This window comes from Telmatherina bonti, assembly GCF_933228915.1.
Source record: "Telmatherina bonti genome assembly, chromosome: 1".
NCBI lineage: Eukaryota > Metazoa > Chordata > Actinopteri > Atheriniformes > Telmatherinidae > Telmatherina > Telmatherina bonti.
Genome location: NC_136619.1, coordinates 22,363,132 through 22,435,220, shown reverse-complemented (window position 1 = coordinate 22,435,220; position 72,089 = coordinate 22,363,132). Strand labels below are relative to the sequence as shown.

The 72,089-nt window shown below is 37.6% G+C and overlaps 2 protein-coding genes across 5 annotated transcripts in view; both read right to left on the bottom strand.

Moving 5' to 3' along the window:
* Window positions 1–27,255: 27,255 nt before the first annotated feature.
* On the bottom strand, window positions 27,256–45,982 carry ppfibp2a (PPFIA binding protein 2a). Of its 4 annotated transcripts, XM_079253790.1 has the most exons (22): window positions 45,927–45,982; window positions 43,421–43,507; window positions 42,272–42,385; window positions 40,546–40,677; window positions 38,347–38,643; window positions 37,951–38,043; window positions 35,379–35,490; window positions 34,574–34,635; window positions 33,810–33,888; window positions 33,537–33,661; window positions 33,350–33,417; window positions 33,208–33,268; window positions 32,870–33,002; window positions 31,920–32,061; window positions 31,218–31,343; window positions 30,871–31,021; window positions 30,002–30,113; window positions 29,691–29,779; window positions 29,471–29,593; window positions 29,012–29,137; window positions 28,260–28,448; window positions 27,256–28,164 (listed from the first exon to the last, which is right to left on the bottom strand). In XM_079253790.1, exons 1-22 carry the CDS (start codon window positions 45,972–45,974, stop codon window positions 27,988–27,990), a joined length of 2,646 nt encoding a protein of 881 aa, XP_079109916.1. In that variant the 5' UTR covers window positions 45,975–45,982; the 3' UTR covers window positions 27,256–27,987. The 4 variants fall into 4 exon arrangements, with proteins under 4 accessions (XP_079109916.1, XP_079109913.1, XP_079109914.1 ...); XM_079253787.1 differs by lacking the exons at window positions 42,272–42,385; window positions 43,421–43,507; window positions 45,927–45,982 and adding an exon at window positions 41,498–41,624; XM_079253788.1 differs by lacking the exons at window positions 42,272–42,385; window positions 43,421–43,507; window positions 45,927–45,982 and adding an exon at window positions 40,772–40,862.
* A 9,775-nt stretch (window positions 45,983–55,757) lies between these two features.
* The window catches only part of syt9a (synaptotagmin IXa), a gene marked incomplete at both ends in the record, with an annotated part of 22,373 nt that continues 6,041 nt past the window's right edge, over window positions 55,758–72,089 (bottom strand). Inside the window, 6 exons of the mRNA XM_079245326.1 lie at window positions 55,758–55,826; window positions 56,747–56,876; window positions 57,168–57,339; window positions 57,432–57,552; window positions 66,899–67,454; window positions 67,836–68,331. Coding sequence (XP_079101452.1) covers window positions 55,758–55,826; window positions 56,747–56,876; window positions 57,168–57,339; window positions 57,432–57,552; window positions 66,899–67,454; window positions 67,836–68,331 — 1,544 coding nt within the window. The remainder of the gene's footprint in view (window positions 55,827–56,746; window positions 56,877–57,167; window positions 57,340–57,431; window positions 57,553–66,898; window positions 67,455–67,835; window positions 68,332–72,089) is intronic.

Sequence of the window (72,089 nt, the reverse complement as noted above, 5' to 3'; positions counted from 1 at the left end):
ATAGCACAATATTTATGAAAGGCAAGCTGAAAACTGACTTTCCTACAAATCTATTTTTAACAACTCTTGTGTTTCCAATATAGAGAATATTCTTTTTGTGTGTTCAACAACACCCAATATAACATGGAAGAAAAGCTATTGGAAAATAGGTAATATTCCCAGTTGGGTCACTATTTAATCAACATGTTTTCTCAGTGACTTTGCTTTGTTTACCTTTTGCCAGACTCCCACCAAAACACTGGGCGGCTTTAATGCATTGCTGGGATTCAAGGATCCATGATGAACTAAATGATGGGTGTTGGAGCAAAAACAAATTAATGTGAGAAACTGACTCTTCAGCTGGCAGTGTTTTTGGTACAAGCTCTGGTAGTTAATACTACACAACTTTTGTAGCTACAACAGAGTTCTCTACTTGCCTCAACAACACTTCACTTCACTTTACTACTGTGATAAAATGAATGGTCTTCACCCCGGAGTAATCACCTAACCTCACTTCCGACCTTGGTTGGGGGACCAGGGGGGGTTCGGGGGGGTTATTAGCAGCTGTCTCTACAGCTGCAGGAAAAAGATTACCAGAAGGAAAGAAACAGAATAGCAAATGGTTTTGTTGTTGCTGAATCCACCTATGGGTAAGGTGTTGTGTTCTCCTAGCATTGCAAGCTCCCCATAAATGCAGCCAGTCACAATTCAATCCTTATGTCTCCCAGAATAATAAATGACATAAGTGCCCACAAAATGTTAAATATAGAATTACATAAAATTCTAATATATCTTATCAAAATTAGATTTATTTTGTGTTTATTTAAGAGCATTTTATAGTTCAATAGCTTAATTAGTCATTTTAATAACGGCATGACTGAATATGTAAAGGTATTTTCCATTTTAATATTACAACAAATTCAAATACTGGACGCTTTTCACATTTTTACTTTCTGCTTTTAAAACTAACAGCCTTGTTATTTAGCCAAACATATGTTATGTCTGCAATGTGACAATAAGTTGGATCAGTAGTTGCTAGTCGTCTGAAAGGTTTATACCCTTTTTGTCTATTCCCCTGCTTTTTCACCTTGATTGAATATAAGTTAAATGATAGATACAAACAACTGGGTAAAATCAATGGCAAAAATAAAATAGCAGGAATTCATCTTGAGTTTGAACAAATGTAGAGTTTTCCAGTTAAGCATGGGTTGAAACATAATAATCTTACCGTTCTTCACAACAAAGTACTTTACCCTTACTTTCAGATTATTTTAAATAGCTTTAATTTATTTGTTTAGCTTATTCATATGGGCAACACTCATTGAAGCACAGCAAATAAAATGAATAAATGATTCACACAGGGCCACAAACCACATGTTCATTCACACTGAGATGGCTCTTATCAGAATACAGAGTGATAATCACATGACACACACAGTTGACCAGGACAAGAGGGTTTGTTTTACTGACTGATAAAATCTGATTACATTTCAAAGGTTCCTAAAACAGAGCCAATAGGAAACACCCCTGTTACAGTAGTCATATGGTCATGCATAGCTCTTTTTATAGAGATTGTGGAGATATTTCTTTGAAGTTGTACTGTTCTGTGGAAAAAAAAAAAAAAACAATGGGACAAATATATCTTAGGTACTTCAATATAAAGTGGAATCATCAATGTGTTTTGACTATCACATCCTTGTGTTTTGTTGTCAAAAACAGGGCCTGTGTTTTCAGTTTTCATGTTGATAAAATGCTTTCTGCAGATGGAAGAACAAATGATTGAATAAAAACGATTTAAAGGATGACAGAAAGTGTCTTGAATATAAATAAAAATAAAAAAAAAGTCTCACTAAAAGCTCTCACTCAGATTTTTGCAGTAACACTGCCTTATGAGTCTATGGGATAAAAAGAAAATCGTTTGCTCAGTCAGGACCCATGTAATTAGGTGTACTGCTGGATAGGCCCATTGTAGTACAAAACTACATGACTACTTATTCTAAAGTCTGGCAAACCTACTGCTAAACGGATAATAGCTCAGCCTTAGAATGAAACATAGCTGAGCCATTGAATAAAAGATATTTAGTCTGTTTGCTCTGCTGAATACAGAAACTAAAATCAAAAAGGTTTAAATTAAGAGATTGCTTAATTACACCAACTGTGAGTGTGAACCACTTAATAAGAGCAAGTTGAAGACTAGATGATTCCCTGGTGAGCATGCAGGATTACTTCTGTAATCTCTTCTGTCACATATAGTGAAGCCCCAAATCTCCCCTTGCTCTGAGGAGCATTCAACCCGTCAGTTGAAATGAAAGGGGCCTTAACGAACACCTCTCCCACTCATGGAGCACTCACATCCACTAACTGTTTAACATGGGCTGTGTAGCTTCAACTGATGGCGTGTTTTGAGCTAAAACTAGGAGATCAGAGTCCACTGATGTGCTGGGTAATTTTTATATTCCTTTAAAGATAGCCATACATTTTGATTGTGTATGTGAGTGGACGTGTGTTTGTTTGTGTATATATCTTTGTGAGTGTCAGAAACAGCCAGTGCACGGAGCACATTGAATCGGCTGTTCCACAGCAGTTTTTAATAGTTGTTAGCCACTACATTTTATGTGTCATGATAATTTCAGACAAGAAATTAACTTACATGAGATATTAAATGAAAGTGTTTACTGAAAACGGAAGAAATGTAGTAGCACTGGCACTATGCTAATTTTACAATCCCCTGTTGAAGTGAAGAGACTGAGGGTAGAAGCCCTGTTTTTCTTATGCATTATCATAAATCATAGTAGGCCTATTTAGTCATTCAATACCACAATGTCCCCTAGGACCGTAATCTGTTTACAGGAGCACTGCAGCTTTGCATAGTACTTTCAAATCCATACCAAATGCATTTTTAATTGGTAAATAAATGCAAAATGCATGCTAACAGGCTATTGTAGCAGTGCTCCTGAATGCTTAAATATGGTTCTAAGCATGATGTTCACATTATGGATTTTGCATCACCATGTGTTTCCAAGGTGATTTATAATCAGCCAAGCCTGTAGTCGGTTGTAGCACAATGGAAGGTCTTGAACCAAGATATGACTTCATCACATTTCAACATGAATATTTAAGATTTTACAGAATCTTCGAAGGAGAAACCAAGCCAAATACACAGTAAATAGGGTTGTTTGAGAAGGAATACAGACTTAATGTGCACAGAAGTTACTGCCTTATTAAATAAAAATAGTGATTTAAAACTGTATCATCTCTCAAACACTATATCATTGTAATGCATTTTTATTTGATATAGTTTGTAAACTAAACACTTGTCTACAAAACAAAAACAACTACAACAATAATAAGAGGTCATTAGCTAAAAACGTGGCTGGGGAAGGGTTCAAAAAGTGGCCTTTTTGTATGAAGTTTGCATGTTCTCCCGGTGTATGCATGGGTTCTCTTCAGATACTTTAGCTTCCTCCCCCATCCAAAGACATGCATGTTCAGTTAATTGGTCACTACATTCTCTCTTGGAGTGAATCTTAAAGTGATTGTTAATTTGTCTGTCTGTGTTGGCCTTGCGATGGACAGTGAGCTGTCCAGGGTGTACACTGCCTTTTCCCTGCTAATTGCTTGGGTAGGCTCCGCAGCTTCCCTTTGACCCTGGATAGAATAACTTGTCATAAATAGATGAATAACAATAAAAGAACATAATAAAAACATAATAAATAAAGTCATTCAAACCAATTAGTGGAGCCATAAGATTTATCAAAATGGTATTTCTTGCTTAAGAGAGTTCCGAAATAGTTGAAATACTCAGCAGCGGTCATAATAAAAAACAATGGGATTCCTTATATTTGGAAAGGTGCTTCAGTTATTTGTTTTTAATCTCCTTTGGAATAGTAAACACAGTATATTGATTTATGACAGAATTATTTCCTGCTGCAACTTTGAAAGCAAAGCTTGATTATTTTCATTCAGTCCATTAAATGAATTATGTGCAAAATATGGTCATGCTATTAAATTAGATTATGTGGCTTATCCTGTTATCTTTTCAATTTCAGCCAATTTTGTGTCATAGGTAATAATTTGCTTGCAGGAATTGTGTTTTACTGTAAATTTCATGTTGTCATTTGGGATTTAATGATCTGGCTACTAACCCTGCAGATTTTGAGAGGTCATTATTTCAACTCAATCAGAGCTTGAAAGCTAAAACTTTCTGCTGTTAGTGATTATGTTGTTCCTTCGCCACTAAGGAGAGGTGTGATTGAATGTGAGATGATAAATCATTCAATAGACCTCTGAAAATGTGTCCCCTCACTTCTGAAATGGGGGTTAAGGCCCTGGTCAGATTATGAAGAATAAACGTCATAGTCAAGATCAGTCATGTTAACTGTTTTTTTAAAGGTAATATTTACAATTGAACTGATTTTGTTTTTTGTTTTTATTGAAATGTTTTAGTAATAGCTACAGCAATTTTTTATTGAAATACCTTAAAAGTTGTCCACATAGTGTGATGGAACTACGTCAGTTCTGAAGCTATAGCTAAATGTAGCTAAATATATTATTTTGTACCAACCAAAAGTTATTTCTGTGTTAGAAAACTTCTAGTGATGTTGCATTTACCGCACTAGGATAATGAAGTTGGGCCATGGCAGTTACAGTTTGGTGTTTGTCATACTGTTGTAATGCACCTTGTGCAGTGCATGTAAAAACTGGCTGCACAAGGTGCCCTTATTTTTCACTGTGCCCCTGTCTCCCAAATGCTCTGTGCACACCACTGCCAACAAAGTAAAGCTATCATACAAACTGTATCCTCCCACATGTTGTCTTTGGATTGTTGTTTTATTTATTTATTTGTTCAGTTTTTTTTTTTTTTTTTTTTTTTTTTAATTATTATTTTTTTAGTTGCTTTTTAAATCCAAAACATACTGCACTGGGCTTTGATTGAGCTTTTTTTGTCATGGGATGAAGAGTGTGAATCTTTTTCTTTTTCTGTCTTGTTTTGTTCTTTTTTTGTTTTGTTTTTGTGACTATGTTAATTATTTTTAATAGGATCTCTAGCATGCTTTAAAATGTGACTTCTGTTCCAGATCCTCCCAGAGATCAAAGGTTAAGGCACAGCAGCATGTGCTGGAGCACATGATTCTGTCACAGGTGAGGGAGTACACAACATCGGTTTCATTACACAACAGTTAACACTTATGATGGACTGATGACATTTGGGAAGGGAAAAACAAAATTTTGTTCCTAGGCAAGACAGAATACTGATCAGACTGAAAACTATTTAAAGAACACCATTTTCATTTGCTTCATTAAATGTTTTTGTTTTTTTTATTGAAGTACCTTGTATTGTTTGTTTTTTTTTTTTCACAGCATCACTACAGTATTATTTCTATAGACATTTTTGAGTGTTAGTCTAAATTACAAAAAAAAAAAAATTAAAAAAAAAATAAAAATGTTACAGCAATACATTTCTATCATAGCACCATAATGTGATCCTGTCAATAATCCTGGCAGAACTCCAAGAGGATGCAGTAATTAGGTCCAAAGGTGAGACTTCAGTTTTTATTGCACTTATTGCAGGAATGAAGATCATCTTTTATAGCAGTGCAGCACAAGGCAGAGTGCTGTAAAAGTATAGTTAAACTAACTTTTGCAGTATATTTTATCCAGTAAAAAAAAAAAAAGCTATTGGAAAAACATGTCAATTTTTATTTCTAATTCACAGAGTTTACATTTCTCTGAGTAATACACCTACAATTCACTTAAAAATCACATAGCTAAAAACTGAATCATGTCAGGATATTTATTTATATTATGTGTGGTGTAAATTATATTAAGTTTACAATGTAATTCAGAAATAATATTTACAAAGTAGATGTACTGTATCGTGATTTCATGCACATACTGAATGTAGACACCAGTTATGCCATATGTACATTCAAATATGCATCTTTATAATATGCTTTTAATCTTATTATAGCATTTCTAAGAAGTTGAGGAAGGAAGGAGATGGGAGGTATGTCATTTGTAGAAACACCCTCAGTAAATCTATTCTGCCATAGATTTGAGATACTGTCCTTATCATGCTCTTATCACATCCTTATCAAAATACGAGCTCCCACAGCCTCGTGGGTGACCAATGAACATTCCTACTGCTACTGAAACAAATACAAGGGCATCCTGTGCTCTGTCCGCTGTTATCTTAACAAGTTATCACAGAGTCATCAACAATTACTTCATGAGTGATCCAAATTAAATGTTTTCTTCAAATCTGTCTCTCCTCACCCACGGGGAAAGAGCTAGTCCAACATGCTAATATTTAGTCTTGCTCACAAGTGTAATGTTATTTAACTCCACTTTTTCATGCTGATTAAATATTCAGGTATTCCATAGAGCTTGTCATGACTGTACTCTGTGACACTGTTCCATGAAAACGCTATTGTTTCTTATCAGTGTCACTTTTAATCTGGTGTCAAACATGAGATAGTAGTGAATGATCAACTAAACAGATTTGGTTTAAGAAGGCAAAAACCCTTGCAGAAAGGTCTTGGGATCTTAGAGTTACTATACATATTTGTGTATGTTATATTTGTATTTTCTCAAAAAACACAAGTTAATGAATGGATTCAACCATAGAGTCGTGTATATATGTATGTGTATATATATATATATATATATATATATATATATATATATATATATATATATATATATATATAGTCCTCTGACTGACTGTGCATGGTTGAAAAAAAAATGTTGCACTTATTTGGACAGAAGTACAGCACGTACGCATGTCAGTCTGTATTTTTTTTTTTTTTTTCATTTCTTGTTTTTTCCAGAATACAATACATGTTAGTACTAATATGACAGCATGAGCTCCAAATTCATGCCTGCTGGCAAAGAGCTAGTGTGTGCAGCATAAAGGGTGGTAGACACTTCACACAGACCCAACAGCATATCACCTCATCTGTCAATCAAGCCACAGGGGAGGTGAAGGGTAAGGAGGAGACAGGCACGCTGGCTAATCATTTTGTAATCAGGCGTCAAAACAAAACAAAAAAATGTTTATCTGAACAGTGCAGGCAGCTGCCAGAGTTGACATGAATGTTTTTTCTTCCCGTGTCATTATGTCAGGGCTAATGGACAGTGGTAAGGAAGGGAGTTAATTACTTTTGACGATGCTCCTTGTTAATTTCCCTTTCATATGAAATTTCTTCTCTCCTCTGCCATCGGTCAAGCAGTCAAACAGCTTGGTTGCTGTTTACATCAGACTACTCTGAGTATCTTTGCCATCTCTTTGCATATCAAAAGATTGTGAACTCTATTCTTTCGTTTCTATTTGATCGAAGCTCTCACAGTAAGACAGAAAAGGTTACATTGTTTCACTAAGGGAAATTAAACTTTCTGAATCAAAATTCTCACACTAGCCAACTTGTTCCTCACACCTCTATATATGTACAGATACAAGCCTTCTAGAATAGAAAGAATTATTATTTGTATGTGTCAGGTCATTGTCTAAAGAGTTATCTGATGTTTCCCTGGCCTTTAAATTGCAACAGGAGTAACGGTAATATTTTTCAATGTTTGTCCTCTGCAATTAACAAGGCATTATGATCTGATGACTGGATATTTTCTCTGTTTCAGACCATCCTCTGTTAACGGAGTCTGAAAATTGCTGTAGCGATTACTAAAATACTCGGAACCAACCTGTCTTGCACCAACAACCATAATATATTCAAAATCACTTTCTTTCCCATTCTGATGCTCACTTTGTACTTCAGCAAGTAAGTCCTATGTCTACATTACTATTGAGTTGTTAACCTGTGACTGTTTGATTAGTATTTTATGTTCACAAACAATTAAATGAGCATGCCAACAATTAGAAAATGAATGTCAAGGTTAAATGAAAAAATATATATTTCACCATCAATGTAATAGAATGTGTCTTTCCTTTTACATGACCATTGAAAACCATGACAGTCATGCTCAAAACAATTTACTCTTTTTTTTTCTTTCTCCAAGCACTGTGGAGAAATATGCCAGGTTATAAAGTCTAAAGCACAACTCCCCAGAAAGTAGAAATTGATAGTTAAAGATTACTTTTGGTAACTGACTTTTCTCCAAATAAACTACAAAGTGTGACCGACAGACTTATAGCATTCTAAGTTGCATCACAGTTATGCCTAAGAAAAGCCTGCTGATTGGCAGACAGGCATAACAGTTGTTGGTGCTGTGGCAAGACATGTACTTTGTTTGAGTGGCACTTTGTCATCTCGGAACCAGCCACAACCCCTGTCACCTTTCTTTGCTTCAGATTTACTCATATTGATGCCACATTTTGAAAGGCCCAGTTTCAATGTCATGGGTGTTTTTGTTTTCCAACAAACATTTACTTTACCAAAAATGGTAAACTCTCAATCTCCTGATATCTAATGTTGTCCTCATAATGACCTTTGTTACCAGCCGTGACACTGGGGTTGGTATTGTCTTCACCTTGTGAGTCTGTGTATTTGTGTCATCGTGCCAAAATGTTCTCCTGGTGACATCTGCTGTAGCTGGAGCTACTACAAAGATGGATTTGAGTAATTTGGCAGGTGTTTATGTGTCTAAGGACAATTTCTGTTGACCTGTTTCTGTCACACCACTATGTTCATGAAAATTTCTTGTTTTGGATCAAAATAAGAAACAAAGAAGCATGTTCGAAGACATGTACAATGTGATTCATAAATATGCAGATAAGAATGGTAGAACGTAGTCTGTGCTATAATTTTCCCTCCTTATAATTTCTCTAGTTTAATTTTAAACATAATAATTTGGAAGATGGATGTTAAGCATATTGCTTAAGTAAACCAAGCCAATAAATAAATTTACAAAAGAAAGAGGGGTGCTATGGCATAAAAAAAAAAAAAAAAAAAAAATCTTTTTTGCTTTAGCTCTCTGTAGCTTGACATTGACTTGCTAACAGCTCTTGATAACCCAGAGCTTTTGCATATGTAAATCAGTAGGTGAAAGGATGAATGAGAACGGGCCTTGTTATATACTCCTTGAGAAGTAGGAACTTTTTCCTGTTGTCAAGGCCACAAGAACAAGAAAAAAGTTTGCTTTAGTCTGTAAAATATCATACTCAACAGAGAACATTTTTTACGATAGGATGGGGACTACTGGGAGGCTTAGGTTTGTGTTTCTATGTTCAGTTAAGAATCGACCTGGTTATCTCATATGTGACGAGAAACTTAGTCCATGGAAAAGTGGGTCTGTGCACTCATCTGGGTCCATGTCTTTAAATGCCACATAGGTTTGATACATTTTTGTACTTCTCACCACCTCAATCAACCATTTGTTAAAACTTTGCATCAATAAAAATACAGAAGCTGCAACTTTCCTCTCACAGTTTTCTGTGTTAACCATACCCACCTCAAATGTCCAACCAATTACACAACACTTCTTGGAAAATAAAAAGTTCTCATCTGTGTTCAGAACAAGGTGCAAGATGTGCTCAATCATATCAGAACAAATTATGTCATTTTGTTTGCAGGCCTCAAGACAAGAAAAATGTTATTGTGTACCAGGCTCATATTGAAAGGTTTTGGAGTACAAATTCTGAATATACAGCATTTATTCTGTATATATTGATAATTAGCATTTTCTATGCATGCTTAATCTAGTTTTGGGTTGTGGGGGCACTAACCCATGGGACCTGCAATCAAAACAAGAGGCAGCATACATCCTGGACAGGTTATTTAAAGGAGTTGGTCAATAAAAAAAAATGTTTGGAGCCATTTAAAGGTAGATTTTCCAAAAAGTTATCACATTGTCATAAACAAACACCCCTACACTGACAGACATCTAAATTAAGGCCTCTGTTCGTTTTGAGCTTTGAGTTCCATAATCCCACCCTCAACCTCTTACATTACATGTTATCACAATGGTAGCAGGCTGCAGACTTGGTCTCTTCTACTATTGGGGCTGAGAAATGAGTCTCTTCCTGGCTGATTTATGTAGATGGGCCAAAAGTGAAGAGAGGCATTTAATTCTTAGCCATCAATCTGATTAGAACCTGTGAGCACTAGTGGAGATCATGGTAATTCTTTTTAAAAAGGGTTTGATGGGCTGCAAAAGGACTAAAGGGTTGGTGATGGCTCCTTTGTGTGTGACTATGATCTTGAAAATTGTGCTGTTTTATGGAATTCTTAATTCAGTGAAGCAGTCACAACCAGAGATGTCTAACATATGAAAGAAAAGAAGAAAACCTGCAGTCAGAGACATTATTTGAATAGAAATTGAACAGTGTCTATGACTGTGCACATGTTTTCAGCAAAATAAAAAGGGAAAATACTTCTATTGTGTTGTTGCCTTATTTGACAAAAAACTCTCTTACAAGTTCACTGCAGCCAACAGCTCTGTAAGTGTGTTGAAAATCTTAAAATAAATTACAAATTTGTTTTTGATTGAAAGTGGGGTAGTGACATCCAAATAACTTGTAGGTCATAGATATAAATGATGATGCACAGACAAGAATGTCCCCAGTGTCTTTACACAGTGCACATGAGGAATGATAATCAATCTTTCTGTCAGAAACTCACTAGAAAACTAACAACACTACCTTGTTGCTCCAGTCGGTCTATGAGGGGTTGATTCTTTTAGCAATAGCTCTTAGAAATCAAGAGACTGATGAGCATTTACGCATGACACCAATCAATCAGGAAGACAAATCCTCTGTGTCGTTCTGAGCCATGTGCTGTGCTATGAGAGACAGGCAATCTCCCTGCATGCAAACAATGTCCCCAATTTGTCAGGGACACAAAAGCAGGTCTGGCAGACCCCATTTGCATCACTGTGTGAACAACAAATGTAATTGATCACAATATTGATTATTTTATTTTTGAGAAAAGAGATGTCCATAGGGAGCAGTTCAAGCAGATGAACAATCAAACCCGGAAATTTAACTTCTTTGACCTTTCTTGAGAAATAAAACAAAAAAGAAAAAGTTAGAATGAGCAATTTTACCATTATTTACATAGCAAAAGATATTAATGCTGTAGTTCAGGGTTAAAAGTTCTGAGATGAAAATATACAGACAATATAACTCCCTTTCCACCAAGCGGTTCTGCTAAGGTTGGATGTATTCTTTTGTGTGTTTCAATTTTAAAACTGTTGCATGCAACCAAACAAAAAAACGACACTATTTATAGTCTACTTTAAATGTAGTAAGTAGTACAAAATCAAGTCAAGGAGGAGGTACTGGTGTCACACTATATTGTTCATAAACTGATGGAGAGAAAACTGTCATTGCCCACGACAAAAAACAAACGTGAAACAAACACCACATTACCATTTAGTCCATTGTTCAGTCGATGCTGGAAAGATAAAAGGAAAAGGGTGCTTGCAAACAATAGTAAGGATTGTTTGGCTGTAGAAATGCTCACCTGGATTGGCTCCACCATTCTAAAACTTCTGAACCATACTGGTCCAAATCAAACATTTCAGTGAAAACAGGGCCTAAGTACAGTTTTATGAAGTTACCACAAAACTTTTTCAATGTAAGTGAAATTTATACAGTTGTTTGACTATTGCTGTCCCTTGATTTTTTTTCATTTTCAGAAGATTTTTTTCAATAAACCTGTCGCTGTACATTTTAGCCAGGAATTTCACTTTGATATCATTGTTTGAAAGGATATCAATATTTTTCCAGAAACTTTATGGTCTGTACAGATGTACCAAATCAAGCTTCACTGTACCATGTTCTTTTTTTATATTATTATGCCACAATCATATATATATATATATATCTATCTATATATATATATATATATATATATATATATATATATATATATATATATATATATATATATTCCTCTCTTCCATCCAATGTTTATTTTTCGAATGACAGCACAAAATGAAATGTCACTTAGCATTTACAGACGAGAGAGCTGAACAAAGGGTGTTAGGGTATGATTGTTATAGAGTGGCAATAACTGTCATAATACTTTGCAAGGTTGATAGATGGAAACAGAAATTAATTGGTTGAATAGATGGATGGATGGATTGATGGATGGATGGATGAAATAAATTTAAGTAGCATAGTTATGGAGACATTGCATCCCTACAGGCAGTAGAAATCGTCTTAAGGTCAGTAACCAGTCAGCAGACAAATATTGCAGTTGCACAACTTGTTTGAATCAGCCAGTGCTGAGGTTTACTCTCTAACTGCAGATGTACATCACACTGCAACTGTTGCATATTATTAACACGCAGAACAAGGGCCAATTGATCATTAGTGCATCAATATGTAGTTTGCATAAAATTATTTCCTTTAAATAGTCTGTGTTTGAGGTGATGCAGGGTTGGGTCATCAATAATGTAAATGAGCCATTAGGGCATTAGGAGGCTGTCTGTGGGAATGACAGACCACCAGGCATCAGTGAGTTAATATCCAATACGGCATTCCCTGCCACACAAGCCAATGGCTAGATTGATTATACACACCAATTACACTTACCTACAGCCTGTTTATTTTAGTTAAAATACTTATTTGAAATATTGCAGTTTATGTATAAATTCATTGATTTACAAAGACAGAATATTACAAATGGGAATTTGATTAGATGGAATTCAAGAGATTTTTAGATCAGATTACAAAAATAATTTACTTTAGTAGTAAAAAAAAAAAAAAAAAAGCTAGAATATTATAGTACTACTATATTATATATATTATACTGACAGGAATTCTCATACTGTAGATAACACTCAAATTGTGCCAGTTGTTTCAATCTATCTGTTCCTGACTGCCACCGGCAGCCTTGAGACTGACCCCTCTCCTCATCTCCCTTCACACTTGTCTTATCTGCCAATAAGAAGAACTTGGATGAAGTGGCCGAGCAAGAAAACGTTTACTATAAACCAGGCCCACTTCTAGCCTAAAAACACCTGCTAGGCCAGCCTCAGTCACCGTTATCAACAAGAGTCAATAAGCTCCCCTTCAATAAGCTGATTACATTCTACCCTCCTAGCATTGACAATTCTCTAAAACCAAGGCCTAAACATGGCTAGAGTGGAGCTGTTATACCTCCAACCGGGACAGTTGCAGCCCCCATAAGATGAGCCCCCACTGCAACTGGCAAGTGGTGGGGGTTATGGTGTTTCTTTCCAGTTGTCTTGGTATGCCTTCAGAAGCTAAACAGAGGAGGGCAATTGCTAATAGATGCCCTTGTGGGTGATATGAGTACAGACACACTGGGGGCAGGAACGTCACCAGCAAGTGCACTAGCTAGTGCAGGCTCTTTTTCAGTAATCGGCACATGATCCACAATCATCCATGGCTTGTCTTCTGTGTCATGGCTGGCTGCTGAATGCTTTGATTCCATTGTAGGCACCGGATGACTTATGACAGGATGGTTTCAATATTGTATGATGAACATGATGTGCCTCCGCTGGCATGTGTATTAGTGTGATCCCATAAACCTGGCCTCCTTGATTGGGTGGGAGTCCCTGTTTTTCTGTCAGGCCTGGGACGTGTTGCTGCCACAGATAGCTCAGCACACTGCTAATCCCCAGATCAGCTACTTGTAGCATGATCAAGTCATAATCAAGAAGACCTTTCTGGGACAGCAAAGATGTTGGATGTTGTACAATTGCAGATTGAGTCAATACTGCTGTTCTTACTGATCTGCCACTGTTGTCCCTGGTCATTCAGGCATCACCACTGGCCTTGAGGATGTTGAACTTTGACAAAAAAAACCCCACAAAAGTTGTAGTTTTTGGGCTGAATTGCTCCAGTGGCCCCTTACCAGTCAATCCTGGTCTCTTGTCCAGCTTTTTAAAAAGGTTTTAAACTGGATGGGCAGATTAAATTGGTGGTAGGGTTAAGCTTTTTTGCGTGTCTTGCCATTTGGCTGCCAATAGTCCACACACAGCTTTGAACTACCATCCATTTTCTGTACCAGAACAATTGGGGATGCAAAAGGAGTACAGCTCTCCTGTATTACCTGGCTATCCAACAACTAGTGTATATGGGCTCTGACCTCTTCATAATCAGAGGGAGGAATTTGCCGGTACCACTGTCTAACGGGCACTTCGCCGAGGAGGGGGATGTCATGGGTCAATAGATTAGTATATCCAAGGTCAAAATCCATCCATCCATCCATCCATCCATCTTCTGCCGCTTACCTGGGGTCGGGTTGCGGGGGCAGTAGCCTAAGCAGGGAAGCCCAGACTTCCCTCTCCCCAGCCACATTTGCCAACTCTGCGGGAGGGATCCCAAGGCCTTCCCAGGCCAGCCGGGAGATATAATCCCTCCAGCGTTTCCTTGGTCTTCCCCGGGGTGTCCTCCCAGAGGGACGTGCCTGGAATGGCTCTACTCTGAGCCCCTTCCGGATGACAGAGCTCCTCACCCTATCTCTAAGGGAGAGTCCGGCCACCCCGCGGAAGAAACTCATTCCAGCCGCCTGTATACGAGATTGTGTTCTTTCGGTCACGACCCACAGCTCATGACCATAGGTGAGGGTAGGAACGTAGATCGATTGGTAAATCGAGAGCTTTGTTTTCTGGCTTAGCTTCTTCTTTACCATGAAAGACCGGTACAGAGTCCACATTACTGCAGACACCACACCGATCCATCTGTCGATCTTGCGCTCCATCTGTCGATCTTGCGCTCCATCCTTCTCTCACTCGTGAACAAGACCCCAACATTTTTCAGTCTCCTGGCTAAAACCGCAAATATAACTAGGCTAATTAATTTAGAAAAGCACTGACGATAAATAAAACCTAAATTAAATGCAATTCTGTGTCATTAAAATGTGTCTGTGCTTATCTCGAAGCCGGTAGTGGTGTGTAAGTGTAAGTTTGGTAGGGGCATATGAAGCAGGGGTCAACATTCATTATTCATTTTTACATCTCTAACTTTTTGAAAGATTTTTTGAAAAGTAGATTCATATTTTTATAAATGGTTCAAAACAGAATAAAATTGAGACATATTAACTTGAACAACATGCCTCATTGTCAACACAGACATTAAAAATGATGACTTTCAGAGACAGTTTGTTGTAAACGGGCTTCTTCCACCGTCTCGGAATCTTCTCTCTCAGGCTCAGAGTCAGTTTCAAATATAAATAGGTGAATTCAGAAAACTGCTGCTGTCAGGTTAGCGTTCCATCACTACTGGTTTATTTTTTTTGCATTGGATGTACTGGGCTCACCCCATTTCTGATGCTGGCAATCTGCACGCAATTTTTTTTTTTTTCATTTTATTCAATAAATCAAAACATATTTTAAAATTGCCAAAAGCTAAGATTGGCCTGTTTGTGTCTATGTGTGAATATGTAGTTACATGCGTCGAAATGCGTATGGGTGCATATGCATACGTTTATGCAGATGTCTGTTTTTTACTTCTTTCTCTTTCTATCTCTGTCTTTTTCTCTATCTCCACGAGGTGTTTTCTTTCTCTTTACTTTTATCTTTCTGTTGCTCCTATCCTCTCTGGTTTGGTCCAGCAGCAGAAACTCAAAAATTTACACAAAATAAATAAAGAAATAAAATAAAAAATCTAGAAAATCAAGAGGATCATCATACCAGTAATACTCCCCTTGGCAAAGTAAATTTGCTCAGCAGAACACAGCATATGCACATATGCCAGGGGTCACAACTAGAGGTGGCTTGGGGCCAAATTTTTTTCTGACCAACTGAATGGTGAGCCAAAATGACATCACCTTTGTTAACATACAAACATATAAACAGGATTATATTTCCTGCAGTGGTCCATCACTGTTTCCAGCTTCTTCATTTTATCCAAATCAGCTGCTGAAAGGTTTCTTCTTGTAGAATTATCAGTACGTTTTTGCTAAAAGCTGCAATATTTGCACTAATTGCATTTTGCAGAAGCTTTATTCTGAAATTTTAAACACTGGAAAGTCATGTAAATGCTGAGCCCAGTGTTGTAGCAGCGATGTTGAGAATCATTTAATAAAATTAACTGGCGAATCCCGTTAGCTTCTTCTTAGCTCGTGTGCACAGATTATTCAAACAGAGCCAGTCCTAAAAGGAGCTATCCATCACGGACTGTCTTTAGAGGAGGGCAGTTAACTGAGTGATCTGTGCAGTGCAGCAGCTAAAATGCAACACACATTATGAGGTAACATAATTGCATACATTCATCGCACGTTGAAAAATCAACGCTGTTAAAAGGAGTTTGAGTTAATTCGTTAATAATGCAATCTTTTATCTTGTTATCTCAAAAAAAAGTAAGGGGGACTCAAATGAATGTGGTAACAATTTTATACTTGATTTCATTAGTAAAAAATAGACCACATGACATCTGGGAAGGGACTACAGTCAGGGTGTACAGGCCTATATGTAATTCTGTGAGTGATTGGTAAAACCTAATAGTGTGGTGTGGAGTTTCTCATATATGCATGAGTTCTTCTCAGATTCCTCCAACAATCCAAAGACATGCATGTTTGAATGATTTGAGTCTCTAAATTCTTGTTAGCTGTGAGTGCTGATTGAATATTTGTCCCTCTGTGTTGGTTTTTGTGATGGACAAAGAACTATTTCATCTTCTTTGCAACCCTGCATTTGAATAATATAATATCTTAACATCATCAAGTTTATTTTCAACAAGATAACAAGATAAATTATCCCATTATCATGAGAAAATGATGTCAGAAACAACATGGAAGCCATATAGCCGTTCTCGACTTCTGTAGTATAGACAGAAAATCCCAATTTGTAAATGCATCCATACATCCATCTACAGTATTTCAGTCTGTGTCAGGAATGACAGTGTAATGGAATGACAATATACTGTAATATATTGGGGCTGGGGAGAGGGAAGTCTGGGCTTCCCTGCTTAGGCTGCTGCCCCCGCGACCCGACCCCGGATAAGCGGCAGAAGATGGATGGATGGATGGATGGATATTGGGACAGTGATACACTGTGAATATTTCCAACAGTTTGCTGTTTGGAGGATGATAACTGAAACAATCTGATCATATGTCTCTGTATGACTGGGCTATATCTTTACCTGCCACTCAGTGCCCATGCTCTGCCATCATCAAGGAATGCAAGCACACAAGGGGGCTCATTAGCCCACTATTACAGATGTGACAAGCATGCCATAATAGCCCAATTATCCCAAAATGCCAAATTTCACTCCAAAGGAAAAGGAGTGTGTAGTGATTAATGGTGAACACTTAAGGGGAAGAGTTAGACAACGCTGTTGGATAGGAGAAAATATGTATCAGTCTGCCACCACTACAGATGCTTCCTCCCTTCTGACAACTGCAATTCATTTGAGATGCTATTAACATGCATAATTATGCTAATCAAGCAGTAATTAAGTGCCAATTCATCAGAGACCTTTTTTTTTGTCTGTAATTTCATCAAGCATAGCTGTTAGGGTTTGCTTCTTTTTGCATATTTCTTTACACAATATTGCCCAAATGAGGCTCTCTGATTTAATGCAACAGGCCCATTCCTGTTGGTGTAGAGGTTTGTAAACAGGATGTGACACAGATAGGATTTATTGCATCCTATCTCTAAGTAATTCCTTGCATTTATACAAGAGCCTCACAAATCCACAGTACATGTTAGATTTGTTGATAGATTAATTTAAATTACAGATATCACTCTAATCTGGTGATTATTTGAATAAGAAAACAGTTTTTGTTGCCATTCTCCAAAATAGGCCACAAGATTTAAGAAACAGTTGCTATGTGTAACAGGTGCTCATGTGCTGTCAATGAGTAAGTTTGGGAGAGTTTGTTTGCTTTCATCCTTTCTAAGATTTATAAGAATATTATTACAGTCATGTTTGTGCAATGTGTATAATCCCAGATTCTAGATACATTAGCTGACACAGTTAATATAATTTAACACAAGAACCAAAGTTTAAGTTTCCTTTTTTTTAAATGACAATCTTAGTATATGAGTTTACACAAATCCTACAGCTACAGATCAAAGGGGTTATGCTGGCTTTCCATCAATTTTCTTAACTGCATTGTCCAATTCAGGGATGCAAGTGTCTGGAGCCTGTATCTGCAATTTTTGGATGAAAGGCAGGGTACACCCTGGACAGGTCACTTGTCCATCTTAGGACTGTTATGCTAGCTTTATAAGTTATTAGTCAAGACTGCTTTAGGACCTCAGAACTGAATGCTTTCCACTTTTGCACATCAACATTAAAATCATAACACCAATTTTAGATGAAATGTCAAAGTGCTCTTTGTCTGCAACATTCTAAATTGCCTTAATGTTGTACTTTTACTCACTCTAAGTCAGACTAGAATAGAATAGAATAGAATAGAATAGAATAGAATAGAATAGAATAGAATAGAATAGAATAAACTTTTTATGCCATTGTACATAGTAAAATGAAATTGGTTTGCTTATTATTTTGTCATTCATCATGCTCACAATTAATGTTTGTACTTCCTTTCGAAACATGTTAACCATCGGCGCAGTTTACATGGGAAAATCCCATTCTGGTTTCACAGATTACTTAAATTACATTTTCTCCTCCAACACATGTACAATTTTGTGTCAATGCCCCAAATTGCATATTAATTGGATGCAGATGCGCTATTTTACACATTTGAAAAGTGCAATGTGCACTGTTAATAGATTGAATCATTTTGTACTTTGTGTGTGTGTGTGTGTGCGTGCAGTGAGTTTGTGCAAATATTTGTACATGCAAGCCCTTAGTAGATCTAGCGCTTTGTTCAGCCCCTTAACAAAATATAAAAAATAGATAAGTACAAAAATATGTTTTGTATATTTACTGATTATTAGAGTGAGAAAAATTATTTTGTCATAGTTTTCTGGATCTTGCTGTCTACCAGGGGGGGGAGAAGATAAGTATCACATTGTGTACAACAGGGATCCCAAACCCTGGTCTTCGAGGACCCGTGTCGTGCAGGTTTTCCAAGTGTTCCTGCTGGAACACACTTGACTCAGACTCAGACTAGCTCTTCATGTGCCTGCTAAATAAATGGATTTGAATCAGGTGTGGTGCAGTGGCCTGGCTTTGCTGTCCGTGGTGCTGGGTTGGGCCTTCACCCAGGTGGTGGGTGGCTCTTGGGCCAACGGAGTCCTGGGTTCTGTCCCTGACTCACGCATGGGGAGCTGGCGCCTGCTGGCCTTGAGGCCCCCCTGATCTGGGGGGGCTTCAAGGCCTCTTTGAAGTTTTAGATACTTGTTGATTCTCTAAAGGTGTAAAAATGTTCAGTTTATATGTTGAGAAGGTGTGACAGTTGCTGTGGCTTGTGTTCTACATTTTATTTGGTTTTTCCTTTTCCTGTTCTTTTGTTTTTTTTCTTTCTCTCTCCATCATTTTTCTCTTGTCTTCTATCTTTGTTCTCATCCCCTCCCTGTATTGCCTGTTTTCCTCTGGTCCAGTCCAGCAGTTATAAGCTGAAATAAGAGATTTGTGATATAAATAATAAAATAAAGAATAAGGCGTAAGATACAAGGGTAGCCTCATATCTATGGGCTCCTATTGGAAGAGTAAATGTGTTCAGCACAACACGGCAGCCAGACCATCATTCGGCTGTCAGGATGCTGGAGAGGACAGATGAAAAAAAAAAAAAAAAATCACTGTAGTGAGAGCTGGACATCACAACCTAATGTAGCCAATAGAACCATATCATCTGCAAAAAAGGAGAGACCCAATATTGAGGCCGCTAAACTAGATCCTCTCAATACTTCGAAATCTAAAGTACTCTTGGAGATGTGGATCAGGCTCTGGCACTGGTCATTAAGGGACAGGACAGCTCGCACAAGAGGGGTTTGTACTCTATACTCCCAAAACACCCACACAGAGGGACACAAAAGCCATCTCCAGGTCCCTTGTAGTTAGACTATCCTCTGGCCCCTCTTTTTTAAGAGCATCAGTGCAGAGGCACTGTCTCCAATGACCATGTGATGCAGAGGGGTGTTAACCAAAGCAGCCTCACAGCATCCAGACTCACTGATTCACCCCTGGAACTTTTCCTTTGCCACCGAGGAGCTTATTAACCTCCTCAGCAACCTTAGTTCCAGAGAAAGGAGAGTCCCAATGTCCCTCTGCAACTCTACTTCCTCATTGAAAGATGTGTTGGTGGGTTTAAAGAGGTCTTCAAAGTATTCCTTCCACCAGCCCACAATATCAGTGGCTATTTACTGTATGCTTTAAAGCTGGACACATGTTGCCATGAGTACACAATGTCATTCCTGTCACATACATTCAGTAACTTGTCAGGAATGTTTTGCATGAAATGTTGACTCTCTTTAAACATGGCCGATCATTAATCTCTAGTAATTTATTTGCTCTTTCCGCCTGTCTTAAAAAAAAAACACAGTTATATCGGACTGTAAAACCTTTTAAATAGCACATTTAAAGAAAATAATTCAACACTATAACCCCAACTGACACACAACTCATTTGCTCTGTATCAGTTTTCTTTGCCAGGAATATTTAAGCAATATCCACAACAGAAAAGGAAAAAGTACAACAACATGAATGAGAAATTGTGATAGAATCAGATGTTTATATAACTTAACAAAGTGGAAGAGATTTTTAATTCAGGACATTTTTTTTCTTTTCTTAGCATACTCTGGTGCACCATAACACAAATACATCTGAAGCAGTGCAGTACATATGAAAGGTTATTTGCAATGGCAATCCTCTGTCCAGTTTCATTCTGAGAGTCAGACAGGTGTTCTCATCAGACACGAAAGCCTCTAGTGATGCATGTCAGTCTTGATCATCAGTGATGATGGCCTAAGGTGAGGAAACCATTTCCATTTATCTGACATGGGAACACTTTTGAGTTTCAGCACTTTTATGATAGTTTTGGCAGCCAGAACAACCTCTAGGAGAGTGTAGTGAATGCTTACTTCCTTTTAATATTATACTTAATCTTAGTTTTCAAGATCTTTTTCTTTGATTATGATTCAATTTGTCATTTTGCTCCCTGTCTCCCTATGTGTGTGTCGCAGACCAATTGTGTAAGGTCCCCATTCTATGTTGTGGCACTCAGTAGTGTCACTTGATCCTAAAGGTTGATCTTTGCATGGGTCATATCATTGTCTCAGTGGTTTAAACATTGCTGAGCTCTATTTGTCCAGGAATATTTATTGTGTAAATAAAAATGGCATAGCTGTTAAAACATCAGAGAGATTGCTACACTCGTCTTGATGGCTGTGATTTATAATCCCACAGTTTCAGCAATATGCAACAAAATTGTGTAAGTGCCCAAAGTTATTTTATATTCTTCGAGCAATAGAGAAAATAAGCACTTATTTCTTTGATAAAATTCTCCAATAAAACCCTTTAAGTCACAGAAAAAATGTACCCTTTATTTTTCATTGACATTCAATACAATATTAGGAGATTAACAATAATAAGAAATCGTTCAGAAAGATGAAGAATAAAAGGTATTGCAACTCGCAACTTTGCTCTAAAAGTGAAAGTGCCGTCACAAAAGTTTGAAAGTCCTTTCATTGAAAAAATATTTTCAACAGCCACATGGCTTCAGTCATATTTGCTCTCATAAGTCCTTTTTAGATATAAGATTATTAATATTAACAGCTGCTTTAGTAAGTTACAGTGATGACATTCAGTCATTCAGGCATTAGTCACTTTTATTTTCATTTTACTCATGGCTTCATTCAGACATGTCCGTGAAAGTGATGGACGGCCCAACAATTTCAAGCGATGTTTGTATTCATCTGAGGTTGAACAGGTCACCAAGTCAGGTAAACCACTCAAGTTCTGTCACAGTTTTCCATAACAAGTTAAATCTCTATAACAGTTCTTATCAGTGTGCCATGCACACAGCAGCTGAGTATGTTATAGCAGCTGATCTCATTTGTAGGCATACATTTTCTGTGTTATTCTCATGAGGGTGTGATTGCTCAAGTATGACAGTGTAGTTATCAACACAAACTTGGGAGCCTTCACAACAATCCCTTTAGTCCTTGTGCTATAAAAATTACTTTCAAACTAACCAATACTTAGCATTATACCACAAAATACTTCTGGGTAAGACAGACTTAACATACATATTTAGAGGGAACCAGAGAGTGAAAGCTTTTTCTTTCTTTTTCTTTTAAAGTTTTCTCAGTCTTATGGCTCAAAAAATGGAGAAATAGCTCATTGCTGCTGATAATTGTCTTTGGTAAAAACAAAGGAGAAATAAAGTTTGGGCAGTGAAGATATTTATTTGTTTGATAAATAGGATTTCTCTAACATTGTAACAAGAGCTCCACTACAGCTGTGCATGTCTATCTGTTTTTGAGATTTCTGCAGCTGTGGAAAGCACCAGAATACTCATTCACATATGACACCCATGGATTTCGTTGACACCTGATTAGTGGAAAGAAGTTCATGTTTAAAAGTGTGTTGGAAAAAATGAAAGATCAGACCAGGAGATTTTAAAAAGAGAGATGATGAGCAAGTAAAATCACCAGTTGTTCCAGGAGGTATATAATGAGCCATGGCAACAGTAATCAGTGCCGTGTTGGGTGTCCTTTTTTAGGTGCTACATATACATTGCACTAATTCACACACACAGACAACACTTAAAAACAGCAGCTGTGACAAAGAGAGAGTTTCTTTTGGCCACCAATGAAAAAGTTAAAATCAAGTTCCATCACTTGAACGCTGCACATCACATCTTATTATGCATTTTTTGGGCAAACACTGTCACAATTATTTGTTTTGATTAGTTGAAGTTTGGAATAATTTCAAGAAGATTTATCACCACTGAATTTTGTAAAAAAAAAAAAAAAAAAAGATAAAACTTATCAAAGCCACGAGTGTTACACAGTGAACAAACAGAGGAAACCAGCCTGGTTGATGCCGGCTGGCTGTACAGGATGAGATGGGCTCTGAGGTTTGACGGGGCAGAAGAAGGCTCATACAGACAGCTGGCTGCTCCTTTTGACGGCGTGTCAGGGTTGGCTCGCAAGCCGCTCTGCCGCATCTGGTTGATGCAGTCATCATTGTGGCAGGCCTGTCAGAACAAACTGGTGTGCTGGAGACAGATACTGCTTTCGTGGCTGAATGGAGAGTATGTAACACATGCACCACCCTAAGACTGAATATGTTCCCCAAACTGGAAAGCTGGTGGCACACTAATGACACGAACAACCAGTGACATCACATGAAGACTTGATTATGCTTCACTTAAGACATTTAAGGGTGTTCATAGATCTAGCAGATAGGATGACAAGTTAAAGCACTAATATAGGGGCTTATGAGCATAACTTAACAGGGAACTTAATGGGAAATTGAAAATTTCTAGAATCTTCATGGGAAATTTTGCAATAAAGATTGCACTGTTTCTCCCTCTCTCTTTTACTTTCTCTCTCTCGCTCTCTCTCACGCTGTTTAAGACACACACACACACACACCTACATACACACACACAAACACAAGCACACACATAAGAAAAGAGCTGAAAGTACAGTGAGCCCACACGTTGCCAAGAGCAGCTTTACGTTGCATCACCAATTCAGTGTTTTTATTTGTGACGTATTCAAATTAATTGGCAGTCACAGTGGGAGGATACTGTGTAATCATTAGCATAGGATTCACAAATTATGCATGTAATATAAACTGTAATAATTTACCTTCACTTTTCCCTCATGGTGTTATTAACAAGTAACTAGGAAATAAATAAATGTCTCAAACACTTTCACTTAATTAAAACAATAGGTGTCACTTTGCAAGGTAAGATGTCAGTCAAAGCACATTTCCCTGCACAAAGCAATTTACTGCTAAGACATTATGAGTGACACAAATAATTTCTTTTAAACCGTCAGATAGTGCAGGTTGGATCAGGTTGCTGAAATTTGCTAAATATGTACTATTATAAATTATAGCATTCTGTGTTCGCTCATGCAGATATTTTACTGATAAACTTATGCATTCATGCACAGCAATCAATAGAGAAAGCAGTAACACACACACACACATTTAATATAACATATGGTTGTTTATGTGAAAAAAAACAACAAAAAAAAAAAAAAAAACAACTCAAGGTAGTCTTTTATTAAAGTAACCTAAGCAGTTGAAAGTCTGACAATGCAAGTAAAACAACTTACGTATTGACGCTCACATAATACCAAATTCTGTATTTGATTTCTGTCATTTAAAAAGCAAAAGGAGTTAAACAACTATGCAGGATGAATGAAAAGCAATCTTTTTCTACTCCTCAATTGTATGCCTCACCAAGTCCGACTCATCAGTGCTGGTAAAGTTGCTATATGCAGAGGCAACACTGACATCTGCTGGTTTAAAGCAAGCATTTTAAAGAAAACTCGCTTAAAATATTTTCCAGGCATATTGCTGTTAAGCATGTAAATTAAATACTTAAAACAGTCGTTATAAAAACCTTTTTAAATCAAAATGACATATTTTGTTTTGAAGAAAAGTGTGCATGTGCAGAACCCACAATCCCAAACATCCAAACCTCAAATTTCCCTTTAATTTCCTTTTACAAGTGGATCAATTGAGTAGGGTTACACACTTATCAGCAGGACTAATTTATTTATGAACCTGTCATTTGTAATCATTGATCATGATGTTCTCTGTTAGAAATCTAATGATATGCAGAGGTAAAAGAATCCCTAATTATTGTGTTTGGTCTAATTGAGGGTGTGTGCTTCTAAGAAGGTTAAGAGGAGAACTGACTTTTGCCCCGTCTGCCATTGTGCCAATTACTCCAGCAGAAACCTAGTGGATCCAATCAAACTGCAGCTAATGGCTTCATAACCACCCTGGCATTTATTGAAACTTTGTTCAGTATGAATACGTGACAGAGCAATCCTAGAATAGAACCTGTCCTGTGGCCCACATATTAAGCAGGTTACTAAAACAGCCTTCTTTCATTTACGTAATATAGCCAAAATTAGGGACATTCTGTCTCAGAGTGATGCAGAAAAACTGGTTCACGCTTTTGTTACTTCGAGACTAGATTACTGTAACTCTCTATTACTGGGCTGTCCTAAATATGCCCTGAAAACCATTCAGCTGATCCAGAATTCTGCAGCCAAAGTCCTGACCAGAACCAGCAGGAGAGATCATATTTCTCCAGTTTTAGCCTCTCTTCATTGGCTGCCTGTTGAATCTAGAATAGAATTTAAAATCCTTCTCCTTACATATAAAGCCCTCCACAACCAGGCACCACTATATATCAAAGACCTCATAGTTCCTTATATACCAAGTAGAATACTTCATTCGCAGACTGCAGGCTTACTTGTGGTTCCTAGAGTCTCAAAGAGCCGAGCAGGAGGCAGAGCCTTTGGTTATCAGGCCCCTCTCTTATGGAATAAGCTCCCAGTTAGTGTTAGGGAAGCAGACACCCTCCCCACCTTTAAGACTAGGCTGAAGACTTATCTTTTTGATAAGTCCTATAGCTAGGGATGGTTAGCATCCCTTAATTATGCTGCTATAGGTTTAGACTGCTGAGGGACATTTCCTGATACACTGAGCTTCTTTCTTTTTCTCTTTATCTCTTTCTTTTACCCCCCCCCCCCCCCCATAACAGTGTTGCATCATTAACATGTATGTCTCCTGTCTCAGCAGGTCTCCCTGGCCGGGAGTAGCAGTTCCTGTTGTCTGTTGTCTTTCTGTCCTCTTCCCCCCACACAGCAGAGGCAGATGGCTGCCTGTCCTGAGCCGGGTTCTGCCGGAGGTTTCCTTCCTGTTAAAAGGGAGTTTTTTTCCTTCCCACTGTCGCCAGTGTGCTTGCTCAGGATGGGAGATTGAGTTGGACTCAACTCAATCTGTTGGTTTCCTTATATAGGCTATTATGAACTGGCCTTCATTATGTTTTCCCCTCTGTCTGTAAAGCGTCTTGAGATGGCATTGCCGTGATTTGACGCTATATAAATAAAGTTGAATTGAATTGAATTTAATAGAATTAAGTATCACCATTAAATTATAAAGACAACAGTTATACAAGGCAAAATCAAGGAACAGGCAATGTCATTTGATGTTGTTTGCCAAATACTTTTTTAGAAAATCATTCTTAAATCTAGAACTATTCTTCTTAGTATCCTGAGAAGATGATGGGAGAAGTAAAACTTACTGTTTTGTCCATGTTGAGTCAACTGCAACAAGCAGTTTCACTTGTGCAGGTTGGACACTTTTTCCAATTTGTGGCTGTTTGAGCCAGAATACTTAGCAATCTTTCTCCCTCCCTCTTCCTGCAGTATCTGGTACCTGCTGCTTTTTCTTTTCCATTCCTGTTCGGACTGTATATGCGGGTAAGACCCTTATTTTGCTGGGGGTAAATACATCAACACAATACTAATCGGGATCTGTGTGTTCTTGTAGGCTGGCAGACGAGTGAATTTCATTCCAGACCAAAAGGACATGCTGCTGTTTTGTCCCGGGCTTATTTTATATAGCTAAACTGCAGTTTTGGATCCAGCCCACCAGTTATTCTGGTCTGGCGGTTGGCTGACCATTGGCCCGTTATACCAGTAAACTGACATTTACCCCAATGGTATCTGGACAAAGTGGGTAAGCCTAAAACAGGGACTATTGATGTGACTCTAGACTTAATTTTGTGTGGTTTAGGGCTTTTAGTGTGTGTGCTCTTTTATTGCATCTACTAGCCCTCATGTTCCAGGATTGCACATCATAGCGAGAAGCCAGCCTTTGCACCTTTGACACTTCCAAAAGTGACTGTCTGGATTGTTCTTGCGTTAACAATTGTTAATAAAATATGTTTTTTTTTTTTTATTGTAATCAGTCTGTCCAGATGCATAACTTGAACCTGCAATCCCTTACATTATGAATTTACTGGAGTGAAACATTCCCTCAAGTTGGCATTATTGTCAACTTTTTAGGCCAAATCCCATCTACCTTGGTCCTTCCTTTTGCCACACTAAGTTGTGAAATATCTTACTTTTTAAATCAATAACACATGCACTGTTTATATGCAGTACAGCACATGAAACATGTGCAGTTGGACACAAAAGTTAAAGAAGCCAAAGAAGACCAGAGAAAACTCTCTGTGTGATTACAGGCTATTAAGGATAAATAAATAAACAAACAAAAATTTATTTTAAGTTTGAACCTAGATGGCAGCCTTGAACCATCTGTCATTCAAAATCATGATGTCCATTTTAAGGAAGTTATTTTATTCTCTAACAGTGGAAGACTTTCACATTCAAGGGAAATGCTAAACCTGAAAAATATACCTGTCACTGAAATAAAAACAGTGTGTTTTAACATAAGATGATTGCCCCAGTACACAATCATCTTATAAAACAAAGGAACATTTAGCTGGGGCGATCATATTTAAAAACAAGCTTTATTTGAAGGTGCAGAAAGCTAAGTGTTCTTCAAATAATCAAAGTTCTGAGAACTTACGAACAATTATCCAAAACAAATAGAAAAATAAAAATAAGAATCCAGAAAATCAAGGGGATCATTATGTTATATGTTGCCCTTGGCAAAATAAATTTGCTCAGCAGAACACAGCATCCAGAACATCATTCTGCTTGCTTAAATGCTGGACAAGACAAAAAAAAAGAAAAAAAAAGTTCAGAGAAAACAATGGGAAAAACTCATTTGTACAGTAACTATTGCTCATTATGATGCTGTACAAATAATCCAAATATACAAGAAAATACTAGAGAAGAAGAAGTACAATAAAAATGCCATGTTTCAAAGCAAAAGTGTGAGCTTTGGAATACAACTGAGGAATGCATAGAGCAGCTTCCATAACACATTACACTCAATGTTACCAATAATCCTCATTTAAAATGAACATTGCTTGAGCAAAACATAATTCAAAATGCATAAATATTCAAAATACAGTTAAAATCACCTTGTTCATATCAATGAAGCATTTTTGCAGACCATTCTGTAAATTATCACATGGAAGTGCCATGACTGGAAATCGCCCTTACATCTTCTACTGATTTTTAAAGTCACTTATTGAGTTGGCACAAAGGTTTCTTATGTATTCTTTAAATTATTCTTTGGGGCCATTTGGATGAACTTTTCCCCCTAATATTTTCCTAAGTCTCAGCTTGTCTGTCCAAAGTGGAACTCAGACCTCTGTGCACCGAAGGGGGAAAGCGAGACACTACATTCGCCGTTAGCAGTCCGGTGTCTGTTGGACAGATATAGTCTGTGGATTCATCAGGTTTCCTCTTTCTGAGGTGACTGAACTGCGTGAAGCCCAGCTTCTTTGGCTGAAAGCACAAAAAGGGGCAATGTGTCAATCAATTATTTTGATGTTATGCTTTAACACTTGGGCTACAGGGATTGACTAAAACTGTGTTCTTACTTTTACTTTAGCAGTGGTAGTGAGGGGCACATGGCCTGTAGCATTTCCATACTCTCGTTTCTCCTGCGTAGCTTGAGCACCAACCAGGGTGGCAAATGCAGTGGCGAGATGACGGCGGAGCAAAGTCTTCTGTGGAGGAATATTTAAGAGCAGGGCCAAAGTCTCCGAGCTGAATCGAGGTTCCAGGATCTGTGGATGAGGATATAGATAGCAGATTTGGGAAGCTGGAAAATAACCGAGTACCTTTACTCAGCAAAACAAAGTGCAACCATCTGCAACCACACAACCAATAATGGATTTAATCAAACTGACTTCCCACTCTGAAGCATGCATTTCTTTAGGTCTTGACTCATTTCAGAAGGTGCTGCAAAATGTAGCAATGAGGTGAGGTGATGAGTTTGGGGATACCTTCTTCATTCTAACAGATGTAAAATGCAAAAACTACAAGACATATGTGAGTCTACACAAAGGACATAACAGTTCAAAATTAGTTGTAAACTATACATTTGCCTTTGCTTGTTACTTTTCATATAAATATTTCATCCAGTTGAGAACATAAGAAGCCTTTTAAACATAACATATTATTAAGTTTTAAACCACCAGCTTTTAAACTATGTGGCTTCATACATCTTACACAAAAGAGTCTGTCAGAATGGTCACATTTTGTTTTAGTACAATATCAGCTTCACCAAAAATGTGGTTTCTCCATTGGTTTATTGTGAAAACATGAGGTCAGTTTTGACATCACTTACAATCAGGCCCCCATGAACCCCGCTGCCACGAAGATTTGGAGCGTACTCAGCAAGATCCACTGCTCTTAGCCACTCCATCACACGGTGGTTTGACCACTGCACCACCTCTGATGGAGAGGGTTGTTTCTGAAGATGTTAACAGAAATATTTACTGGAGTCATACACTCTTTTTTTAATCACACTTGTGCCAGACTGACCTCCCTCTATGTTCACCAGAAAGGTAATATTCATAAAATTACTCTTGAAGAGTCATGGCAGCAACTGTGTGACAACAATACTGAGTAAAATATATTTAACGTTTCTCTGCTGCCATCTTGTGGATAAATGGAGTCATGACACATTGTGCAGTTTGTCAATAAATGGTTATTTGACCATTTTTTATAAGTCTACGACATGTCAGATTTCTAAGTCCTTAGACAACATATTTTTTTAACCACATTTTTCTCTATGTTTACTTACCTCCTCCCCTGGTCTACGTCGAAGACAGTTTGGGTTGAACTTGTTTGCATGAAGGACATGAATGGCACATTTAATACTGAGATGATGAAGCTGGCTGGTGACCTTCAAGGTCAAGAGATCATTCTGAATAAACAGAAAATAAACTTTACTGATTACTGTTATGAACAAGCATAGAAAAATTATTTACTTCATGGCTTTAAGTTTGTTTCTGAAACCTTACCACTGTGAGATATTGTATCATTCGACCATCTACTCTAGCTTCATGGAACTGGTCTTTGTACTGAGGCAAACCAATGTCATCCAACCACCCTGCACAGAAAATATTCAGAGGTTAATCCACCTCACACTCTAAAACATATGCAGTGTGCCAAGATTAGTTTTGAACAGTTGCTGTATTTGCATATTATTTTCAGAATTTTTTTGAAAGCACACACTGTATTTTTTATGTTTTGCATTAGAAGTATTGATTTTTTTGACTGTGGCCGAAATGAGAGCAAATGAGAGAAATATTCCATGCACATAGAGTCTTACGGGTGACCCAGATATGATCCAGCTCTGAAGACTTCTCTATGACTTTAGAGATGAACGCCCTCAGAGCGAGCTGCAGTTTCTTCCTGTGTAGTGGATGTTTCATGCCCATCTCCTAAGGTCAGACACAAAGTTAAGATAAGGGTAGAATCGTTGTTTTATTTTCCTCAGATGGGTCTTAGGCAAGGCAATAGTATTTCGATTGCACATTTCATGTATAAATCAATTCAAAGGATTTTATATAGAACTATAAAGCCATTGCATATGGTGCAAAGGCAGCATTTAAAAGCAGTAAAAAAAGCAGCAAATAAAACATCAAAAATTACAATAAAACCAAAAGTTAAATCGTCAAAATAATTAAAAGCACGATAAGTTAAAAGTTGCAGTGCAGATTTTGTTTACTGGTGCATGAGAAATAAAACGTTCTTAACTTGGATTTAAAAGTGCCTACATTTGGTGAAATTGTAATCTCTACTGGCAGTTTGTTCCATTTGTGCAGTATAACAGATAAATGCTGCTTCTCCTTGTTAATTCCAGACTCTGGTCCAGAGTGCATGTTGTTGATTTCAGATGCCAAATTGTTTCTTGTCAGATTTTTAAATTAACCATATAAACCATATGGAACTGTGACGTAACATCATAATTATTTCTAGGTTTTGCTCGCGGACTTGTTTTCTTGTTTTACTCTTTACCGTTAAAATTTTCGTCTAAGTTTTTTTTTGGTTTTTTTTGTTAAGAAGTAGCAAATTCTTTGCCAATTTTGACTTAATGTTTGAAATGTGATCTTTGCTCATAATATACAATTTTGAGTCTTTAGTGCTCATGGTTTTAGTCTTTCGAGGAAACTATCTGGAACTGTTTTAGTCTCTAACCTTCTCAAAATCCTGAGGTGTGGCAGATAGAAGTGTCTGACCATTTTCAACCCACTGTCTGGTGAGACTGACATATTGGCCCAGTCCATAGTCCTCCAGCCAGCCACACACCTGCTCCTTGGTCCACTGGCTGAATGGGATATTCATATCACTAATAAAAACAAACCGAAGGCAAATAATGAATTAACTCATTGTGAAAATTTGAGTAAATGCATGAAATTAGACCTAACTGTTTTAAAGCAGTGAATTATAGCAGTGGTTTTAATAGGGAAAATAATAAGATGAGAACAATGTACAACAAGCTGGTGTGGGCAGATTATAGCACATAAAGGGACCCTGAAATTTACCATGCAGGATTGGATTCAGGAGTTCGGGTGAGTCTCGGTCCTGCTGTTGCACGCAGACCACCTCTTCTAAATTGGCTGGCATCTGGATCTGCTGCTTGAAAGCCTCCAGATTGGGTTCTTCGAAGCCTGTATGGGAAAGAGTGAACTCTGTGGATTAAAATACTTTGGACGACGTTAAATCACAGAATAAGATTGTAAGAAAACAAAGGAATTTTCTAATTTTGCTGTAAAGTTGACAAATACTAAGTTGTATAAGGAGACTGTCTGTTTTTTACACTTAAGTTAAAAAAAGTAATTCAGTTTTTGACACTTTAGCAGCAACTTCTCCTTACAATTGTATATATGTGGCTGCAGTGGAGGTTTAAAAGCAAACAGAATTTTTTTCTTAAATAAAAGCATTTATTCAGTCAAATAAAACAAAGCATTTACAAAAGAGTAATCACTTGTTCACACAATTGAGCATATGAGATTAACATGACAACCTCGCAAGCTGAGGAAAGAACCGCCAACCTTTCAACTCACAGAAAGCAAATATTAATAAGTCAAGACTTATTTTTTTATTTCTTCAAGCTTTGAAACTTATACTATGTATACAAATAAAAGGTAATTCAAAACTTGATCCTTTCACTTTGTGACCAAGGTAATTTTTTTTTTTTTTTTTTTTTTGGATTACTGATGTGTTATGCATTTCTGTGTACTTACTTTCCCCAGAGTCTCTTGAAGCTCCTGTTATTCTTCATGTACTCTGGAGAACCCACATCTCGCTGGCCAGCCTGTTTTTGCACGCCACAATGAACAGGGGAATTATCACTGGATGTGCTGTCATCAACTCTCTCCAATTTTCCTTCAAGAGATTTGAAAAGCTGCAGTCAATTATAGAGGACAAATACAATTCAAGTTGTTGATGGTACTCTAGAGGGCCAGCTAGATAATGCAGTAATTCATAGCTGTGTTTATGTAGATGAAAATAGAAATCCACTCAATAATGAAGCAGACAAACTCCTGCTGTAATCTGCCAAATAACACATTTTTGATCGATGAAAAGATTAGAGCACTTTCTGAGGTGAAAGCAATGAGGTTGAGTAGGGAGCTATATATTGACTAATTCTACTTATAATTTAACATTAAATCAAATGGCAAAATATTAAGAATAGCATAGCTGTGGCAGTCTGGCTTTGGATGCTCCTTTCAGTGAAGGGATGCAGGTTACAGATCATTAAGTTAAGCAAATAATTCCTTGGTTAATGTTCCATGAAGAAATGAGCTAAACTACATTTTACAGGGTGAGATCTTTGTGATAAAGTCTGCTGTGTGAGCAGCTGCAGCAGGGAGAAATCTGGGTGGGGCCTGAGTTAAAATTGGTCAGACAAGCTGAGGAAGGGTGGAGCTGGGATGACTTTGGTCAATCAGGGCAAAGGAGAGGGTGTGTTGCAGAGGAAAGCCTATCCCAAGATCCATCTGTTCTGTCAGGGGCCTCTGCAATTAGCTGTGATCAAACACGCAGCGGTCATCTGCTTAAAGGAAAGTGGTTGAAACTCCAAATAGGCATCCCAGCAGCACTCATGGGAATCACCAGGCAAATGATTCTACAGTAGAGCAAAATATATCATGACACACCATCCATTTCATCATAAATAACGCTGTGAATTTACTCTGGCTACATTCTCCATCTTCACTCCCATCTGGAGACCTTTGACTCTGCATTTCGGTGCTACTGTCTCCATTTTGTTCCAACAGGGAGGAATTTGCGGGCAGAGTCTGACTTCTGCTGTCACCCAAACCACTCTGAAGAAACCACACACAAACAGAAAAACACAATTGTGAAATGACTTCAAATGCAGAAAAAGTACACTGTGATGCAATGTGAGTAAATTATAAGTATCTTACAAATGTATAATTTAAGGGACTTTCTTTAAGGTAAAAAGGTAAGGATAAAAACTTTATTTTTTTCTAGAAAGACAAATCTCTTGTTGGACGTCAATGACTATACCTTTGGTAAATGTCCATTGGTTATGTTGTTCATGCTACTTGATAAAGTCTGTGGCTCTGTTCTGTAAAGAAAAAGGCACAATTCATTTAAATAATACTGTCAAGAGATTTCATAAAAAAAAAAAAAAAAACTGGTTCACTACCTGGGATTCCCATTTTTCTGGACTGATTGAAGAGATTCTTGTTGGGAGGAAGAACTGTGTGTGGACACCTTTGATGGGTTAAAAACAATACATATAAAAAATCACTATGATCATGTAGAGGCATCGAAATACTGCTCAGAACAACTTCTAACCACTGACATAATCAGCTGAACTTCTATATACACACTTCAGACTTTCCATCGTCAGACTTTGCACTGGCAGAATCTGCATTCTTCATCAGTCCCTGCTCTCCTTCCTCACTGCTGCTTGACGGAGTCCGACCATTTGACAACGAACGAACAGCAGATGGAGCTGCAGGGACGCAAATAACATTTCCTCTTTTTCTGCCTTATTTTAATGTTTCTCTTGAAGGAGGAGGAATTGCTTCATGCTTAAGCATTACTGCTGGGATAATTATAATTCTGTTAGGTAACAATAAAGGAGTGAAAGAGATTATTACCTTGCCTAGAGATGTGTGTGACCTCTCTGAACTGTCTGCACTGATTTAGGAGCAGGGTGAGCTCCTCAATTCGTCGGTCCTGAAGATATAAGAGCAGAGGGGTTTAGGGTCAACAAAGCCTCATTTAGATTTTTGTCAAAGGGTAAGGAGCGCCCGTACTGACTTAACTCTGTTCTTATAGATATACTGTTTCCCTTTAACCATATGGTCTTTACATCAAAGTATTGTACAGGGAGGAGGCTGACATAGGCCTGGCTGGAAATCTTAGTTGTGGTAACCAGCTGCTTGAAGCCTGTGTTTTTTGAAGTGGTGTCCGTGCCTGGTTTTGCCATGGTTGTCTTAATGCAGCTCACTCCAAAATTAGGCCTGGCAGAGCGAGGCCTGCTTAAGTGTGGCTTTGCCTGAAATGGCTTGCTGTGGGGTGTGTGTATGCGTGTGTTCTCACTAGTGTGCCACATGTAGGCCAGCGTCTGTAAGTCTTTAAAGTCCAAGATGGTATTGGGGGGGGGGGTGAATACAAAAGACCCTCTGTGCTATAAATGGCTGAACGGCAGCGCCTCAGAGAAATGACAGCCTTTAAAAATGGCTACTTGCTAACCTCTTTCTAACATTATTGATGGTAATTTGTCCATACACAAGGCAGATGAGCACAATATAGAATAGAAAAGGAATAACAGCACATGTTTTGATTGGTACTGCCTGCCAGTCACATCTGAATTGAACATGGAGGAAAAGGATAAGGTTTCACATGACTGGAAACTCGCCTTTTCATCATTGGCGGCCACCAGTGATTTCATTCCACTCTTGAGTTTCTGAAGCTCCTGATCTATGAGGAGAGACACACACGGATTATGAATCTGGACAGGCAACTGCTCATGTTACGCACGTTTGTATTTTGAGCAGATTTCCTTGGATAATAATGGATCTATACAAAATAAGACCAAGAAGGATAAAATGTAACCTAGCATGTTGTGGATTTGCTCTTCTTAAGTGTGTAATTAAAAAACAAATATTTAGAATAATCTTAGCTTTTTGTAACCATACTTAAAGTTGCATTTCATGCTAACTTTTACATGGTCAGACTTAAAGGAAAGGGACACTTTCTTTTCCTTGTGACACATGTAGGAACACAAGCAACAGTTCTCGTAAGTGACAATGATTATACCGAAGTGTGAAGAAATGCTTGTGACACACTGTTTTCAGGAATACATAAGGAAAGCAAAGAAGGGAAAAGAAAGAGAGATGGTTAATTAGGTAAATTAGCTAACAATAGTCAAAACTGCCCTTCAGGGAAGTAAAGAATAATAAAGGGAAGAGACGTGTCTGAGGAAAGGAAATAAAAGTAGACATAGCCCATGGGTTAAAAATTATTTTCATTCAATTCTGCACGGGCTTACATTTGGTGTTTAGCCTCTTCCTGTACATCTCCTCTGAGAGAAAGAGACAAATAGAAACTGTCGATGAGACAGTTTTGTAATTGTACTGAACTTTCTCCACCATGAGGGAAGATTAGGACTGGAGTCTGTTGTCGGCTGGTTTTCAAGAGTTTTAAGATGCAGTGGGATTTACCTCTCTCTGAGGTCTCTGTGCTTAGAGCAGGTCTGGCCAGCAGCTGTGTGTGCAAGCTCTCAATCTCTGCATTCTTGTTGAGCAGAAGCTGCTGAAGGCTGCTGATCTCTGCCTGTGGATAGCACACAGTCAGGAAACAAAGTCGCAAGGACACACAGTTCTGTTCACCAATAGTGCTGACAGGTCTGCTTAACTGTCCACACCTAAAAACTTCCATGCACTTACTGGAAAAAGGCATGTGCTACAGATACATTTAAAAGTAAAGTTCCAGTTTATGTCCTCACTTGAAACCAGATGTGAAAAGATACAAATGACATTTTCCACGGTTTGCTTTATATGAAACACCCACAAAGGGGAACAGAAAGTTTCTATTCTGAACATTAGAGTACTGAATGTTAAACAACTGCTGTCTGGAGTTGATGCTCTGTTTTGAAGCAAGTTACAAGGGGAACACAGATGGCAATAAAGTTAAGTTCAGCCTGATCTATTTACCGGCTTGTTGTGTCTCTGTGTTAAGACTGTGAAAGTTTGAAATGTATTAGTAGTGTTAAAAGTCAAGTTCAACAAAACAATGACAAAACTGTGGTATGAGTAGTTTAGGGAGAAGAACACAATTGTTTCAGTAAAGATGTCGCATGTATTCAGCAGATAGTGTACTCATGAAATAAATATATATATATATATATATATATATATATATATATATATATATAGGTATATATATATATATATAGATATATGTATACAATGTACCGAATTCCAACAGCAAAATTTCCTCAAAGTGATGAGAAGCAACTACACATGATCCATGAAGAATGGGGTGGGGTTTCAACATGATGTGATGCAGTCGGCATGGGTTTGATAGGCTACCAAAGTCAGGCAAACAAGATGCATATTTGTGTTTCAAGATGTCTTCTCATGGGGCTGATGGCTGATTTCTAGAACTACTGACAGCCATTCAGCAGCCATGGTATAGAACCAGAGGTGTGTAAAATAGAGGGAGAAAGCAGAAAACCTGTACGACAGTTCTTTCCAACCAGTCACTAAAGCAGATAAACTACAAGGTAGATGAGCCTGTTAGTGAAAACATCTGTTATGAATGCATCAGTAGATACAAAAACATGGCAGGACTTCTGCTTTATTTTTACTTTTACTTCTACTTTATACATCTCTGTATTGAACATACGGTAACACCCAATGAAACTCATGTAGACTGTATATTTCAGTGTGAACACGGAACAGCTATCAGTCAGCATTCAGGAAAATGGTGCTTGACATAACTGAACTCATGGAAAGCGTCTAAAGCTGCTAAATTGCAGGATAACTAGCCGAAATAAACTGCTAAAATTCTGTCCCCCTTGGGCACAAGTTTCATTGTGCATCTCTGTGTCACCTGCACTGTAGTTGCTGACTGGTTGTCTTGTAAAACTTGTGCTAGAAGTCATCCCCATTATTTAACTCTTCAGCTGACTGGTCAGTCTGTCGGTCATGGAGACTGGTGTATAAAAGCCAATCTTGGAACACTGTCTTGCTAAAGAGCGTAATATATTAACTAGTCTATGATATGACATAATGCTTCAGACTTTAGCTGAACCAGTAGAATGAAATGACAAGAGCATTCCAGACACACACATTAAAAAATACCTTTTAAAACATGAATAGTTGAGGGTGATGGTCTCCTAACACACATATTTGCACCAGGCCTTGAAAAACATTGTCTCTCTAAAATGGTTCTCTGCATTAAAGTGGCTACTATAGGAGCCCTTTATTCTTACAGAGAACCCTTGAAAAACCTTTGTTGGATCCTTTCAATAAAATGGCATTTTAAGATGCAAAAGGTCCTGCCTAACCTCCGTGACTCACTTGGAACCCTTTTGGAACAATTATTTCTGAGACTAGAGAAGCGTTGCAGCTTTCACAGCTTTTAAATTTTGATTATATATTTTATTGTTGTTGTTGTTGTTTTTAATGTTTTCTGCATTTTTTTTAGATTTTATTTTTACACTGTATGTAGTGTATTTAATTGTTTAATTATTTATTTATACCATATTATAAGTGACAAGGCAGCAGTTAATGTAATTAGCTTTTTACTGTTATTATACTGTTTTGGAAATCCAATTTAAATGGAAGAAGACCATTTAAAACCAAAATTTTATTATTAAGTTACTTAGATATATGCAGACAGTAACTGTACCAAAAAGGACAAGTTTAGAATTATAATGAAATATTGTGAAATGCAGTGATTTTATCATTATAATATTGAGAGCAAGTAAAAGGGAAGAAACTCTAAGAATAAAACATTCTGGAAACATTACAAAGTATACAAAGACTCCATTAAAAGCAATAAGGTATTATTAAATCTATTTGAATCATACTTTAAATAGGCAGTAGGCTCAGACTTCCTGAGAAAGCCGAGGTGTTTAAAAAGACAGCGTGTGCAAAGAAAATGACTCACTTAACTGGCTGGAATATCAGGTTGGAAACCATTTAGGAAAACTGAGTGGACAGTTAGCAGTGGAATTTGAGCACTGGTGGTGTATTGCAAAATCTGCACATCATTCAACACTCCTACCTTTGTTGACTTGAGTGTCTTTTCATACTGTAACTTTTGATCCTCCAGGTGCACAACTTTGTCCTTGAGGATCCGGAGTTCCTTAAGTAACATCTAAAACAAGAAGGCATATAAAAGATATGACAAGCCTAACACCAACTTTTTTTGACTAAATGTGCATTATTGTTCTCTCACACAACACACAACTATTATCTTTAATTAAATTAAATGCACTTTATGCGTCACACACTGAGCCATTAAATATGAAAAGCTTTAGTATTTCAGCAGTGATTTTGAACATTGCTTAAGACATTTAATAGTTCTTTTAAATTCAAGTGAAGCTACATATGACAAAGTTAAGTAAGTCAACCCATGTTATACACAACAAAGCAATCCATGCAGCCAGGCTATGCCTACACTTTCTTCTCCGCAGTGGCACCGCTGCTCTGCATCTGAGCTACCCTCTGACAGGCTGTGTGTGTTCTCATCAGACCCGTCTGAAGCCTCCTCTAGCTTGTGCATCCCCCCCGAGGTTCTGTCACAGGACACCCCACGGTTTGAGCCCTGGCCTTCAGTGGACTCAGTGGGGCACACCACTTGAAACCTGCTGTCAGCCGGGATCTCCAAGGCCTTTTTCTCCTGGATCTTGCTATTTATCTCCTTCTGAAACTGACACATCTGCTCCTGCAGCTCACTAATGAAATTCATTACAGTCTGGCAGACATAGTGGGGGAGAAAAAAATGGGAAAAATGTTTAGAAAGAGGAGATATTTGTGCAAAAGCTGTGCAAGTCTGCCCAACATTATACCATAAATAACTCACTCTTTCACTTTGTAACTCAGAATTACACTTTCCATGCCTGGATAGCTCAAAAGCACACATTCTTAACTGATCCTGACTTATTTCATTTGAGGAAACTTTCCTTGTTTTGCACAACACACAATGTTTAAATGAGAATTAGCATCAAGCTATTCTGCTTTTTAATTCATTTAGAAATTTGATTGATGTTAATAAATGTTCATCTAAGTTTGCCTTTTTAAAGCTGATCCCTGTCTGTGCTCCCTCAGAGAGTGTATAAACAGCAGCCGAGTTACGCTCGGACTGTGCACAGAGGAAGTCTCACTTTGGGTCCAGCACAGCGGATATGACAGATGATATGGAGCCCCTCCATGGCTAAATTTAAACATGAGCTTACTGGCTCCACAGCCAGAAGCTTTCCACATGTTGTGTCTGTGTGTGTGCATGCAAACATATGAGTGTGTGGATATGTTTGTGTAGTAGACACAGCACGTGGGGGTAGCAGTAAAGTGATAAAAGCAGGATGTTTTTTTCCATGGTCTCTTTAAGTCAAAGCAGCTGCTGTAGGAAAGTTCGTAAAAGCAGAATTGAGCATTAGCGAGAAACACACCAACCATATGGCATCAATTTCTGTAAAGAGATATATTCAATTCAAACATATCTAAATGAATCTCTCCAAAATTCATTCATTCATTCATTCATTTTCCGAACCGCTTATTCCAATTCAGGGTCGCGGGGAAGCTGGAGCCTATCCCAGCCGGCTTTGGGCGACAGGCAGGGTACACCCTGGACAGCTTGCCAGTCCATCGCAGGGCCACACACAGAGAGACAAACAACCACACTCACACTCACTCCTAGGGGCAATTCAGAGTGACCAATTAACCTATCATGCATGTCTTTTGGATGGTGGGAGGAAGCCGGAGTACCCGGAGAGAACCCACGCATACACGGGGAGAACATTCTCTCCAAAATTTCTAGAAAATTTTCTTCAGAAAGAGAATGGTCCTCCTCATCATTTTCACAGTATCAAGAACTAAATGCTCAATGCTGAAGCTTACACACATTCATATTTGGTCCGCCATCCATCATGCCAGCTCTAAGCCTGAACCTTTTTGCTTTAACACACAAAGGCTCTTTGACCAGCAGTGTTTTGACAGTAACTACATACCTTACAGTATCCTGTCTGCTAAAAGTTCGGCCTTCCTTTTCTAGAATTCGCACAGTCCCTAAATGCCTAAGACTGTTGGTAATCCAAAACATCAGTTTAAAGCAAATCCATGATCCGTTTTGGAATGACATAAAAAGTTAAACTCCTTCCATATTTCTTTTTTTTCCCCCTGTAGACTGCCCAGGAACAACAAAGTCAGATTTTCGGGTAAATGTTCCCCTCCATTCGTCCACAAGTGTTTATAGTTTCACATAAAACCAGCAGCTGACTGCAGGGTAGATCCAACAGAACACAAAGTGGATTTTTGTGTGTACCCTCATCATTCCTGGCAGAGTTGTGTTCAAATTTCCAGGGAATGGGGTGAAAGAGAAATGGCTGAGGAGTTAAAGTCATTTAATGCATCCTTGAAAACTTCAGGGAGGCAAACTGTGAGGAATTTTGGATACAAGGCTTGCTAACATGCTAATATAAACAATGTCATTGTAAAGACTGATCGCATATTGGAAATTAGAAAAAGTAAAGTAATTCAAGTTACACAAAAAAAACCCAGCATTGGTACATATGTTTAACTAATCACTCATAAAAATCAATACCACACCTTCATATGTGTTGAATGGATTTGTCATAGAAGGGTTTTTAAGAAGTCCTACCTCTGCTTTGTGCTGTCTCTCAGATCCGTGATTCTGCTTTCCCTCCATGTCTGCCAGCTTTAGTTTCAGGTAGGACACCTCCTCCATAAGATTCAGCTTCTGGTCCTCCAGTGACGATCTGTGCTGGAGCTCCTGTTGTCAACAACACAGAGAGAGATCATGAAGCAACACAAACAGATACACAAATACATAATCTCTTCAATTATACTCTAGGCTCTATACTTACTCTACAAGGGCAGCATTAAGTGTGAGGCACAGCAAGCTACCAGCTCTGTAATGACAATCCCCTTCACACAAACCCCACCGGTTTCAGAATCTGTTTGGGTGGCTAAATATACACAACCCATGACCACTATTTATAATGTCTATTTCACAGCTCTCTCAAAGTACATAGCCGAGGGCAGGGAGGGGGTGAGATGGAGAAAAAAAGCATGCAAAACATTTATCATCAGAGCATCAAAGCAACTCTGACAGGTGCATTTTCTTCTCCTTTGTTATAATCAAACAGCACTGAGGGAGATTACTGCTAAACAACTCCGTGATAGCCATCCTGACAGGCTGTCTGCCTTCAGAGTTCATCCAGACCACGCAGATACATTACTAATATGGTTGATGTCAAGCAGGTGGTAAATCATTTAACATTCCGATTTGAGCATTAAACTGTACATATGGATAAATCTCTGGCTTTGGAAAATATCTGGGTTTCTTCCAAAGAGCACATGGAAAATATTAGAGATTTGTCACCAGGAAGAGATTTACAGCTCAGGTCCAAAGCCTCATAATGACCATGTCTCCAAGAAACCAGTCCAGGCTACCCTTTAATAAAACGCATGCACACAGAAGTAGACATAACAACTGAAGTTCACAGCTCATCGGAATTTTGTCAAAGCAGTCGGAAACAGTCAAATTGTGCTTTTAAAAAGAGTTGCAGTGTAGCAATAAGAATAAATACCTGATTAATCATCCAGTTTCTGCCTGCAGCAAATCATGTATTTCCCTCATGGATACAGAGGTTTTAAATTTGTTGTACTTTCAGAGGATCTCTTCCATTTGGTATCCTTTAAGAAAGTTTCCTGAAGTTGATGAGAAATCTAAAGCAAACAACTGAAAGCAGACATGAACTTCTAACTCTTACGGAGCGCCACCCCACTCCTTCTCCCTCCCATCTCCACCTTTTACAGCTAATCCTCCCCTCCCTGTTTGCCCTCCCTCTGTCCTCATCTATCTTTTTTCTCTTTCTCTCTAGATTCCTGCGTGTGAGTAGTTGTGGTGCTTACAAGTGAGGGGGTGTGGCTGACTGTGCAGTAATCACCTGCCCAGACAGAAAACTCTGAAACTGCATAAACCTGACATCTGCTCTGAGGAAAAACTCTCCTGGAAATAGTCTAAACATCTGAAATATTTTTTTTGTTGTCAATGTGATTGGCAGCCAGATTTTCAGGAAACTTAGCAACAAAGGAATTTTCAGGAAGTAAAACTCATTCCGGATCACATTCTGAAGCTTATTAGAAAAATGTGGCCCTAAGACATACAATAGATGGTCATTTGGGGCCATGTCATATTTTTACACATGGAGCAAAAATGTTGACATAGCCGTCCTGTGTGCCTGATGGAGAAAGTCATATTTTCCTGACCTAGCTCCAGAAATACAAGAGGCTTTTGGTGCTGAGAAAGTTCAGTGTTTTGAACAGTTCTTCAGGATTAGATGTTGGTGAATCAGGATTACCTGTTGTAGCATTTTCTCTGTATAGTTCAGTTTGTGCTGATGCTCCTCCAAAGAGCTCTCGAGATCACTGATCTTCACCCCCTGAGCCTCCACTTGGTCTGTCAGCACACTCACCTGTGTGTGTATTTCCATAGAAAGATTATGAATTACAATATTATTTTATGAATTGAAAAAAAAAAAAACTTAATTGGAAGTTGTTTATTCTTTATTCTCAAACTGCAGCTCACAATTGCAGCTTTCTCTGAGTACCCCTCTCTGGGATACAGAGTTACTTTTTGGTTATAGTTATGCACAATACCCCATTCATATATATATATATATATATATATATATATATATATATATATATATATATATATATATATATATATATATATATATATCAGTATTTTTTTTTTTACTAACACTGGTGCTCATTTATGTTGAAATTACTATATCTGCCAGATCAAATAGCTCAAACATTGTCTTTGAGAAAGAATGAATGAACCTTCGTGCCTTAGTCGACTCTTGTAACACTTCAGAGGCCCCAGCAATGCTAGCACAATGAGCAGGCAAATGTAGATCTCCACAAAGCCACAAAATAGCTTATCACATGCTGTGAGGCACATCCAACAAGCCAACTGGAGCAGATTTTCTAGAGAAACACTGTCTGTCTACCCTGAAGAATCAAACAGGCACCTGCTTTCTCTAACATACCCTCACACAAACACACCTACATGCTACAGCACATAACAATGCTCGCCTCGACCTGTCTGCAAAGCACTTGTTCAGCAGCCCAGAGCACTACACACCTACATTTATGAGACATAGACAAACACATCAGTTAAAACAAGACATTCTAGTGTTGTAACAACACCAAACATGCATTATAACTATTGCTTCACTTCAGTGGAATAGACGCACAGAATTACGCAACATTTACAACAGTGCACGGACATACACCTTTGTCCTTTCTCCGTGTCCCTCTTCTCTGACACTGTTTTATGATATAAAGACTGTTCAGGATCAGATCCAAACTTTCAGACTGATATCTTTCATTTGAGCATTCACTTTGCTGATATGAACACAAACAAATGCATTGTATATTCAGCAACCTCTTCATGTCACTTAAAAAGAAATCACATTGATATTCCTGCAAAAAGGTCTTACCTGAAGAATTAGTGATTCTTTGTCTCCCTCCAGACGTAATAATCGTTCCTGGTAGGATTCAGTGTTAGTGTGGGAGCGTAGATTTTCCTACAGAACAGAGGTCAGCTAATAAGTGCAAAAACAAAAGAGTTTCCCAAATGGCCGAAACTTTAGCTTGAAGACTCGTGCCCATTCACATGGATGGATGTGAATACACATGCGTGCACAATTGTTTTAACTTCTTATTGTGTAAGAGCTGTGTGGAGTCTGTAAGAGGTTTACAGGTCCTAATCCAGTATTAAAAGTTGTGTACAAGAATTTAAACCAGCTGATTAGTGGAGAAAAAATAATGTTGATTGGCTTCTGAGCTGGTTTCAGTTTGTAATAGCACCAATAACATGAGGTTTTTAAAATATTAATGGTTTCACATTTAGAAACATATCATTTGTTTCCGCAGCTGAGTTATTGCAGATAGTCCCTTTCACATCAATAATGAGGAAAGGAAGGAGCATAAGATCAGCCAGATCAGTGCGGCATCTGCAGTGATGCAGACTTTGCATTGGTAAGTCGTGGTGAAGAGGACTGAGCCAAAAGCTGAGCCAAAAAGTGGAGTTCTCTATAACCCCAATTTATGGTCACACGTTGTGGGTAATGATCAGAAAAATGAGATTGTGAATACAAGCGGCTGAAAGGAGTGTCCTCCACAGGGAGAGAAGCTTGGTCATCTGAGAGGGGATCAGAGTGCTCCTCCTCATCGATGAGCCAGATGAGGTGGCTTCGTCAGGATCTGGTCAGAATGCCTCCTGGACACATCCCTGATAAGGTGTTCTGGAAATAGCCCTCCAAAAGCTGACCCTCCAAATCTAACCCTAATGCAGCAGGAGAGAGGGAAGTCTGCCCTGCTTGGGTAGCTGCCAACCCCAGATATATCATAAAGATTGGATGGATGGATGGATGGATGGATGAATGGATGGATGGACATATTGATGGAACATTTGTTCCTACAGTAAACAGGTAAACGACCTTTTGTTCATGTTTCCTATTCTATATTGTAGTTTTTCCTCTGTTTAGCATCCTGTGTCCTGTTTGTTAGTTCACCTGGTTTCATTTAGCTCACACAACTACCTGCATCTTGTTAGTGGCCTGTGTACCTCGGCTTTTTTTCAGGTTGCCACTTCAATCTTGTTTTCTTGTACTCTAGTATACTTGTTTTCTCACGTCAACTTTGGTCAGCTCTTTATTTAATATCTTGCTTCTGCAGTGGTCTGCCAACTGCCTTGTCCTTCTGCATTTAGGTCCTCACCTCCAACATTTCGTGACAAACTCACTTCAGCAACAGGGACACAAAATGTATGCAAATGAAAAATTAAACCAAATATGTAAATTTAGACAAATTATTAGACAAACAAACTATATGGATTCTGTTCAGATTTAAAAGTTTGTTGGAATAATTCAGAATGTCTTAGTCTAGGAGTTAGTCTTTTATCCATTTATCTGAAAAAGAAACAGACAAGAAAACAAAAACCTAAATATTATCGATAGTCTGTTAGACTGTTAAACTTTTAAGGTAAGTCTCTGCCTAAAGCCTACATTTATTGGACAAAAAAACACCTGGATTTATGACATTGTGGGCAAAGGTGACACTGAAAGGTTAAATGCAATTGTTGTTTTGATTAAACTTTTTGGTGTTAATGTCATTGCAATTTTAGCTTGCACTGCATATTTCGCTAGTGTTATTTATTGTTTGTGTCTATTTTCATAACTCTTCCAGCATATGTATTCATTTACTAGATAATTTGTACATAAATATCAATTTTACTTGTGTTTCTTTGTTTTTAAAGAATTTAAAAAGAAAAGTTTCTTTCAGGAAACTGTGATATAACTGGTACAATATTGCAGATTAATAAGTGATGTTTAGGATTGTGGGTGTATGTTTCAAAAAGCCACTTTTTTCTTCAGCTGTCACTTAAAACTCAGTGGAGACCTTGATAAGTGATGACTTCCTAATAGTAACAAGATGGTGCTGGCTAGATGTTCCATATATTAAAGTAGCAGGAAATGATCTCAACCTTCATGCTTGTCCTTTCGTTACTGTATTTAAACACTTTTAACTTTTGACCAATCTGCTAAATATAAATGATCCCACTGCAGTATTTATTTTGAAGAATTAATTTGATTAAAATCTTTCTTGCATTAGTGAAACCAGAAAAATAAATTAATGAAAGAATGTGCAACCACAAGTAAACAAAAGGGGAAGCGTGTTTGCATTCAAAAAATAGCAAACATTTCCTACTTGCAATGTTTGATGTTTATTTTTCTTTTACATGTTGTCTAAGTGGCATGTCTAGGGATACAAAAAACCATGTGTTGCATGCTCTGCAGCAAATCTGATCAAGGCAAAAACAAACTTCTTCCAAAATTATCCACTGTGGCAACTATATCATAATACCAGAAAAGCAACAATGTGAAGAAAATTTCCATGCAACTCTGATGCAGTGCAAAGACATGCAAGTGGGGAACATCTTACCTTTCTAAGCCAGGCAAAATGTTTGTAGAAATCAATATGATACTCCATTCTGCAGGCCCATTTTATTCTAGGTCTGGCTTTCGTAAAAAAAATAAAAAATAGATAATTAATAAAGATTTTTTTTAAAAAAAGGAAAGTAAAAAAAGCAAAAAGAATCTAATCTTTTCTGAAGAACTAAGAAGGATGAATAAAAAAAATACTCAGCACAACCAAACAATGGCTTTTAGTGTTACTGCATGATATATCTCCTCCTTTTCCAGGCGCTTCATATTGCAGTTGTGTGCAGAGAGGATCTACGTCCATGTGGTTTGGAGTCTGTGCTGCCCGAGACTTTTAGAGCTGAGCTGAATAACTCAAACCATGCCAGCTGGCTGCACTCCCTTACTTTCTTTACTCCTCGTTCACTTCTTTCTACCTCCTCTGAACTGCACCCCCACCCCCCTTTTTTTCCTCTCTTGTCACTTTCATACATACTCAAGCTGCTTTATAGCTATTTATATGCCATTTTGCTGCATCTCACACAGGATCTGTTTGTGTCCTATGGCTTCGTTTCTCCTGTCCGTCTCTCTCTGTGTGTATCTAAAGCCTGTTCTTGAGGTATCTCAGTCAAATTAGTTTTGCGGGGCTTCTTAATGGGGAAAATGGAGAGGAAACTTTTGCAGCACATGCTTTACAGATGTGGTGCAGGGCAAGGAGTCAGTAGGCAATGCAGAATGGGGAAGGGGAGGTGCAGAGCGAGAGCACAGAGAAAAAAGTGAATGTACAGCTGGGAATATCAAAGCAAAAAAAAACCAAAAAGCTGTAAAATGGGGGAGGGTAAACATGTGGGGTAGATTACCTGCAGTACTATTGTTCACAAGGAGATGACAGAAAGAATAGAGAATATAATATTGAAAAGTTCTGCAAATGTTCCTACTTTGAGCAGGAGCTCTGGATTTAATTACTGGTTCCATTTGCTATAGATCCTACTTCCACCTCACTTCTTAGCTTGACAGCAAGACAGCCCTCCAGATGTGGATGACCAGGATCAAAGACCACCCGATCATACCACTAGGCTCTGTAGTATTAGAATACAGCACTGAAAAAACTGAAAAGTAATATTAAAAATCTTAAATTGAGTACACACATGCTTAATTTTTTTAAAGGTAAGATAATTCTTAGTTTTTATGCCAGAGAATTCCTCTTGTTTTAAGAGTATTTTACTTGTTTTTGGAAGTCTTGACGAGCCAAATTTTCTTGTTCTGTTGGCAAATAAACAGAATTCTTTATCATATATAAGAGTTTGAGTAATTTCAGGTTTGAGTATGAAATTTAGATACTTTCTGTTATATAATGGTGCTAAATTCATCCATCCATCTGCTAGAGACAAGTAGGAACGGTGCTCACTTCATCTCTTTTCAGCCATTTTAGGATAGCTTTTGCTGTCTCAGTGGACACTTGTTTTCTCAGAGTGTTCCGTTCTGCTTCGCTTTCCTGATCCTCCAACACCATTCTGAGAGCCTCGGTCAGCCGAATAGCCTCGGGACCGGGGTCAGTAGGTGGGACAAGGGATGGCTCATGAGTATACTCAGAAGATTGGTGACTTTGACCACTTAGCTCCATAAAATCACCGAACAGGCCTTCATCCAGTTTGCCTAAAAGAACAGAAATGAAATTCTTGAAAGAGCAAATCAGACAGCACATTTTTTTATTTTTCTGTTATATTCATACTTTTTCTGTATTTGGTGAAATCACATTAGTAGGATGTGACTCTAGGACATTTACAGTAAAGCCCTCTTGGGGGCACTGTAATGCTCCAGTGTAGCACGCTAGACGTAAACAACAATTTCACTTTTCTGTGGCTTCTGGAATCCAGAAATGAGAGGTTTAGCTTGTAGTAGTTACTGTAATCATGATGTATAATCTGCAGAAAGTACTTCCCATACATGCTATTTGAAGCTGAAAAGTTAAACTCAGTGAAGTATCTACAAATGGGGAGATATAGTTGGTCATTTAAACATTGCATTACTGATAATTGCATTATTACTGACTGCTTGTAATTATAAGTTGTTTTTTTTTTTTTTTCCTGTGGTGTGGTTTCTCACAGACAGATGGTTATGACCTGGCTGTCATTTCTATTAATAGATCTTTGTCTTCTGACCCTGTGCTACAGCACCTACGTGGCTGTGAGAAAGAGCAGCAACTGATATGTGTCACCTCTCCACGAAAAATAACAGTAAAGAGGCCAGAAAGTATGTAAGCATTTATACTGCTTTTTGTAAGTAAAAACCCAGTAAGAAATAGTTAAAGTATAAGAGTAATATTTTGAGGAAATGACAATGAAGTTACATGAGATTCAAAGCAATAATTCCTTCCGAATGTATTTTATGTTTTGGACAGGGGCCTCTTATTGCTGTTAAATTTGTAACATATCCAGACATTTAGCGTCACTTTGCCACATAAACATTTATTTAAATGCCCAGCAATGAAATCAAGTGACTGTTGGTGGACACGGAGAAATCCTGCAATTATAAACTGGGCAGTCTTCTGTAACTGCTATAATAAAAGAGAAACTCTTACCAGCAATAACATCATCCATTTGCTCCAAGGCAGCCTCCAACATGTGGCTGGCAGGTGATGCCATTGGAAACATGCTGTTCCTGCGAAGCAATGCAAGTAAATCCTCATTCGCTGGTGTGCATCAGAGTTTTAGCCGCTGGAAAGATGTTCAGCAGAAAGACAGGTCGACTCCCAGAGTTTGTCACATTCAGATCCTTTCACAGCAGTGCTATAACAGCTATGTTGACATCTGAGTTACTCCCAAGTAAATAACCTCCTATGTGTGGCTTTTGGCTTTAAACTCTCCTCTCATTTAGTGACCAGAGTTTTTCCCCATTGTCAGCTCTGTTATGCACATGGAACCAAAGTTTGCATTTAGAATAGTTTGCTTTTTTCTTTCATCGTTGTCTGTTTGTGTATATTTTTTATTTCAAATGCTTCCTTTGTGAATTCATTTTTGAACAAACTGATTAAAATACAGTAGAAGATTACTGGTTTTTATTATGATGAATAGTTTTGGGGGAGCAATAAATTGCCAAATCTACACATCTGTCTATTAATTTTCTGCACAACATGTTCTAGTCCAGGGTCAAATCTTTTAGTGAGGTTGTTGGTTCCACAGATTAAAAAAACTAATCTATATGGCCAACAAAGAATACATTTATAATCGTAGTCCAGACTTTATTCCCATCACCAATAATACATAACAAACATCCTGATTTCATGTCAGAAGAAGAGTGGTCCAGAATGAGGCTTGTCTGCAAATATAGCAACTTTCTGGCTGCATTGATCACAAAAAACAGCTTTTTGCTGATTAATATAGACAATTGTTACTCATTTTGGGCATGGTATTTTTTGCTTGACAATCAGAATGAAAAGTTTAAACGTTTTAACAACATCTCCATCTTATTTTAATTCTTTTTTCACTTAAATGAGCTCACTTCCTGAGATGGTCTGGCGACGTGTCCGGGGTGTCCCCTGCCTCTCACCAGCTATTTGCTTGGATAAGCTTCACTTCTGGATGAGACGAAACATTTCATACAAATGGAATTTTAAAGTCACACAAAGACTAGATGAAGGTCAAAACCTTTTTCAATATTCTTTTCAAAATTCAGTTACTTTTTAGTTTCAGTAACTGATTTGATTTTTTAAAACATTAAGCCTGTTGATTACCTTCATTGCTGACACATTTTTTGTTATTTTACCACATTCAGAAACTGCTTTGTTATATAAATACATGCTAACAGGGTGCATCGCTAGTCAGGGAAGATGTTTTATCTTCAGTCAGTTATTTTCCTAACAAATCTTGCGGAAATGAAAAGTAATTTTTCGCAACAATGCAAGAGCTAGCTAGCAATGTCTGCTTGTGTGTTTACATGTACAACACCTGTTGTTAATTATAATATCAGGTAGGCCTAATACAAAAGTCTGAACCCCCTCTACATGACACAGAGATTCTTGAGTGACATGTTCCACCATCTGGTTTTTATAGAAGGATTTATACCACTGCGGGACAATGACTTGAATACACCCTAAGCTTTCCATTTCTTATGAGTAAGTTGACTCTTATGAACTTTCCTTCACATGACCTCAACCCCTCTGAACCCCTCACATCACCAGATGAGCTTTGAAACATTCATTACACAATGCATACATACAACATACAAAATACAACATGTAGACTCAAGTGCTACATCTTGAGTTTGATATTTAAAATTGAATAAACCTTCATAAAAGTGCTTACAGTTAAAAAAAATAAATAAATAAAAAAAAGGAAAATTAAAAATTAAAACAAAACTAAGACTAATCATACAGGAATAATAGGAAACAGGTTTCCACGGTCACCAGGATTATAAAGTTAAATGTTGTTGTTTTTGTTTGTTTCAGTCAGATAAATGTTTTTCTTCAGCAATGTCAACATGCACAACAAATGTAATCTCAGGGCAAAAAAAAGGAAATGATACAAATGTAAAAAAAATGGATTCTGTCCTTGATTTTTTTGGCAGTAGCTCTCATAATGTAGTCAGGTGTTATTAAAGTTTTTGGAAGTGTGAACAAAGACAAACTGAGACTTGAGCTCAGTTATTCTGTGGCTGTAAAAATTATAAAGAGCTACAGTGTAAAGGCAGTATTGATTTTCTGAGATGTAGATTCTTGCAGTGTTATCATGTTGTGAATCAGAATAGACAAAAATGTGGCACTTTTACAGTTTCTGCAAATTTAATATATCTTCAACAGTTAATAGCATGATTCAGTTAACTCAATAATGTGTAACTGATTTTGATTTTTTTTTTTCTTATTTCATTTTTTTAGTCATGTGTTGATCTGAGAACCTTTTTGGGGGGGATTTTTTTTTTTTTCACTGTTCTAGTACTTGTTTTCAATTTCCTCAGCAGGTCAGCAGGGGTCACTCTAAGCATAAAGCATTACTAGTTGATGTCACTTGTAGAGAAAGTTGCCAATGTGGGAGTCTGCACGTATCACAGCATTGATTCCAACCCTTTTTCAGCTTTTCAACAAATAATTGAATATTAACATGTGCTCAGTATAAATAAAACGATGAATGTGTTGAGCACATTCAGAGGACTGAGTTGGATAGACATTACTGTTTGAGGCCAGAGCAAGTTTATTCATTTGTTGGTATGCTACTTTTAAGTAATAGTCCACATTTCTGTGGCATGGAATGACTTCATAAATGTATCTAATAAGCAGGAATCTGGTACAGAATTTTCATTAATAATTTTTGTGTATTTGGATGCATTGCCTGGGAACATTCTTTGTAGACTCTTATGGAGAAGAAGTCTGTTGACACCTAAATCCTTTTAAGGCTTGATTAGAATTGTCTTATTTTACACAATAAGAATATAACATCCTTTTATTTTTATATTCTCATGAATGTTTTGTTTTTTTTTTCCATGCCACCCCCTACTATCACATTTCTCTCTGCCATTGTTTTACATATGGAATTCATAGGAAAGAATGTCCAATCACATATATACACAAAATCATCTGTCATTAAATTTCTAATTAAAATCCTCCACCCAGGACTAACACTGAATCGTCAGCAAAAAGTGGGACAGGTGCCCATTTTACATAAAAATGTAAAAGCCATTGCTTGTTAATGTGCCAATCTTGAGCATAAGTGGACAGAAGCTGAGTCCAGCTAAAGACTTACACAATATTCCTTTATCTTTTTTCCACCTTCTCCACCTTTTTTTTTCCCACCTGAAACCACCTTCTCCATGAACCCCTCTTTTATGGAACCTCACAGTTTCCCCTGTTGGTTACCTAGCAACCTTCCTGTCACAGCCAAGCAAGTCAACCCAGATGTAGACACAGGAAGGGAAAAAAAAAGAAAAAAGGAAATCAGTTTTATTTGCAAGTTACAAGAAAAATAAACAAAAACAAAGACACTAGAATAAATTGGTGTAATGAAAAGGACTGGAAATTTGCTGGGGTAGCTGGAAAAACACAGAAACTTGGGTTTAGGTGGGTCACGGAAAAGCTGAAGATGATACTTGGACTGGTTATGTTGGGGCTGAGAACTGCTGATAATTTGAAAACTGAGCATAGGACATGGGGAAAAGATCAGAATATCCAGTAAACAAGGAATCCTTAGGAGTATAAACAGAGTTTAGAAGATATAAGGCAGGAGATCTGAGACACCTACGGCACAAAAAACATTAGAGTTTGGATTAAAAAGGGCACTAAATGAATTTAAAAAATAAAGCCTTGACTTTCTGCTTGGGCATGGCAATATATGCATAGTGAAGAACTTGAAAACAGTTTGTTGTCTAGTTGCAGCTGCTGAGACTTTGCAGATGTTCCTGTCGCCACTCCTGCAATGAAGCGCACATCACAACAAAAGGGGAGAAATGTCAGAGCGGCTGCAGGGAAGGGGACTGGGCCGGGAAATTTCATGGCAAAACTTTTAGCTTGCAACTACTGGAAAAAGGAACTTTTTTCTCTGAATGAAAGACCATTCTCCTTTTTTCTTCTGTTCTTTTCTTTCTTTTCTTCTTTTCTTCTGTTCTCCCAAATATAGCTTGTCCTTATTTATTTAATTGTAACAAATTAAGTTTAGCTTCATTAAGCAATAAGATTTGTTTCAGAAAAGCATCAGGCACATGTTGATTAACTTCAGACTTCTAATGATGAATTTTCTGCTCTTATAATCTACATTGTGCTGCCAAAGGAGTTTTGATTTGCCTTAACTAAAACCCACCTACTTTATGGGTATCTGTTAATTGAAACTTCAATTGCACCGAGCCCCTTTCATTTTCTACCTCCTACTGTAAAATTGTAATGAGGAAACAAAAAAAAAGGTCCATTTTCTACTTACATTGCTATTCCCAGCTAAGACCCGGTGAGGCTTTTAAGTCGCAGAACTCGACATCCATATAAACCAAATGTCAAACAGACAATTATTTCACCAGGTGAGATACTAAGTTAAAGAACACTCATTTTTTGTTGCTACCATAATTTCTGCTGACTCACAGCAGCAAGACTGCACACCAGAAATATGTCAAACACAGTGCCCACTAACAAGACCTTAACAAGCCACCCACTCACCTCGGTCTCTGCAATGACAACCGACTCCCTGCACCTTTTTTTCCCTCTCTTTTAAATGGCATTCTGCTCACAGTGTGAGTTTTAATCAAGGACAGTTTAAGTAGACAGGGTCACAGTTGGTAACCAGATGGGAGGAGATGGAGGGTACTTTTCATGAAGGCAATAGAAAAACTTGACCCTTAAAATAAAACTGTATCATTGATATGAAATTAAATTATTAAATTATTAAATTATCAGAGATAAGTTATCTCAGCAGCATTCTCTGATCATGACCGAAAGAACATTGTTGTGGTCAGATGGATGTTTAAACTTAAAAATGGATTCATTTCTTGTTCTTGTTTGGCTAAAATGAAATGAAGTTGGACTTCTGAGTGGATTCTGTCTAAAGAGAGAGGGAAACGGGGGGGCGGGGTACATGGATGTATTCCTCCATTGTTAAACCATGCGCTCTTAACTGTATTGCCTGGTTTTGTAAATATTTTGTAAATATTTTGTACAAAATGATTTTGTAAAGGTTTTGTCCATGTTTTCACTTGCTATCATTAGATTTCAGTCAAAACTTTATTCTGTCATCAGTTTAACTTTTCGCTGTACAAAGGCCCCTTTAGTCAATATATTTTGAAGAGGCCATACAGTTCCCATGTTTTAGATCCGCTCTCAGTGAACCTTTTTAGCATGCACAAACCATTAACTATCTTTTTAAAAGAATGTAGTTTTTATGCTGTCCTTGGTTATTTTGCAACATTTAATTAATATTTTATATTTCTTGAGTTATTGAATCAGTTGTAATTAAAAAGCTTTTCTGCATTCATTTTAACCTGTGACAGCTAAATGACTTCCCCAATTTGAATACATAAAAGTTGTTTGTTTATAGTATGTGGTTGCAACACTTCAATTGAGCAGCTCACAATATTCATAATCTCAACCATTTGGCTGCCTTGGTAGTGAAATTGCATGAACATCTCCATTAAAACAGTCTGCATGAAATGGTCTTTGCATGTAGTGACAGATGAAAGGCTTTTTTTTCCCAGTTGGAACATTTTATAGCATTTTTCACTCATTTTCAAGGCCAGGTTCTCACAACACATAAAATAATGACAAGGCTGAATGTTCCAGCATTAGTGCAGCAAAGAGAAGAGTTGGCTGTAAGCTATGTAAATTAAATGAAACAGAACAGATTGGGAACTGGTATGTTTGAGGTGACTTGCTATATCCATTTTACTCAGTGAGCCAGACAACTTCCTGGATGCAGTTCATCAGTTTCCTTCATGCCAGTAAGTTACCAAATTAGAAGCAGCACATTGAAGGGCTCTAAACTGGTCCATGTTCTTAAAGTAAATAAACTTCAAGCTTTACGAGGAATACTAGGAATAATATCTTCCATGGTCATTTACTTTATGTTTGCTTTCAGTAACATGTTACAGTTATAAGTATATTTTATTGTACACAAATTGTCTTGCAGTAAAAATCTGATATTACAGTTGATTCAAACTAGACTAACAACGATTTACCAATTCAGTTTTAAAAGTAGATGTATGGTTGAGGACCTGAGGTAGTGCTGTGTGAGGTTTGAAACTGTTTGCTTGACTGATGCTTTCACCAGTTTTGATAATCTTTTTTGAGGGGTGTCTTATTCTTTGTTTTGTGGTTATGACTGTGTGGCCAAGTCTGGTTCTTGAGGGCTGTAGTCGTGCAAGTGTTGAGAGTTCCCCTGCTGCAACACACCCGACTCAAATCAATGTCTCATTACCAGATAAGTAGAGTTTGATGTCAAACGCTCCACCAGTCTGCTAGTTAAGTCCAATGTGAGTCAGGTGTGTTGCAGCAGGGAAACTCTGAACATGTGTAGGACTGCTGCCATTGAGGACCAACGTCGCCCACTCCTGGGTAAAGGTGATATCTGAGGTAAATGTATGACATCACTGACAAATAACAGTTCAACGTTTGAGCCACATAGTATAATAGAAGTTTGTAAAAATGTAATTGCACTGATATTAAATGTGTTTTTTTTTTTCGTTTTTCAGGTGCTTTTAGTTGACCACCATCTAAAGTAATGGAGCATACTCTGTTGTACTTTTTGTTGGTTATTCTTGTTCTATTTTCAGTATTTCAGCTGTAAATTTTGAAGGACTTGAATTGGATTAACAACAGTTGTTTTTTATGCAATACTATTTATTTCTAACACTTAACATTTTTTTTAACTTACAGATATTTTATCTAAAAACCAATTGCCACTGCACACCAACTGACAGAACAATACATCATATTGCAAAAATAGAAACAGAATCAAACAAGATATCCCACCAAACCTCATGCACCAATTCACCATCAAAATCTAAAGAAAGGATGGCAGCTCAACTGGTTTTAAGTACATTGTGAAAATACAGACTCAATGAAAAAAAACAAAACAAAAGAATAAATATATATATATATATATATATATATAAAAAACAATGTAGACTTTACAAATTTAGCAATGGCACAGACCTAAAATGCCGGCATACTCCAGTTGTTTTTCTCATGAAACATAAAAAGTAAACATCCATCTTTGCAATCACTCAACATGCAACTGATCCATTCTGGATTATTTGTGTGTTTTCTTTCCATTGCTGTTTATGGACGTCTGCATTTTTCAGTTGGGACTAAATATTAGGAACACTGAGCAGTGCTCAGAGGAGGCTTTGAGTTGATCATTGCTCTTCTGCAAGTTGCTGCTCAAGGCTACGGAGAAGGAGGTGTCTTCAGGGAATTACATGATCCTCCCTGGCTACTGCCTGTGGTCCCCTGGTACTGTAGGGAACAGAAGAGCAAAAAGATCAATAACACTGTTCCATAAATGTTTCAAAAATACAATAAAAGTAATCAAATATGGAAACAAACTGTTGAACTTTAAAGTTAACATCCTTAACAATTTTTTTTTTTTTTTCCCCCCATTTTTATACTGGAAACTTCAAATATTAACAGTTTTGAAGCAGGCAGTCAAACACAGAGAGTGTTTGCTCCTACAGTTTTTATGTTTACATTTTTTCCCATCATCTTCTATACTGTGACTATGTGGTTACCAGCTGCAAGGAAGACAAAGAGATGAGGACAAAGAGATGAGTATTTCCAATTGAAGCGACTTAGTTTGCACAGAAATGCATAAATATGCTTGGTTCTGGCTGTGAACACAGAAAAACCTTTACTTCAATGACTCTGGAGGAGAAATCATTGTTTCTTGGTAAATTTCAAGACTTGTAGTCCAGAGAGAGATTCTTTTCAGTTTTCTCTGAGTGTGTTTTAAATAATTTGCACAAGTTATACATATCATTCTTTAATGTCTTTTACAACTTCCTGCTTTTACAGTTTGTAAACTTATGGGCATTCTGTCACTTTTTTCTTACTTAGTTCTACCCTTTTTTAGTACTTTTCAATAGATTTTTCTTTTTTTCAAAGGTAGATCGTTTAGGTAATTATAAATGGTTATATATATATATTTAACAGGTGTCCTCTCATAAAAGCAGCTAAATGTACTCCTATGCCAGGACTTTTACTTTTTTTACAATGGAAAATTTAATAAAATGGGAAAATGTTAAGCTTTATAACCTTATGTTTATGTGACAAACAACTGTAGTTTGCAAAAAAAACAAAGATATGGTAATGTTCAAGGCCTTGTCAGTCCTCTATGCATGGCAACACACGCCACATCCATCACAAAGAAATCTACTCACCTCAACAAGGGGATGCCAATGGGCAACAGGCTTTCGGGGGTATGTGAGCATTTCACTCCAATGTTCTCGACCAAGACTGTCTGCATCATTGCCAATTCGACACACACCGATGATCTCATTATGGCCTACACTATAGGTACAGGAGGGAAAAAGAGAAAGAATGTGACCACGACCTGACCTGTAGCCCAAAAATAATGCATCATATACTAAATGTGGATTGAAAAACAGTTATACAGATAAAACTGTTAAATGTACCTTATAGAAATAAAGAGTACAAAACACAGATATAAAAAAAAATCAACAAAAAGATTTTTTTTTTTTTTTTGTCCTGCAGGAAGTATAAATATAAAAAGAAAAAAAAAAGAAAACGACTGATGCAAAACTGGTGCAAATACTGTTGAACTTATATAAAGTTGCTAACCGATCATAGTCCATCACAGCTATCAAAAGGCTGATCTGCTCTATGTTTTCTGGGGGGACATCAAAGACAATAGCCTCATTATAAACTGGATTCAAAGTGTTCCTCTTTGTTGATGTCTTCCTCTTTTTCAACCTACGACCATCGCACATCAGTGAAACCTTCACATATGGATCTGTAAGAGTCAGACAAACAAAGTAAGTGTTCATTTACATTCAAGGCATCAGTGGTGCTCTGTGGTTGTAGACCGTGTCAGACTTCAATTACCTGATGCACCAGTGATATCCATGGCCTTGAGATTGCGGGCCTTTATCATAGTTATGGTCAATCTACCCGCAGTTGGCAAGTAACAGAGTGAGAACATGAGATCACCGAGGTCCACATTATCCTAGATGATATCACAAACAAATTTAATCTCACACAACATGCACATAGCCCAGACAAACATAAAGAATAGCATGGATATATGACGTTTTTTAAGCTTATACATTTTTTATTTCCTTTTGTGTTTGCAAAGCTATCCTCTGTTCTCTCACATGGCTCTGAATCACCCCTGAATATTTCATCCAAAATGGAGACTTCAAATCAGCTGCAGTTAACTTAATAACTGTGCTTAAAGAAGTGAAACCCAAGAAGCACAAAAATGTTTGGTGAACACATCTACAACAGTACAATTTCAAGCTCTTTTACCAATATAGTTCGGAGAAAGTGTTGGTTTCTCAAAACGTGTAATTTGCCATTAATTCTCTATGTGTCCTTGTCAATAAGGAAGCTTTATGTGTAAACAAACAAACATGTAAATAAAATTTGAGAAGACAATGATCTCATTGAGGTGCTGTAGACTGTAGACAAACTTTTAGACTTACAGGTTGAATCAAACTTAAGCTAAAATAAACTGTTAATGTCGATTGAGCTTTTATGTTTTGCTCATTTTTGCTCTATCATACACATAAAGCTGTTTTATTCATCAGCTGTAAAATGCTGGCATAAAATTCAACAGTTAAGCATTCAGTCTACAGCGATACATTGGTTTTAAAGTCAGTGTGGTAATTGTTCTAAGTTTTCAGACCCAAATTCAAAGTTTTGATCAAACATTGATGTACTTGTCATTTGTAATATATAAGGTAGGACATAAAATATGATTTTTTTTTTTGGTACATTTTAGTACATTTAGTACATTACATAAACATTTTCAAGCTCAAAATATACAGAATGCAGCGTAGTCTACTTTTGCTGAATCTATCTCTTTTTATTATTATTATTTGAATGTTCAAATGCAACAGAAATGAAATTATACTATATATAATTGTATATTTTAGTTTATTTTTAAATTTGACACCATCTCCTCCAACCGTTCAGACTTAAATTTTAGTTTAACTGAAAATAATAATATTCGATTAGATTAAAATAGAGCTATTTAAGGCACTCAAAGCATCAGTAGTCATTCACACCACAGTCACACATGGTGACGATAAGCTATATGTGCAGCCACAGCTGCCCTGAAGCAGACTGGTGGAAACATGGTAGCCAAGCTAAACCAACAGCCTCTTCGACTACCATTTGACTAACACTCATGTGCATACACAAGTAATGGCAACACTGGAGGCAAGGATGGATGAAGTTTCTCGTCATAGTTATGCAATGACGGATTAACTGGGATGACGAAAGATTCTAACTGCCAACTACTCCCTCTCTCCTGCAATGTGGAGCGGGTGCAGCATGAGCGACTGCAAGTGCATAACTTAATGAGTTAGCCTTTTGATGAAGTGGGGACCAGCCTCTAACCCAGTAACGCCTTTCACTTTCTGAATGTAATGTCACTTTGCAGGGAAACAATACATCCATGCATGACTTCTATTACTGTCAGAAGTGCAAGTTCAAAATTTTGTACAAGTAAAAACTATTTAATTAAAATTAATGTAAACTTCTGTATGATTCTGAAAATTAAGCAAAGTAAATAAATAAATCATATTATACAGACCCATGAGTGATAAAGGTCGCCAAATTCCTTCAAACCTAATAAATAAACAGCTTTAAAGTTCTGATTTTATACATGGTAAATCACAGTAGAGGCATGTTTGTTCCAAAACATATTTAACCATACAACAACTCTTTTTTTTACAGTCTCTGAAAACCCTGCATGTTCCACAGAAAACATTACAGTGTGATCAGGTGGGAGTGACATCAGGCTTTTTTGGCTGAGAAATGTGGATACTATAAATATTTTAGCTGAGAAATATTGAAATTGCACTTGTGTGTGGTATAAAGGAATGTAAAAATGGCAGTGTTTTCCTTACTGGAGTAAAAAAAAAAAAACAGTCAGAAAAGGGAGATAGAAAGAAAGGAAGAACCATTTCAGATTTTCCTCCTGGGAATTGAAAGCTGTTGTGCCTTTCAAAGGTCTATTGCATCAATTGTGATCAAGTACTGGACTGGGCTTTTTTTTTTTTTTTTAATGTACTCATTGGAATCACTCAAAAGCGCACAAGAAAAGTTCATCCTGCAATGCAATGCAATTTTATTTATAACGCACTTTCAAAACAACAGCATTGAACAAAGTGCCACATTGTGAGGGTTAAAACATAAAAAGATCTAAATCCTAATAGAATCATGTGGGACAAGCTTCATGCTCCACAGTGTTTGGACAAAATCAAAATGTTCACCTGAAGATGGATGTTTGACCTCAAGCTAAGTAACAGTTAACAAGCACTTGATAGCTGTAGGATGATTTTTTTTTTCCTTTTTCTTTTAATAATATAATAATCATTCTGTATACTTTATCTAAAATCACGGTCACCTTCTGCTTCAAGGCCAAAACCAAAATTAAATAGTTAATATCAAAATGAAATGAAAGATAACATTTAATCCATTAAAACCAAACATATATCTCACTCAGTGATATTATAATTTATCCATTTTGTTTATTTGTGTTCCTGATGCCTTTCTTAGAATAAAAAATAAACATGTTTTTCCATGAATATACAACCTGCTTTGACTAAAGAGCTAAACAAGCTAAATCTGGCAATGGAAGCAACAATATGGTTGCTCCCTCTGGTAATAAAGTCTTAATGAAATTTCTATCATTTCTACAAAATGGGCTTTGCAGCAGTGATCACAAAATGTCCTGCCTCTGTGCTGCTGTCCAAAGATAATTAGCTCATTTATGAAGGGCATCTGTGCAAATGTCTGGGAACAAGCACTTGTGCAAGACTTACAGTCTTCCGTGTACTGTAGTGCGTTTATGTGCTTGATCTGAGGAGCGTGAAAAAAAATATTGTGAGAGAATGGAGCAACCCAGATTCTGTGAATCACTGCTTCCCATCAGCCACCTGTCTCATAGCCTTCTGCTCTAAATGGGCAGCATTGATTAACAATTAATCAAGAGCGTAAGTGTCAGCGCTGGCCCACAAAACAGCCGTAAGTTGAGAGTTTACACAAAAATATCAATACAAATGTCAATATTCCCCTGAAGTCTCTATCTGGCAGGCTGACAGAATAAATATATTTATGATTTTTCTTTCTTTTTTTTTTTTTTTTTTTACAGCAGCTTGTGCTGGCTTGCCTCTTCTTCTCCTTTTTAATAACATGCATTTTTGTAGTTCTGAAAAAGAGAATAGAAATAACATTTTTATTCATGTTTGGCTGGACAGACTTGGGAATGCACGGTGGTGCTGTGGTAAGCATCGTGGCCTCCTAGGAAGAGGGTTAATAGTTTGAACTGTGGCTGAGTGGTTCAAACAGTGGTCTTTTTGTGCAAAGTCTGCATATTCTCCCTGTCTATGTGTAGGTTTTTCAAGAGTACTGTCCAAATACATGCATGTTAAGTTAAGTGGTCACTGTAAATTCTCCCTGGTATGAATGTGAATGGTTGTTTGTCTCTATGTGTTGGCTTTGTGATGGACTGGTGATCTGTTGCGGGTGTACCTTGCCTCTTGACTGATAAATGCTGGGCAGCTTCCCAACAAGCCTTAACTGGACTAAGCTGTATAGGAAATGATAGATGAATGAATAATAGTGACTTTGTCTAATTTGAAACACGTTTGTCTTTTCAGTAAAACACGACATGACATGACTATAACAATGCCAGATTTGAGGATGGCTGTATACAGTAAAAAAAAAGCATGAATCGGCTCATTTACATACCAAAAAGCACAACCTGGATAATGAGATGGGCTTTTTATAGCAGGTTCACCATTTGGGAAGATAAACATCACAACTTTAAGGAAACTATAGGTGACATGGAGACCAAGCAGCCTGCTGCAGCAGAAAAGTTCAAATCTGGAGGCTCAAGAAGCAGGTCAAGAGAAGATAAATTGTCTAATATCCTTTCTGTCAGTTAGAGTGACACTGAATACCCCTCTAGGCAAGTGCCTGGGGAATGGGGAAAAGATCAAGAGAAGATGAAGGTGATGGTGACCGATTTAGTGTCTGATAACACCAGCAGAAGTGGTATTGCCAGTGGCAGTGAAGAAAAACCAGCATTAGCAAATTCCTCTACTTTAACAATCCAGGAAGAAAGGAAGCGAGGAGTAATTTGTGGAGAGCAACAACCAGTTAAGACGTATCAAGATGTTCAGTGGCAGAAAATTACAATAACTCTCAACCTCCAGATGGTGTAACCAAAGAAACTTTGGGACAATAATGCTTATTTTTATTTTTCTTTACTAACATTGCTGTTACCTCAAAGCAAGTATCACACAACAGACCACCATACGGTGCGTTCTATTTGCAGACAAATAATTATCATTAGAATAGTTCCACAATATGGTTTGACCCATTTGGCTCTTTTGGCCCAAAAGCTTTGAGAACCTTTGTTTTGTTTTTTTTTGGCAAAACTTCTCTAAACAAGCACAAAGTTAATAAAATATGGGATGGGGTCAAACACATGGGTTTTAAATGAAATTGTTTTATTGCATGCGTTTTTAACTTGTTGCCTGCACTACTAACCCCAGGCCTAACGAGCTCACCCTTAATTGTTAAATGGGAACACCTGTGAGTGTCTGGACAGACTATTCAAAAGAGCAACAGGTGTGGCAGGAGGGTCTCAGACAGAGAAGGAAAACAAAAAGAGAAGCAGAAGAGGAGCAGGACAAGGAAGGGGATGGAGCTCCTGGAAAATGGACGACGACGACGACGACGACGACGATGATGTAGCCTCCAAGGCTTTCCCAGGAGGAATAAAACAACTTTTATTTTCCTTTTCTTTTTCTCCTTGGTTGGATTAAATTATGGGCTCTTTATCTCCTCTTGCAGTCAGAGTGGTGTCATCCTAGAGGACTGGAGAAAATGACCTTTTTGACCCGAAAGAGGAGGACGGCTTCGGGTGTATTAGTTTTCTTTTGTCCCCCCCAGATAAACACACAATTCACATTTACCTCCAGATTTCTCTTTCAGGACCTCCTGCAGACCCCAAACCAGATGGTCTGAACAAAACCTCTAACACAGTTTACAGTCCCTTAGGTCAATAGATACGGAATGTCACATCGAACTAAGCAACTGGCTCTTGTCAAAATGACACCTTTACACCTCCAGATAAGACTCAACGGCGCCAGGAGAGAGACCCGGCAACTCTGCTTTGATCCTCCCCGAATATACATTCTGGGTGACAGATCCACCCCTCTTCCCACAGGAAGAAACTCCAGATGCACTTCTTTGTGTCTCCTTTAAATTTCCTTTCACTAACTGGTTTAATGTAGCCTACATGATTTTTGTTGATAGGTTTGACTGAAGTTTCCCTTTTTATTCATTCTCATATGTGATTTAAATCCTTGAACTGATCACACATCAGAATCAATCATGAACACTTTACTACATAATGTTGGTTATATCTTTCCAAGTTTGGAACCCCTGTTAAGCAAATAATAGGAATGGATAAGAATGTAACTCTCTTTCAGGATTCATCGGCTGAGGAAGACAAGTCATGCCAATGGATTAATCCACACTTGATAAGAAATATGTGAAATATGCAACAATTGGGTTTCATGTGTAAAAGTATTACTATTGGTAAATGTTCCCTTTTCAAGCAAACAAAACATCTGCATGAGTCCCCAGAATGTTGATTGCCATGCTTAAAGCTAGGAAACAAAGTTAATAATTTGATTATCATGATCATGTTAATGAAATGGGAGAAAGGAACCAGGGCCCGCAGTGAAATAAGACCTGAATCACTCCTACCCTCTTGGTTAACAATCAAAGCTGACCTGATTGGGTAAGACTGACCAGCCTTCTGACTATTAGTGGTTTGTGATTGGTCAGGACCTAGGAGGAAGGGTCCAGTTAAATGGACCCACGCTCTGGACTTCGTGGGTTTTTGTCCTCCCTTGTTCTTCTCTCTCGGCCCTTGACTCTCGATCGCCGTGATTCTTGTACTTTGACTTAATTTCGTTGCCCTCTCGCAACTTTCCGCTGTACGCAGCTGTTTCTTTGTTCTCATAAGTTTACTCCATCTCTCTTCTTTTGTGCGCGTAAGATCTTAACGAGATAAGTTCGAACAGAAAAGTAATATTTGTGTTGAAGGCGAAACAAGCCTTGTTTAAGTTTACCCAGCGAACATTTTTATTTTTCCTTTTTGAGATCAGTAATTCACCAGAACCGCAGTTCCACTAATTTCTGCGTCTGTACAAGTACTGCCTACCCTCAGACAGTACGCGTGGAACACAACCTTTGGAATAATTTGAGTACGAGAAACACCGCCCTTGGTTCTGGGATTCTGCTGGACAGAGATCCCAACCCGTTCATCAGAGCAGCTCCAGACCTACTTCTCCCGACGCCAGAAGGTCCATTTCCCGGAGACTTGCAGTCCAGGACAGAACCACCCGGTCCGCCGGCTCCATGAACTGACCCAGCGGGAAAAAGTAGGATCTTCATAGCGCTTTGATATCACTTGTGGTGTTCAACAGTACATCAAATTTAACCAAAGTATAAATTTGAATTCTCATCCAAACACAATATCACTACGTATAATTTTAACAAAGATTTAAGTGAAATAACGATACCGATTTAATTGCTTCAATTCCAACCAGTTCCTTTCTGCCCCATTTCATTCAATTCATTTTTAACTCTCATTATTACTGTCATAAATGAAAATCCCTGTAAACAAATTCACTTGACCATCTCACCAATAACCTCTCCATCATTGCTCATTTTCACTGCTGTATGTTTACCATCATTGTAATAAATATGTATAATCAATTCATCCGTTCTTGTCATAATTTCTGAATGTACAATTTCTGGTTCATTCGTTCTGAGAATTTACTACTTTAAGTGAGACTGTGTTTATTGAATTAAGTATATTTCAGGTTTTCTCATCCTCCTGAATCTTAAGTTAAGTAAAAGTGATGAGTGGTGCTCCGAGGTAATTAAAATTTAATAAGTAGTAATTGATAGAGGCATAGTTTTACTACGACGACGACGACGACGACGACTGCTGAGGGGCCAGTGATGACTGGTCCCACCGTGACTTGATGGTGGCCAGGCGGAGCCTGAGGTGCAGCAGCCTGTCTGGACCCTAAGGCGCAGCTTCTCAGTCCTGGGTCTACGGATATTCCCAGGACCAAGCGTGAGTATGACTTGCTTAGTTTAGTGTCCAGAGGGAGAGGCTGGCTGCAGGGCCAGGCAGGAGGGTCGCCCTCTTAAACGTGTAGACTGCCGTTTATGCTCCTCTCTGCAGGTCTTGGACGTGATGTCGCCAAATCAAAGGCTGAAGACAGGATCCATCGCTGCAGAGAGGAGGGCCACCCCAAGCCGCACAGTGGTCATTTTAAAGGACATTTTAAGGACATCTGAGAGGACTGGGGTTTTATCATTTTAACTTAAACTTTTTATTATCATCTTAAACCATTTTTATTGAGATTTTAGTGAGTGACTCAGCTCCCCCTGATCTTTTTTTTTAAAAGAACCAAGGTGGCCGGGAGGACCCTTTTTTACCTGTTTTTATTGTCTTTCTCTTTCTTTTTTTTTTTTTTTTTTTTTTTTTTTTTTTAAAAAACACGCCCCGGCCACCCCTGTGTTACATATACTCCCAACCTAAATTTTAGCCCAATGAATAAATTATATTATGTGATAACAGACACACCCTCATTTAGTAAGTTGACATGGTATGGAGTCTTTAATCCTCTTGACCTATAAGAAGTCTCACAATATTTAATTATCTGGTGGGTGGAGGGTGGTTCCTGCAGAGCTCACTGAATAGTTAGAGTAGTACAGTAAGATACAACTAATCTCTTAAGAGTCACGTGTACAGGAGGCAGCAGGAGATACATGCAGTGCAAATGATCTTTACACACACTGGGAAGGGACAATCCTAAAACGTAGATTACCAAAATCACACATATCCACACACGAAAGGACTTCCAAGTATCAGTGGTCAAATGAAATACAGTTCAAACTCCATGCAATTATGTGGCCATGTAGCAAATACTCTGCAAGCTTTCAGCCAGAGTAGCAAAGTGGGGAAAAAAATAAACTCACGTTTTGTTTAGTGGTCTTATTCCACATAAAAGAAAACTCTGCTGATGTGTTCTTCTATGACTCTGACTTTGTTTGAAGCTATTCATGAAGGTCTTGGTAGATTCCATGAAAGATAAAGGAGGTTTTATAGTGAAGTATCTGTTCTTCCTCCATAATATATCTTGGATTTTACATCTTTCTGGAACTTTGTAGTTTTTCTAAATTGTACAACTACTGAAGTTCACTGTTTTATACTGTTTTCAAGGAGCGAACCATCACCCATTGCTGCACTATTAGATGAACTGGGCTGCTTTTCTTTGTTTTCACTGAAAGTTTTTGTTTTGTTTTTTTTTTTGTTTTTTTTTTTAACCAATAACAAATATAAATGTTAAACTACATTATTTGTAAATTTACTATAAAACCGTAAAAAATAAAATGTCTTTTGTAGTAATCTTTTCTTTTGGCTTTGGCTTGAGATAAAAATGATACTAACAGGCTTTACTTGTAAAGATATGCTCTGGTCAATTTTGGTATGCCATTTCAATTTTAATTCAAGTCTAAGGTACACAACTTGTACATATCAAGATCACCCAGAGCCTTAGGTGGACTGGTAAAGCCAAAATAATTCAGATAATGAATAAGTAGATCCACAAAACTCCCAAGGAAAAGTGTGACTATGGGCCATCCGCCATTGGTGCAAACTATGTAAAAAAAAAAAAAAAAAAAAAAAAATTGTTCATTTTTAGTTTTGTACCAACTATTACTTTTACTTTGCATACTTAATGGTAGTTTCCGGATCCTACAAGCACAGCTTTGAATTATTTGTGACATATTTTGGCTTATAATAAAAGTAATAAATTCAGTAAATGCAGCCTGCCAATCGTTGCCGAGCCTTCAATTCAACAAAGGTATGACCTTTGTCTTGAAGTCTTGCAGCCCTCTCCTATTCTCCCCTTTTTGTGATAAAACAAAAACAAAAGTAAATTATTCTAAAACAAATGAAGCAACTAAATAATAGTTTATATATGACTACAGATGTCTGCAATGTCTGTTGTGTCAATAATGAAAAAAAGCTTTTAATGTGTGACATTTAGAGTATCATAGATTTTCCTCATTGCTGTGTGACTCCTAAACATTCCCTGCAGTCTCATGTGAAAGTATTTTTAAGAGATTTTTTTTTTTTCAGCTTATATCTCCCAAGTCATTCTTTTTAATCCAGACCTAAAAAGAAACTCTCCCTTTTTTTTATTTCTTAAATGTCATTGAGAACAGAAGTGCTGACTCACCGAAGAAACATACTGGATAACCCGGCAGAGCTTTGTCTCCCTGGGAAAGTCTGCCAGATCCAAGAAGTTGTCCACGACCACTTGACCAATGATGTCATGGCGTGAAAAGCGGTCGAAGTCATAGACACTGAAGTGCAGTTTACGCGTGGGAAGCTCAGAGTATGCCACAGGAAACAGGAAGACCTCATCAAACACAGGGTTGAGTGTTTTACGATGCACCTTGGTTTGGTGCTTGGTCTTACGATCAGGCAGAAGGTAGATTTTCACATAAGGGTCAGAGGTACCAGAGAAATCCTTGGCTGGGAGGTCCTCTGCTTTATGGATTTTAACTATCAACTGTTCTAAGTCACAGTCAAATTTAAGGATAAAGTGGAGGCGCCCACAGCCACCTCCTCTGCGACTGCCTTCATCTCCTTCAAGTGAGCGCTGCTTGTAGAGCTCGGGTTTGAGGCGGCCCAGGCCCAGGCCCATTCCAGTGAGGGAATCCTGCCTTTGGAACTGGGCCACATTGAAGTCTGGGTTAGATAGGTTCATATGTCTCCGAATGGACCCTTGACTGTAAACAAAAGGTTTCAATGACAAAATAGTTAAACAACTTCAAACATAATAAAGAAAAAAACAGGTAAAACCTTCAGTTGTATTTTTAAAGTTTTCAATTCATAATAGACAATTCTGCTATGAATGACACTGATGTAAATATATATATATATATATATATATATAAGATAAATAAATAAATATATATATATATATATATATATATATATATATATATATATATATATATATATATATATATATATATATATATAATGTCTATTTAAGTAACAATACATTAAGAGAAAGTGTGAGAAAGTTTCTTTTATTTTTTTCTATCTTTTTTTTTTTCAGGAAATTATCTTTAACTTTTAATGGACAAAACAAAGCTTGTACTGACCCCATTTCAGACATTGAGCCACCACCTGGTGCAGGCTCCGTGGTCTGCCTCTGTATACGAGGGGTAGTATGAACCCCATTTTCTCGGCTTTTACTCTGGGCTTCCAATGGTATGTCTGGGGATGTGTGGCTTATCTTCATAGCTGCCTCTGGTGTGGCCATGACCACAGGTGGGGGGGATACAGGAGTCACAGGAGCCTCCACTGACACAACAGATGCCACAGGAGTTGGCTCTTTGGCAATGGAACAATGTGACGATTTACGGCGGTCGTGCAATGGGGGGTCCACAGCTGTGTAAACTGGCTGTCTGGGTGCCAGCTGTAGAGGTGGTGGGCTCATGGTGGGGTTGATGTGCCCATGGGCCTCCTTGGTGGTGGGGGAGACACCACGTTCCCTCCATGGTATCCAGCAGAGCTTCCAAGAAACAAAGAGAGAGACGCCAAAGAGAGCCAAGCCACAGGCAGTTACTACCAGCGACAGCAGACTCACCGATATATCTGTGAAAGCAAAAAGCAAAGGGAGATCAGGACCAGAGCGTGAGTTCAGTTTTGCTTTGTTTTGAAGCTGTATCATCACTGTCATTAGTCATTTTTCCAGGCCCGTAAAAATCTTTTAAAAAAAGAAAGGTTTTTCTCAATTTTTTATTTTTATTTTTAAAATTCTTGATATTGACACCACCGGTAATTGTTCAATTGTCTTATATGTGTAACATATAAATAAATAGACTGTTACATCCCCAGGCAACATATTTATGTATATATTGAGATTTTTAACTGGCAGTAAAGACCCCTACTGGAAGACACTGGTTGTGCCATCACCTGTCTTGATTGACCAGATCCTCTGCTGTCCACGTGGGGCTCCACTATGTAAGCATGCATCAGACAATCATCCAGGGCAGCTGTTAGAGATTAGAGCAGTTTACTATTTGTGCTATTAGGTTTTGAGCATATGGTTAGGGTTTTCTTTGACTGTACCAGTTGACTTGTGTCTGTTGTAGAGGTTATTGCCTGTGAAAAGCCTTAGGTGTGTTATTTGGACTTTGAACTTTGTTATATTCTTGTAAACGGCCTTAGGCTTCGCATTTGTTAAAATAAGCAATTACTAGCTGTTCAAAGGCATGAGTGTAGTGTTTCTTTTCTATGCCTTGGATTGAGGTTTTCTTTTTCTTTTGTTTTCACATTATGTTCTTTTACTTTTATTCCTATTTTGTTAAAGTGTGACCCCCTTTTATTGGATAACATTGCATAAGTTTCAGAAATGACAAAAATGCAGGTGTAGGAGTGTAAGGTCTCGGAGAGGGGAAATGATTGAATAATAAAAAGTGTTTAGTAGTACGATGGAAGGTGATACAGATTCACAAAGCAGTGTGATGTGGAACACTTTATCCCTAAAATAATTCCTCAGCTCATTGGTGGGACAAGATTATCCTGAACTGTGTAAATCTGAATAATTGGCACTGTTATACTGGTCTGTGGCGATAGCTCCAGCCAGCTGTGAAAAACTGTGGTATTGTCGCTGCCGGAAGTGCAGCTAAAAGTTGTTACAGCGACAACTTGAGCTTGGCATCTGTCATTAGAAGAGAACAAGTATGTAAAGAATAAAGTCCTGTGTTGCTGTTACACTCCTCAACAGAACAAATGTGCAGTCATATTTTAACATGTAAGTAGCAAGGCGAGGACCTGCCTGTTTTGTATCTGGATGTAGGGGGCTGTGAGGTTTTTTGTTTTCTTGTGACATAGAGGAGCACCAAGTTTACCTCTACATCATAAAATTAACTGGTTTTACCCAATAAGAGACATTCTTAGTCATTTTTGACTCACTAGATTTTTAAAAAATATTTAAGATGTAAATTTAGACAAGAATATAAGTTATTTTCATCACAAGTTATACTTGAAACTCAACAAACACATTTTAAGGTGCACTAGCCTTAAAAATGATCGATTATTTTGCCTTGAACTATGCTTCCCAGTCTTTAATGTTGCCGACCCTCTTTCCCTAGCTGAGCCAGAGTTGTATAAATCTGCTACAAAGCTGTTTTATTTATCAGCTGAACATGCTTGCTTTTTAGTCAAACACAGACAGACAGATATTATATCGATATTTAAATATCTGCTAAAGGATATTTTTAGTTACACACAGAAATGACTAAAGTAAATCTTCACTAATACATGAAAAGAAGAAAACAAGCTTAAATTAGGTTCAAGAGAAGCAATCACTGACACCATGATGAGCAGCACTGCAGGCTCCATCATGTCGTCAGTATGCGTAAGAGTAGCACCCATGGTGCTTTGTTGCATATCACCCCGTCTGTCCCTGCAAACTTTCCTGTCTAGTAACTTTTAAATAAAGGCCAGTAGTGTCGACACAACTGAATCATCACAAAGTGACATATATGACACACTGCTTTTCTATCTGCCTGGAAGTTACTTAGGATTTAATTATTTTCTTTCTTTTCTTTTCCTGTATATCCCTTTGTGTGAAAAGAATTCTTAACCTGTTCATTACCAACAAATGGTAATAAAGTGTACCACTGGATCACCGGCAACCCGGTGGCAATGAAGAGTTTAACAAGATTATTTTAAATTGATAATATTCATTAAAATCCTAACTGCTGCATTAAATCTGCCCCTGAGTGGATTGTGTTCCAAGCTGTTATTTGCATTCCTGTGCTGATCATGGAGAGAGAAATGATGGTTTGTTGAAACACTACCAGTACATTTTTTGCTAATGATAAACACACACACACAAGAACTTTGTTACATTTTTAAGTCATAGAGATTTTATTTCACAGGCAAATGATTTTATGTTATAGTGTTGTAATACCAGGGCTTAAAACTTCTACATAATGAGTCTGTGGTTAGAACTACATGCTACTGTGCCTATTAATGAAAGCAGAATGGAACAAGCAGTTTGCAGTAACAGTGAAACAGAATGAGCCAATCTGCTCTTTCAGGAATATGAAGCCGTTCACTTTTCATTTAAATAGGATAGGCAATGAAAGCTTTCGCCCTCAAGCTGGTAACATTTCAACAGCTTTACAGACTTGATTGTTGTTCCACTATGCTTGCTTATATATTCAGACAAGACCTAACGTTTTTGATGTAATAGTTGTCTAACCTGATGTATAACCGACAAATTCATGTAAATGAACTTGTGGGTAGCAGTAGGTGCAGTCGCTGTGGGAGTAAAAAAGGGTTTTACAGGCACAAGAAAAAAACTTTAGAATTTGACACTGCATATTCCTACAATGTATTTGCACACCAACAGAGGGTGTGCAAATCACCATGGAGAGGGAAATACGGTGTGACCAACAAAACCAACAACAGCTTTGTGAATCATCTCAGCTCCAGAAAAGGGAGGAACTTTTGATAAAAAAAAAAAAACATTCTTTCTTTGATAAGAGAGCAACTGCTGCAGCACATCAGCGCTGCTGTCTCAGCAAATGGCCAATGTAGTGACTAAATGATTTCTTTAAAGGCTGGAATTAAACTAAATTCATATAATCAATACAAACAGTGTGTTAACATTTTCCTGACACATTGCTCTTTATCTTCTCTCCTGCCTTTACAAAAACCCAGCATGCACAAATTTATTGAAGTAATAGCCATAATTTTGACTCTAACTGAGCTTGTTCATTTCATGAAGGGTGTGTTTTTGATGTTAATTAGACCCCAGTGAGGTGCAAGTCTTTACCACTGCTTCCATGAAAAAATAATAAATAGACATCAAGGTAAATTTATACAGAGAAATTTGCACTTGACAAACCTATCAATAGCAACCACAGAAATTAAAAAAAAAAAAATAGCACAGAAATACATCATTCTCTGTTGTGAATTGGTGAAAGTTCAGAATAATCATTATTTATTAGTAATTTTCATTAAGTTCAAGTTAAATTAAATCATTAAGTTTGAAAAATTGCTGGCAGTTGCCATGATTTAAATCAAGATATCAGATTTAAGATGCACTCATCATTTTATGTAAGAGGTAGTCTATGAAAGATTAAAATAATTGCATGAATAATTCATTATGAGCTTTATTTTTAGTCTGTCATATCACAAACTAAAGTGATTTCAACCTTTAAAGGCGCAAGTGTTCTCTTTTATCTGGAAATCCTGATGCTATGAAGATTGAAAACTGCATGAAGATATTGTTGAACATCTTATACTGGGATCTTATACATCTTGCACTGGGAAGGAGTGGTGGTGGTGGGGGGGGGGGGGGGGGGGGGGGGGGGGGGTTGTGTTCTTATTAATGG

What these genes read in the sequence shown, in the direction of transcription:
- ppfibp2a (XM_079253790.1), bottom strand. Translation starts at nt 45,974, where the DNA reads ATGGAGTATCATATTGATTTCTACAAACATTTTGCCTGGCTTAGAAAG. An exon ending in AGAGACAGCACAAAGCAGAG is followed by an intron (nt 38,644 to 40,545) that starts GTAGGACTTCTT and finishes TATGTCTGCCAG; the next exon opens with ACTGTAATGAATTTCATTAG. An exon ending in CACCTCAGGATTTTGAGAAG is followed by an intron (nt 30,114 to 30,870) that starts GTTAGAGACTAA and finishes GTCTGACCTTAG; the next exon opens with GAGATGGGCATGAAACATCC.